This window comes from Pipistrellus hanaki (assembly GCF_964339955.1).
Source record: "Pipistrellus hanaki genome assembly, chromosome: 19".
In the NCBI taxonomy this organism is placed as follows: domain Eukaryota; kingdom Metazoa; phylum Chordata; class Mammalia; order Chiroptera; family Vespertilionidae; genus Pipistrellus; species Pipistrellus hanaki.
In genome coordinates this window covers 5,569,757-5,634,597 of record NC_140521.1, presented here as the reverse complement: position 1 = coordinate 5,634,597, position 64,841 = coordinate 5,569,757, and the positions used below count along the sequence as shown (strand labels likewise).

Below are 64,841 nucleotides of genomic sequence, written 5' to 3'. Positions count from 1 at the left end.
GAGGGTCGTCTTCATTCTCCCTCCTCATCTGAGCATTCCCGAGGCCCCCGAGGATGGACAGGTCACACCGAAAGCTTGGCCAGGGGACTAGAGTGGCAGCTGGACTCTCTCTCTGGTGACGCTGGGTACCAAGCAGGGAATCCTTGGCCTCAAAGTGACCTAAATAAACGCCCGGCACAAGCTAAGCGTAGACTCCTTCAAACGTCATGTTCTTGCAGGCCGGTCTTTGAGCCACGCCGTCGATAGTGTCTCCGGGGGCCAACGGAAGAGCCGAATCCACCAAGACAGTCCATGAGGAAGAAAACCGTTTCTTGAGGCAGGAGAACGGAACAGGAGGAAACGATGGGGCCCAGGGCTCCCCGATCCCGTCTTGAACGTGTCCATCACCCGTCGCCTCGCTGGGTAATTGCACACACACACGCGCGCACACACACACACACACACACACACACACACACACAGTTACCCAGTTACAGTTCACATATCGGGGAAACAATTCACTCTGCTAGATTTGGCACTGGGATTCTGCGTGGAGAAACCCAGCCCAGAGGGGGATCCGGGACAAATAAAACTACTCCCTGGGCAGGTTCAGATTAGGCATCCATCCTTATTATCAACCCAATTATTTATTTTTTTTATTAAAAAAATATATATTTTATTGTTTTTTTTTTTTTTTTACAGAGAGGAAGGGAGAGAGATAGAGAGCTAGAAACGTCAATGAGAGACATCGACCAGCTGCCTCTTGCACACCCCCCACAGGGGATGTGCCCGCAACCAAGGTACATGCCCTTGACCGGAATCGAACCTGGGACCTTTCAGTCCGCAGACCGACGCTCTATCCACTGAGCCAAACTGGTGTTGGCAATTCTTATTATCAACCCAATTAAAGCTCCCTAGAATCGCAAGACTTGAGAAGGGGTGGTGAGGCACACCGGAGATCTGAAACTCAGCGACCTGCAGAGGACAGGCGAGGAACATCAATGAGGGAGGAGGGCCAGGCGGGCGCTGTGGAGAAAGGCGGGGCACGTGCTTGCCACAATGGGAGAATGGGCCCAGGCATGCCAGTCCCAGCTCCATCACTTATCAGCTGTGTGACCTCAGGCTAGTCACGTAACATCTCTGAGGCTCTCAATTTCATCACCCACTAAGGGAGATTAATAAAAACAATGTCTACCTCTTACGGTGATTGTAAAAATTAAATGGACCAATATGTTGAAGTACTTAGAACACTGTCGCTCCCCTAGCAAGAACTCAATAATGTTGGCTTGGTATTATTAAGTAGATGGTTTTAAAGAAGGGATTTTTGGAGCCAAAAATGGGAGCAAGAGTATTCAAGGCACTTTCCATGGAAGGGGCTAATGGCATGAGGTAAGGGCACGTTGACTAATGAGTCCTTCATTTTGACTGGAAGGCTGGCTACCCAGTGCCGTCCCACTGGGACTTGCCGGCCGACCGTCCCCTGATAGGTCTCTTGCTCACGTCTTCCGTTGATGAAAATGGGAGCAGCTAATTAATTCTTATTTCCTGCGGTGGATTTCATGGGCAAAAGCTTTTCAATGTAGGCGTCTCGGGGCTAGAATAGCCGGGTTCTGGGGGAGAAGAAACATAGGTTCCCTTGTGCTACGAGCAGAGTGTAGATCTGGGTTTGGCATCAGATGCGATTAAGTCCTCGGCTTCATAATGATTCACAATGAAGCTCCCTGGTCACGGAGCGAGGGTGCTGGCGAACCAGCTCCTTACTGTGGAAATGGAAAATAGAGGGGAAGAGAGGCGTCTATATCGCCTCTCCTAAAAGAACGGCGTTTCAGGGGAGCCAGACAGCAGATGACACGCTGTAGATATACTCCGACTAATGAATAGACACGGGATGCTAGATCAGACTATCACCCGTGTTCAGGTATAATTAGGCGTTCGGGTGGGGGAGGGGGTGAGGGTGGGGGGGACTGAGAGATACCCCAGGTGATTCACCAGAGCACCAAGAGTCTGTCCTCCTGATGCTCAGAGCCCATTGTCTCTGCCAGGACAGTCTCTGGTCTACCCACAATGCCAAGGTGGCAGCCATAGTTGTACGTACTGAGACTTTTATCGTGTCCCCCGATGGAAGCACCACCCCCTTTGGTAATCGGGGCGGAGGTGGGGGTGGGGGGTGGGGAGGAGGGAAGGGACTGGGGAAACCACAGAAATCCTCCAAATGTAGGTTCTCTTGTTCTACAACCAGAATTTAGATCTGGGTTTGACATCAGATGCGCTGCCCACCCCACAGCACCGCACAGCAGCGGGGGTGATGTGTGGAGTGGAGGGAGGGGGTGATGAAAATGGGCTTGCCAGGGTGAGCTGACGGCACCGTGCGATGACCATCCGTGGGTAAGCATCCCAGAGGAATGGGAGGAGCGCCTGAGCTGCTCACATACCTGGCTTTGCTTGACCTTGAGGTTCCATCTGCAGGACCGTCAGGTCCATGGCCACTCTGTCATCCAAATATTTTGTGACCAATTCCACATACTCTTCTATTCCGATTCCCCCGATGTTAATACAACACCCTTAGTTTCATCATTCTCTTACTCTAAAAATACACAAGTATATACTGAGTGGCCAGATCATTATGATTTCTGAATGTATAATAATCTGTCCACCTTCTCTCTCTCTCTCTCTCTCTCTCTCTATATATATATATATATATATATATATATATATATATGTATATATATATATATATATATATACACACACACACACATATATATGTATATATATACACACACACACATATATGTCTATATATTTATATTAGAGGCCTGGTGCATGAATTCGTGCATGGGTGGGATCCAGCCAGCCTGGCCAGGGGGAGGAGACATGGGCGGTTAGCTGGCCTGCCTGCTGGTCGAACACCTGGTCGAGAGGACAATTTGCTATTATTAGCCTTTTATTATATAGGATATACACTGAGTGGCCAGATTATTATGCGTTCAGAGATCGTAATAACCTGGCCACTCCGTGTATATGAGTTCATGCATATGTATTACTTCCCCGTTGCTTCTTGGGCCCCTTCTGGTCTGGAACGGTCCTCTGTCTTTCACTGTCGCTCGCGACCTTGATGTTTTGGAGAACGTCCAGGTCTTTTGCAGTGTCCTCCAGAGCGGATGTGTCTGTTGTCTCCTTGTGATCAGATCCAAGTTGTGCATTTTTTGGGGAAATATCACAGAAGGATGCGAAATGGATTTTGAGCCAAGTATATGGGAGTTCTATGCACTTTTTTTTTTTCCCTTTTGCTATTGTTCTGTATGTCTGAAGTAACTTTCAAAAATGTAAAGCAATCATACAATAACCAAAAAGGACTTAGATGCGCAATCATAGCTGGACATTTTCTTCAATGTTTTATTCCAGTCCTAGCATTTTGGTCCTCACGGTGGACCCTGGAGGTGGGCAGTGTTGTCCCATTTTACAGACCAAGAGACTGAGGACCAAAGGCTTAAGGAACTTGCAGGCAGTCACCCAGGGAGCTGGGAGCAGACTCAGGATTCCACCTGGCATCCCAGGGGGTCAGTTCCTTCCTGGTGGGGAGGTGGGGGGGGGAGGCAGGAACTGTGGGTTAGAGTTCTCAGAATGTGGTCCTTAGACCAGCAGCAGTAACGGATCAGAAAAGTGACTTCTTAGGTGTCACCGCACACGTCTTGACCAGGAGTTCGACCCCCCGAGGGCACCATGACAAGGCTATGCTGCTACTCCTGTTAGAGTCCCCTGGCTTGAAAGGCTAGTGCTTGGCAGCCTGGTGGCCAGTTATTAGTTCTGTTTGTCATTCCTGCATTATTTACGAGGATTCATGAATATGCAAATGCCCGCCAATTGATTGGCTCGCCTGGCATGGTTCCATGCATCTCATAAACCAGAGGCTGCTGCATAATCCTCTCACTGTGGGCCATTCTGTAGCTGCAAGGAGATCAATAAACCCTCTACTCAGAGGGAAATGAGCCAGCCCGGCTCCCATATGCCCAGAATTTCTGCTGCTTGGAAGCTCCCCGTGGTCCCACGGAACTGCCAAGGGGGGTCCCCGGAGTCATTGGATTGAGGTTTACATTTTCAGCTCCGCCAATTCCTGGCTGCAGGGGGGGAGGGGGGGGGGAGAGCTGGTCATGTGTCTTCCCCGCCTAGGTCCTTCCCTGTGAGATGGAGGTGGTAGAATCATAGGACTGACTAGTGTAAAAAGGATCGGCCCTTGTTTTCTCCTCATCTTGGCCTCTGAGGGGGTCAATGACATGCCCAAGGTCATACCACTCTCTTGTGGTGGAATCAGGCCCTGTCTTCGGGCTTCTAAAAAAAAGATGGATTCAGGAAGGGCCAGGGCGTGGGAGAAAGAAAACAGGATGAGGACCAAGCCCCCATCTGGGGGCGTGTTGGATGTTGTCATTGACAGTTCAGCTGCTGGGCCGTGGCTGTTGACGGTGGGGAGGGTGGGGTCTGTGTCAGGAGCCCTGCAGGAAAGCCCCCCAGAGTGCTGGCCTCGGAGCCCAGCCCTTGCAGGAAGGAGCTCTGGCTCTCTGCCCGCCTCCGAGCCCAGAGCACCAGGCCGGGGCTGGGCTGCGTTTCCCTCCCCGTGTCTCCATCTGTTTTCATCAGAGGAAAACACAGTCCTGAGTGGAGACGAAGGCCTGCTGCGACCACAGCTGCTGGAGCGGGTGGCGTGGGGCTGGGATCAGGCGGGAGGCCTGGGGGACTTGGCAGGTGCTGGGTACCCCCTGTCCTGGGGGGGACAAGGCAGGGACATGAAAGAAGCAGGTGATGGATCTTCCCAGCACCCAGAACTGAGTGGCAACTTCATATGTGACTAGCTGGAAGGAAGAACAGAGCAAAAGCAAGAAAGCCAAGCGAGCCGAAACCGGTGTGGCTCAGTAAATAGAGCGTCGGCCTGCAGACTGAAAGGTCCCAGGTTTGATCCTGGTCAAGGGCATGTATCTTGGTTGTGGGCACATCCCCAGTAGGGGGCGTGCAAGAGGCAGCTGATCAATGATCCTCTCTCATTGATGTTTCTAACTCTCTATCCCTCTCTCTTCCTCTCTGTAGAAAAAATCAATAAAATATTTAAAAAAGAAAAGAAAAAGAAAGCCAAGTGGTTTTACCGGGTCAGAGCTAACATGGTCACCCTATGTCCCCATTTTACAGACAGGGAAGTGGAGGCCCAGAGAGGGCAAGGGGCTTGCCCAAGGTCACCCAGCTGGTGAGCCCCTCCAAACCCTCCCAGCCTCTTCTCTCTGGCTGCAGGTTCCTCATCTGCCCGGGATCCAAGGGGATCTCATCCCTCCTTTGCATGAAACCTCTCTGGGGCTCCCCATGGCCCTCGAAATAAAGTCATAGATCCTCGATGAGACGGACACGTCCTGTGTGGTCTGACCCCGGTGGCTCCCACCCACTCCCCACCCAGCAGCAGCCTGTGCCTCACCCCCTCCATCTCTGCCTCCAGCTGCCCTGCCGGCTGGCGGTGCCCCCACCACTACACACTCCTTCTCTCCGCAGGTCTTTGCACAGCCCTCTGCCTGGTGGCTGGCACGGGATGCTGGAGTTTCAAATCCCTCCTCTGCCATGTTCCCCTGTGGGGCGACCTTGGCAACGTGCCTACAAATACCCTTACCCCATAGGTGCAAATACGCTTACCCCATGGGTGCCCAGCGGCTGGGCGCTGTCCGCGGTGCTGAAAGCAACACGCCCTTTGAGCTGAGTCCCCTACTGCTTGTCCAAACCCTTGCCTTTCCTGATTCTATTTTTTTAAAAAATAAATCTTTATTGTTCAGATTATTACAAGTGTTCCTCTCCCCCCCCCCATAGCTCTCCTCCACCTGATTCCCCACCCCACCCCATGCCCTTACCCCCTCCACTGTCTTCATCCACAGGGGTAAGATTTTTGTCCAGTCTCTTCCCGCACCCCTCAGACTCCCTTCCCCCTGAGAATTGTCAGTCCACTCCCTTTCTATGTCCCTGATTCTATTATATTCACCAGTCCATCCTGTGCGTCCTATTTGGAGGTCTGTTCCCAGCCCCACCTCAGACGGCTGTCCATAGAACTCTACCGCACCGGCGTGCGAAGAGTCCTAGAAGCCAGCTAGTCCACCTCCCCTCAGTTGCATTCAAGGGAAGCGGAGGACCAGAGTCCAGCTTGGCCGCTGCTGTGGAAGAGGAGGTTGCAACAGCTTATAAACTGCAGGCATCATCTGCCGGGGCCCCTCTCCGCTCAGCTCAATGTGGCCCATGCGGTGTTGCCACCTGAGGACTGTTCATGGAGAGGTCCCCTGACTGAGGGGCACGTTGAAGTAGCTTGTCCCCGAGTCACATCAGCCCCAGCGCGAAAAGGACATGGCAGATCTGCGCCTGCAGTGCCCAGGGCAGCTGGGTGGGCAGGCCCCGCTGGGTGCCCCGGGTTCTTGGGGTCAGCACGGTCTTATGTGCATGCACAGAGGTGGGCATCCGTTCTGCTGAATGCGGCCCCAGGTGCTTCCTGTGAGTCTCACAGCCCCAGGCTTCCGCTTCCGGCGTCGTGAAACCATCGATTCTGCAGGCCATCAGGAAAATGGACTGCGGGAGGCTGTTTTGTGGGTGGTGGTCCTTACAGAAAGCACTACTTCTAAGCATCTTGAGGACATAGTCACCTAAAGCTGCCTTCCATGGAGGGCCTGCCAAGTGTCAAGTGCTTTATATATTGCCCCTGATCTTTTTTTTTTAATCATGTTTTTATTGATTCAGAGAGGAAGGGAGAGGGAGAGAGAGAGAGATAGAAACATCAAGGATGAGAGAAAATCACTGCTCGGCTGCCCTCTGCACGCCCCACACTGGGGATCAAGCCAACAACCCGGGCGTGTTCCCTGACTGGGAATCGAACCTTGACCTCCTGGTTCCTAGGCTGATACTCAACCACTGAGCCATGCCGGCCGGGCTGATTCTCCCTTTTACAGACAAGGAAGCTGAGGCAAAGGACCCTATTCTACCCACACAACTGCAGAGTGGCAGGTGCAGGTCATAAATTTAGGTCTTTCTTTTGGAAGCCATATCTGTGTTTTTGGGGTCTGTTTGGCCTATGACACCCGGGGCTCAGCCTCAACAGCTCTGTAAAAGGAGCCTATGAGGATCTGAGGACAGAGCAGTGGTCTTCAGGGTACATGTAGATGGCCTCCGGCAAGCCATTTCACCCTGCTCCCTGCCTCAGTTTCCCCACCTACAATCACACAGTTCCATCAACTTCAGGTGTTTGCCATTACACGCAAACAAGGCAATAATGACCCTCAGTGGTATTTTCATAACAGCAGCAGCAGCAGCAGCATCAGTGGCTGTGTTTGCTTGAGCACCTACTGTGTGCCTTGCATGATGTCGGGAGATCCGTAAGCTCTATCTCCTTTAATCCTCAGCCTAAGAGATAGGTGGTTTCATTCCCCGGGGTGAGCTCTGGGCCTCAGTCCTTCCATCTGTGCAATGGGCTTGATGTCATCATCACCGCACAGGATGCTTTGGGTAGTGAGTGAGTTCATGTATACCCGCCAGTAGAACACGTCCTGGCACACCGCAAGTACTGTATAAGTGTCCTATCACCAGGCACATCTTTGTTATTTTTTTTATTTTTATTTTTAAAAATTTTCTTATTGATTAAGGTATTACATATGTGTCCTCATCTCTCCATTAATCCCTCAAATCCCCCCCTACTCATGCCCTCACCTCCCCGGTGTTCATGTCCATTGCTTAGGCTTGTATTCACCAGGCACATCTTGCACCTGGGGAAACTGAGGCTCAGAAAGGTAAAGGACTTGCTCAGGACCACACAGCCGAGAAGTGGTGGACCCAAGACTTAAACCTGTGGGTTCGAATACTCATTCTTTTGCCTTCTGATCAGAGGCCTCCCCCCTGCCCCCGAGCAGTGACCCTGGTTTTTTTTTGGGGGGGTACCTTGTCCTGTTCCAGACACCGGATGGGATACCTGTAGTCTCTGTAGCTTTGGCCTGTCCCCTCTTAGCCCAGGGAAGCCCCAGGCCCTCTCTCAGAGCCCCCAGGTCCACGGGGATAAACACGAAGTTAGCTCCGCACTCCCTGTGTCCAGAGGCCATGGCAGGCCTTGAATTATTCAGGCTGTTTGGGTGTGAGCTGTTAGTTTTCCACGCTCTCGCCTTGACGGCCGCCCTGACAGATTGATGGATGAGCTGGTAAAACACTCCGAGGCCAGGAAGAAAATTCTTAATCATAACTCGCTGATGGCTGCGAGTGTTTCTCTGCGCTGGCAGCTCCAGAGGCGCGGCCTGGCCCGGGACCGCCCTCGCTGTCCGCTGATGAGGCCGAGGATGCCGGCCGCAGAGTCATCCTGGCCACCGGCGGAGGGCTCGGAGCAGGACTTGGGAGAATGGAGCTCTTCCTTCATGTTATTTCATGCTTTCATGATTTTTAAAAGTGAAGGTGCAGCCCAGCCCGCGTGGCTCAGTGGCTGAGCACTGACCTATGCACCAGGAGGTCACGGTTCAACTCCTGGTCAGACCACATGCCTGGGCTGTGGGCTCGAATCCATAACACCAGCCGGTGCCACTGATTGAATCAGATTTTTTTTTAAAAAAAAATTCTTGCCCGAGGACATGTTTCGAGAGAGAGAGAGAGAGAGAGAGAGAGAGAGAGAGCGAGTGCGAGAGAGAGAGCCGAAACCGGTTTGGCTCAATGGATAGAGCGTCGACTTGGGGACTGAAAGGTCCCGGGTTCGATTCCGGTCAAGGCCATGTACCTTGGTTGCGGGCATATCCCCAGTGGGGGGTGTGCAAGAGGCAGCTGATCGATGACTCTCTCTCATCGATGTTTCTAACTCTCTATCTCTCTCCCTTCCTCTCTGTACAAAATCAATAAAATATATTTAAAAGAAAGAGAGGAGAGAGAGAGAGAGAGAGAGAGAGAGAGAGAGAGAGAGAGAGAGAGAGAGAGACATTGATTGCTTTCCGTATGCTCCCCGACTGGGGATCAAACCCACAATCCAGGGATGTGTCCCGACCAGAGATCCAACTGGCAACCTTGCAGTACGCGGGACGATGCTCACCTAACTGAGTCACTCCGGCCAGGCGGCGTCACATTGAAATTAAAATTTCGTCATCAAAGCTCCTATGTCTATCCCCTCCACCCCCTTCCCACCCCCCGGGGGGGGGGTAGTATTTTCTCTTCCCACATCCCTGGGAAGGGCAAAGAGGGTCGGAGGGAGGAGGCGGAGGCCTGGGATGTCTCTCGGTCATGCCGTCACACCCATCCCTGGCCTGTCTCCTGGCCTCGCCACGCGTGGACAGAAAAGCATTCCGTGCGGATGACAAAGGCAGGGGTGGCCTCGGCGAGTATTGATGGGGCTGTCACACGGAGCGTCTCCAGATTTCCCCGGCAGCCCCAAGGTGAAGGAGCAATTTTGTGCCTGCCATTAATCTTGCAAATAAATGCACGCAGCGGCCGCAGCTGGGAGTTCTCACGTTAATTGATCGCGGCTGCGGAACTGGGCTCGGAGCTCATTAGGCAGAGCCGGGCGCGCGGGCCGTGGGCTCGCTGGGCCATCCCGGCGCCGGGGGGCACGGGCAGCTGGCCTGTGATGCTCGGGGCTCCCCGCTGGTGCCAGGACTGACTGGCATCCGGAACCCCGAAGGGATGGGGAAGGGGCTGTGGGTGGACCTCGGCGGTGCGGAGGGCCTGGGGTGGCTCTGACCCCCGAGGGGCCTCGGGTCGTAAGAGAGTGTGCAGTGTGTACTTGGGACCCCGAGTTCCAGGCCCCCGCACCCCTCCCCCCCTGCACCTGCGGGATCTTGGGTCCCTGTTCCTCTCTGAGTCTCAGGTCCCTCGTCCTGTAAGGGTGCTTAGTTCCAATGCTTAGTGCAGAGGGGCGCGGTGAGTTTACAGGAACTGCACCCAGGGCTTCCGCCAGAGGAAAGGCTGCTTGTGGGGTGCAATAAAGGTGTCCCAGGGGAACCTGCCTTCCCAGCCCGGCCCCTGTGCTGTGCAATGCTCCCGTTAACGCTCCATCTCTTAACCCAGGGGTCGGCAAACTCATCAGTCCACAGAGCCAAATGTCAGCAGCACAACGACGGACATGTCTTTGGAGAGCCCATTGTTTAAACATAAAACTCTTCTAACGCCACATCTTCCACATAGACTCGCCCAGGCCGCGGTATTTTTGCGGAAGAGCCACCCTCCAGGGGCCAGAGAGCCGCATGTGGCTCGTGAGCCACGGTGTGCCAACCAGCCACTGTCATCACTAAATGTCCGCACATTTGTATTTAGGAAAACGGGTGCCATCCATCGCTGACACCCAGGGTGGGGGAAGGCCTGAAGAGCAGGGAGGGGGTGAGGGACTGGAGTGGTTTGGGGGGAGGGGTGGGCGCTGGGCACCTCTGAGGAGTGGGGGAGGGCGCGTGGCGTGCGTGTTGGGCTTTACAGCTCAGAGTGGACACTTGTCTTCACTGTCTCGTCGGCTCGCCTCCCAGGTCAACCAACTGACTAACCAGGCAACTAACCCATCAACGAGCCAACTCATCAACGAACCCACTCAATCAGACAACCAAACCACTCAACCATTCGATGAGCAACTTAATAAACCACTCAACCAACCCTCAGACCAACTAACCCAGTGGCCAGCAAACTCATCAGTCCACAGAGCCAAATGTCAGCAGGACAATGATGGACATTTCGTTGGAGAGCCACATTTAAAAAAACCTTAAACTTCTTCTAACGCCACTTCTTCAACATAGACTCGCCCAGGCCGTGGTATTTTGTGGAAGAGCCACACTCCAGGGGCCAAAGAGCCACATGTGGCTCCCGAGCCGCAGTTTGCCGACTACAGAACTAACCAATCAAATAACCGGTCACAAATCAACCAACGTATTCTGGGCAAATAAACACAATGAGATTCTGACTTGCCCCAGGAGGAGGGCCGTCATCAATAAGTTTATAGACGGACCTCAGCAGCCCTCCTGGACCAGGCATTTTCTCTATGGACCCCACTGGAGCAGCGGTTTGCAAACTGGGTTCCCTGGGGCCCAGGGCTCTGTGGAAGGGCCTGGGGCTGTCTTGAGAAGCAAAGGGCAGCCAGGTGGGTGGGTGCTGGGACTGCCTCCCCTGCTTCCACCGGGGGATATTGAGTAAGACTTTGCATAATGGCTAGATGCCTTAAAAATGTATTTTAAATGTTTAAAACCCTGCCCCTCCCTCGGGTCACCTCTTTAGCTCTAACATCAATGACTGTGTCTGTGGGTGCGGGGGAGCCATGGAGGAGACCGGGGCTCTGGCCTGTAGTGCCCAGCGGGCAGAACGCAGTGAAGACAGTGGCTTCACCCCGGGACCCGGGAGCTTTGCCTGCCCAGGCCCGGCTGCCGGGGGCTGGGTGGACTCAGAAGCTCCTGGACACCCAGGGTTGGAGAACGAGTTCCCCCCGATCGCATCTCCTCACCTGCTTCTGAGCAGAGCCTGCTTCCCTCGGCCCGGGGCCTGCTGGGATTTCCAGACAGCTCCAGGCAGGCCGTGGGGGGATGGGGACGCAGCACCCCTGGGACTGAAGCCGGAGGATCTTCCGATGAGGACGTCCACCCGCCCGTTTCTCGGTCGCAGCCGCGGGGAAGGCAGAGCCGGGTGTGGGGAGACCGTGTGCATCCGTCACACCAGCCACCCGGGTGGGGTGTGCAGCTGGGAGTCCTTCTGGGTGTCAGCTCCCAACCGCGGACAGCAGCCGAGGGAGCTCAGGGTTCTTCCGCTGCGGGAGAGAGGGCAGGGCGTTGGGGCTCGGGCAGGGGGTTGAACCCCGCTTTGCAGTGAGACCTCGGGCAAGTCACCTCACCTCCCTGTGCCCTGTCCCCCCTTCTGTAAAACGGGGCTGGCCAGCGGTGAGCACCGAGGAGGCCCAGGCCAAGAGTGGGACACATCTCTGTTAGGGGGCCCCCATTTTATGAATGGAAAACTGGCCAAGCAGGTGATTTGGGGAAGGGCCGGGATTGTCACTGAGGTTTCTGCGTTGATGTCTCTCTCTTTAAAAAAAAAAAAAAAAAAAATATATATATATATATATATTGTTGATTTTTTACAGAGAGGAAGGGAGAGGGATAGAGAGCTAGAAACATCGATGGGGGAGAAACATCGATCAGCTGCCTCCTGCACACCTCCTAGTGGGGATGTGCCCGCAACCCAGGTACATGCCCTTGACCGGAATCGAACCTGGGACTTTTCAGTCTGCAGGCCGATGCTCTCTCCGAGTGGTCAGCAAACTCATTGGTCAACAGAGCCAAATGTCAACAGTACAACGACTGAAACTTCTTTGGAGAGCCGAAAACCGATGTCTGCGCATGGGCCACGAAGTTTCAATCCCACTGTCCGTGGGCACCCGCACATGGTGTTTTGTGGAAGAGCCACACTCAAGGGGTCAAAGAGCTGCGTGTGGCTCGCAAGCCGAAGTTTGCCGACCACGGCTCTATCCACTGAGCCAACCGGTCAGGGCTGATGTCTCTTCCCTAAACCCCGAGACCTCTTTTCCTCTCTCTTTGGGGCTGTGTCCTCCGGCAAGTTAGGGCCACGCTCTGCTGTCTGGCTGTGTCCAAACACCCGGGCTGACTCCGAGAGCCCCTGGACCTCACTCTGCTCCCTGTCTTCTCAGCAATGCTTTCTCCCGCGCCCCCCCCTCCGCCCCCCGCCACCCCACAGGTACATTAAACACCCCCAGGGGCCTGCCCGCTTCTCCGAGGGCCGTCACTTACGCAGGAGCATCTATCTCCTAAGAGCCTGATTTATGGGTGGCAGGCGAGCTGTGCTCCGTCGGCAGCTGGGGTCGTGCCATTAATTTTGCAGAGATTAAGAGCATGATGGGGAAGATAAATGGGGTGACCCCGGGGATCCTGGGAGAGCAGCTGCCGGGAGGAGGGGTCCCCATACCCCTTCGCGCTCACCTTGGCAAGAAGCGAGTCCCTCTCTGCTGCTTTTCGGGAGGAGATTTGCCCCCGGAACAGGGGGACGGTCCTCCCTGGAGTCACAGGGGGTCCTCCTACCGGCATCGGAGATATTTCAGTCGGAGAGTCACAGGCGGTTTGAGTCAGGCGAGTTTCTGAAATGGTGTGGTCCTGTCTCCTCCCGTCACTGATGGGGAAACCGAGGCCCAGAGCGGGGACATGACCTCACGGGGCCACTCCGCCAGCAGGCTGCACCCCGGCTGGCTCTCCCTGGGGTCTGCCTCATGCCTCCTTTCTCCTGGAGGCGGAGCTTCGCCGAGGGGTGGAGGAGGAGGGCTTCTGAGGGGCGCTGCCCCCTTCCCAAGCTGCCCACTCACAGAAAGAGAAGCCGAGGGTCCGGGGGGACCCTGGGCCGTGTGACTGTAACCTGCACGGGGGTCCCCCGGCTGGGGGCTGCTTCTCCGGCTCCCACCGCGCGGGCGCAGGACACAGCAGGTGCAATCAGTGTCGGCTAAGTGGATGCACATCGACCAGCGCCAGGACCACGTGACCGAGAGCCTGCCGGTGGGCTCCGTGGCCGGTTTCGGTAACAGCACAGCCTGTCCTGTTGCGTGGATGCATGTCCCAGGGCTCCTGAGCTGCAGGTGGGGACAAGGAGGGAATTTTTTTTTTCCCTCCAGCTTTCTTTTCTTTCTTTCTTTTTATCCTCACCCAAGGATATTTTTTCCCATTGATTTTCAGGGAGCGTGGGGAAGAGAGAGGGAAAGTCAGAGAAATATCGATGTGAGAGGAACACATGGATTGGCTGCCTCCTGCACTGGCCGGCAACCGAGGCACATGCCCTTGATCGGAATCGAACCCGGGACCCTTTGGTCTGCAGGCCAATGCGCCGCTATCCACTGAGCCACACCGGCGTGGGCTCTCCTCGGGCTTTCGAGCTCCCGAGGGAGATCCAAAGGGCTGAACAGTCCCCGAAATGCTCGGCTTTGGGCAGGGAACCCCCTCCTCTCCGCAGAGGTGGAATCCGCTGCGAGAGAAGCTACTCCGAAGGCCCCTTCGTGGGGCTCCGCTCCCGCAGAGGGACAGCAGCCAGCGGGGGCCCAGGCTCCGGGGGCTGCGTCTGAGATAGCTCCCGGGAGGGAGGCCTGAGGACTGGACTGGGGCGGGGAGGCCAGGAGACAAGACGGGAGTAAGAGGCTGGCAAGTCCGGAGGGAAGCGAGGGGAGCTGGGGGCTCCTACTAGTTCCGTGGTCTGCAAACTGCGGCTCACGTGTGGCTCTTTGGCCCCTGGAGGGTGGCTCTTCCACAAAATACCACGGCCTGGGGTGAGTCTGTTTTGAAAAAGTGGTGTTAAAATAAGGTGACCAGATGTCCCGCTTTGGGCGGGACAGTCCTGATTTTTCACAATTGGTCCCGCATCCTGAGGCATTTTAAAAAAGTCCCGGTTTTTTTGCCAAAACCGGTTTGGCTCAGTGGATAGAGTGTTGGCCTGTGGACCGAAAGGTCCCAGGTTTGATTCCGGTCAAGGGCATGTACCTTGGTTGCAGGCACATCCCCAGTAGGGGGTGTGCAAGAGGCAGCTGATCGATGCTTCTCTCTCATCGATGTTTCTAACTCTCTATCCCTCTCTCTTCCTCTCTGTAAAAATTCAATAAAATACATTTAAAAAAATAAAAATAAAAAAGTCCAGATTTTTGGAAAGAATGCGGGACGCGGGACAAATTGTTAAAAATCCAGACTGTCCCGCCCAAAGGTCACCTCACTCTTCCTGGGACTCTCCAGGGGCATGTCCTCCCACTCAGGACACTCCGCACACGCACCCTCCTAATCGGAGCATCTGGAGGAAGTTGCTGACCACACGCCATTCAGTTTTCCAAGTGAATTCCTCAGATCTGGTCTTCGTTTCCAAGGCCACGCACTGACAATCTGCATTCCAGCTGCGGCCCGCAGACACGGTGTGACGGATGGCGTGGCATTTCGAAGCCACTGGAGGCAGCCTCCATAACGCCAGGGGATTGGGGATTTAAAGAAACCATATTGTTAAGATATTTCCAAAAGCCAAAAAAGAAAAGGGAAAAAAAAAAAAAAAAAAAGATCTGGCAAATCTTCCAGAAGTGCACACACCATGGCTCTGCATTTGTGCTCGGCCACGAGGGGCTGGAGCTGAGCGGCCAGCGCCCTGTTGGGTCTGGGACTCCGTCTCCAGTTGGCCCCCAGGCCCGCCCGCCCGCCCAGGGCTCCCTCTACCTCACCACCCACCCACGCCCACCGGCTCCTGGGGCCAGCACGGCGGCCTGGGCAAGCATCCACGCCCCCCGGCCCATGGCTTTCGGGCCCTCCCCCAGGAAGTCACTTCGAAGACGTTCTTGCTTCCCCTGCCCTCGCCCTCGGAGTGCAGACTTTAAAGCAGGCGCGATGGATTAGCCGAGGGCGGGATTCATTAGACACGAAGACTCGCTGCAGGAGGGCCTCCCAGGCCGTTTTGATCTCGGATGCCTCTTGGATTTCGCAGCCTTTGGGGCTGCTGCACGCAGATTAACGACAACCATCGGCCCAGCACCCCGCCCTGGTCCCAGTCTCCCTCCGGGAGATCTGTCTGCCCCTCCCTCTGGGGCTGGGTGTGGGTGGGGGCTAGGGGCTGTTATGGGTCTTGTAGGGGCTGTTACGGGTCTCTGAGGGGCTGTTCTGGGTCTCTGGAGCGGGGGGTGGGGTGGGGGTGGGGGTGCGAGGATGGAAAGACACCGGGCAGGCTGCCAGCGTGCATTCTGTCTCTTCCCCACACGTTGTCATCCCCTCCAGGCGATGCTCAGGACCGGCGGAGGGGTGGAGACATGGCGAGGAGAGGCAGCTGAGATCGGAGGGGTTCCCTTGAGGGAGCTGGCCACCCACCCACAGGCAGTCCTTGGCCCGGCAGACACAGGCGAGAAAGCTTGCAGGGAGTGCAGACTCCGGGCCCCAGCTCAGACCTGCTGAGTCAGAACCTGATTTTGACCAGATCCTCCCACCCCCCAGCCAGGCAATTTCTCAACCAAAGCTCTTTCCAGCTCGACCTGGGCTCCAGCACACGTTTGCTCAGAGTCGGGGAAGCCTTCTGAAGTGGTTCTCAAATGACTATTGGATCTGATTCTTACCAACCCCCTCCCTTGCCCCCGGCCCAGGGGGCCTAGCGCACAGTAGGTGTGCAGTAAGTTTTTGTAGATTTGAATCCTCCATGGGGGTTAGATTTTCTACATAGTTCTCAGCCTTGGCCACACACTTGACCCCACCTACCCCTCCCCCCATCCCCCAGGGGAGCTTTAAACATTACTAGTCACTGGGCCCCACCCCCAGAGAGACTAACCTAATGACCTGGTGTGGCCAGTTGTTATGTCCTAGGCTTAGCCTGTCATGTTCTAGGCGTGGCCTGTTATGAGTATGTCCTGAGCATGGTCTGCTATGTCCTAGGCATGGCCTGTTATAACTATGTCCTGGGCGTAGCTTGGTCTCGGAGGCTTGATAGCTCCCTAGAGTCCCGAGCACGGCCCTGGCTAAGAACCACCAGGTTAGTGTCTCTGATAAACATTCTGAGCGGCAAAGGCAAATGCCTCTTTCATGTCCCGCAGGGAGGCTGGTGTCGGAGGCCCCTTCACCAGCTCTCTTTTCCCTCCGGGTTGGGACTGGGCACCCATGTCCCCACTGAAGAACCCTTGCTGGCCTGCACTTCGGGGTCGAGGCATTTGAAACTCGTATCTTTGAATGCAAGGATCCCTCTCGGGGGTGATGGCCCAGGGTGAGATGCTCACTGCATGAGGGGCGGCCCACGGGATGGGAGGGCTCACGCACATAGCTGGGCGCACCTGCCCTGTCACCTCCCTCCCTCTCCTCTCGCACCTCCTCTCGTCCATTCCTGTTCCATCTTTAGAGCCCAACGTGACCACGCCCTCTGGGGTGCCTTATCTGACTACCCCCAGGGTGAGCAGGCTCCTTGGTTCTATGCTAGCAAAGAAGGGTGCTCTTGTCAGAATGCAGTTGGCAGGCGTGTGAGGTGTGTGTGTGTGTGTGTGTGTGTGAGAGAGAGAGAGAAAAAGAGACATCTGGCGCCCCCTTCTGGACTGGAGGTCCACTGCGGCCCTTCATTGTGTTTCTGGGTCACATCACCCTGGCTCAGTTGAAATTTCAGTGATTGTGTGACTATAAATGAATGAATGAATGAATGCATTCAGTTCTGCAGACACAGGTGGTCCAGGGTCCGCACTGGAGGGAGAGCTCTTCCTTTTCACACGGCTTCTGTGTAGACGCATTTTATCCGATCGCCATGGGGGACCCTGTGGCACGCAGCGAGACGTGGCCGTGTTTCTTAGGTCTATAATTTCCCAATAATTAGGTTCTGGAGCCCGTAGGTCTTGCGGTTTGAATAGGACTCGGTTATAGCTCTGTTGCTACAGGAACCGCATACGTAAGCCCTCAGCAACGTGCTTTAATAGTGATGGGCTACTGCGAGTCGGTGCTATTTAGGTAACTTGCAATCTACTGGCAGGGCGACATAATTACATGGCTGGGTTATTTTTAATTTCATGGGGCAGCGTGTCTCCAGCCCCTGTCTATCCAGGGCCACCTTTTTGATGCTTGCCCTGCTCGCATTCCACCTCGAAGGTGTCACGGATTTAATACTTTTTCTTTTAAATCTCATTAGAAATGTCAGTGAATGTGCTCATGAAGATGATCCGTTATGTGTCGCTCACCAGGAAAATCGAGGTGATTACAGTAAATAGAAACCGATGATTGCTTTTCTCTACGAGACTTCCTACAGGAAGTGGCCAAGTTCCTACAGGAAGTGGCCAAGTTGCCCTCTAAAGATGGGCCAGGAATTTACGAGAAGAGGTGGGAGAGCAGAGGGAGGTAAAGTTACCTTGTTTTTCTCCAGTTCTTTCTTTTTGTAAGAAAAAAAAAAAAATCATTTTCACAGTTTATTTTATTTTGTGTGTGTGTGTGTTTATTATTGATTTCAGAGAGGAAGGGAGAGGGAGAGATAGAAACATCAGTGAGGAGAGAGATGGCAATGATTGATCGGCTGCCTCCTGCACGCCCCACCCTGGGGATCGAGCCTGCCACCTGGGCACGTGCCCCTACTGGGCGTTGAACCGTGACCTCCTGGTTCACAGGTCGACACTCAACCGCAGAGCCAGCCGGCGTGGTTTTTTTCAGATGCCATCAGCACCCAGTTTGGGTTTTGGGAGCCAAGATGCCTCCAAGAGTGAAAACCAAGGTGGGCAGCTGCGGGCATGAAAGGAATCCAAGAGCGTGGCCACCCATGGTCCTGGGCCCTGGGAGGTCCACACGTGACTCCGCGGGCAGTTCTCCACAACACCCGCCCCCGTCCTGTGGAAGCAGTGAGGGGGGCAGACCCCCCACCGCCCGCCTCCCGAAGGAGGGAATCCGGCCAGAGCCAGACAGACAGCTTTCTGGGTGAATAATTCCCAGTCTCCTTTGCCGAATTCGAGATGAGCCTCTGGGCCCTCATCTCCTTCCTCCCGCCCCGACAGCACACGGGGGAGGCGCGCGGAGAGCACTGAAGCAGGAGGCGGCCAGCTGCCGTGAACAGCCAGCGAGCAGCCCGGAGAGAAATCTTATGTATGAGCCTTCCAGACCGAGGCGCCTCGCAGGGCGCTGTCTGAGCAGGGACAAGCCCGGGGAAGTGAAGGAAGGTGTTTAGACCTGGGCTGTCTCCTCACACGTGTGTGATCCCATGATTTCGGCTTTCTTATAGGTCATGGAGTCTTATAAAGGGCTAGAGGACCAGTGCACAAAATTCATGCATGGGGGTGTGTCTCTCAGCACAGCCTGCACCCTCTCCAATCTGGGACATCCCTCTCACAATCCAGGACTGCTGTCTCCCAACTGCTCGCCTGCCTGCCTTCCTGATTCCCCCTAACTGCTTCTGCCTGCCAGTTTGATCACCCCCTAACCACTTCCCTGCCAGCCTGTTTGTCCCTAACTGCCCTTGCCTGCAGGCCTGGTCATCCCCAACTTCCCTCCTCTGCCAACCTAGTCATCCCTAACTGCCCTCCCCTGCAGGCTTGATCACCCACAACTGCCCTCCCTTGCAGACCTGGTCCCTCCCAACAGCCCTCCCCTGCTGGCCATCTTGTGGTAGCCATCTTGTGTCCACACGGGGGCAGCCATCTTGTGTGTTGGATGGTCAATTTGCATATTATCATTTTATTAGATAGGATAAGAAATAGGTCCCTGGCTAGTGGCTCTGTCGGTTGGGCCTTGTTCGTGCACCAAAAGGCCGCTGGTTCGATTCCAGGTCTGGGCACATGCCTGGGTTACAGGCCCAATCCTGTAAGAGGTGTTCAGGAGGCAGCCGATCTATGTTCAGCTCTCACATTGATGTTCCTCTCTCTCTCCCTCTTCCTTCCTCTCTAAAAATCAATTAAAAAAATTTTTTTTAAAGGATAGGAGCTAGGAAATGATTGAGAGTCTATGTTCCAGGTACTATGCTAAGTGCTTTATATGTGTTAACCAAGTGGTCAGCAAACTGCGGCTCTCGAGCCACGTGTGGCTCTTTGGCCCCTTGAGTTTTTAGCAAAGCCCAGCTTAGGAGTACCCTAATTAAGCTAATAACAATGTACCTACCTGTATAGTTTGAGTTTAAGAAATTTGGCTCTCCAAAGAAATTTCAATCCTTGTCCTGTTGATATTTGGCTCTGTTGAGTAATGAGTTTGCCGACCACTGGGTTAACTCAGATCATTGCCACCATCACTCACTGTTTCTATTATTACCTCTGTGCCCTCTATCATAACCTCTCTGAGGCACAGAGAGGTTAAGCCACTTGCCGTAGGTCACACAGCTGGTAAGTGGTGGGGCAGGATTCGAACCTACACCATGCTCTCCATTCCATCGGTCGCCACCTGGAAGCCCTCGGGCTGCGGGAATCTTTTCTTTATCATCCGATAGGACACGGGCCCTGATCAATGAAAAGTCACCCTGAGCCAGGCTCCCAGGTCCCCTCCCTCCGCTTGAGAATCGTTACCCCTCCGGCTCCTGGGTCGTGGGGAGCGCCTAGGAGACAGTCCTGTGGAGCTGGGCTTTGCGGCTGCTCAGAAACTATTTTTTTAAAAAAATATATATCTTATTGATTTTTTACAGACAGGAAGAGAGAGGGATAGAGAGTTAGAAACATCGATGAGAGAGAGACATCCATCAGCTGCCTCTTGCACACCCCCTACCGGGGATGTGCTTGCAACCAAGGTACATGCCCTTGAGCGGAATCGAACCTGGGACCTTTCAGTCCGTAGGCCGACGCTCTATCCACTGAGCCAAACCGGTTTTGGCCCGGGAAATATTTTAATGTTTACAGAACTGGTAGGATTCCTCCAGCCGTGCCTGCCAGGCGGGCTGCTCTGCAGAGGTAGCCGGGGTGGGAGCACGTGGGTGACCAGAAACTGGGGGCACCTGCGAGCCTGGGGGACTTGCCAGCTGAGGAGGATCTGAGGTCTGGCGCCCCCCCCCCCCCGCCCCGGCGTCACCCACCCGGGCTCGGGCCCAGGCCCAGGGCCCCCACCCCTCCCGTCTCTCCTCAGAGGCGGCTGCCTGGGTTCGGGGCTGGTCTCTGAGTCAGAGGCCCCGGGCAGGAAAATAAACTTTCTGTACTAAGAGGAGGAGGGTGAAGCTCACTTTTCAAAAATAGGAGAGAAGCAGTCCCGTTGCTATGACGAATTTCTCGTGTTGCTCCGTGTTTTTAGAATTCTTTTTATTTTTTTAATGACCCACATAAAAAGGTACAGTCGGCCTCCTTGTAAAAATCCATGGAAAAATCTCCCTCTTAAGCCTGATGTAAGGGAGCCCCCGGGGAGCTGGGGCCCGAGAGCCTGTTGGAAGGCCATTCAAGGCTCTGGGGTCGCTGGCATTTTGAGGACCCCCACCCCCATCAGGGCAAAACCCCAAATGTCCCTCAGGCCCTCGGACACATACACACCTATGAAACAGCTGAAAGATTTAAAAAAATATATATTTTATTGATTTTTTTACAGAGAGGAAGGGAGAGGGATAGAGAGCTAGAAACATCGATGAGAGAGAAACATTGACCAGCTGCCTCCTACAACACCCCCCACTGGGGATGTGCCCGCAACCAAGGTACATGCCCTTGACTGGAATTGAACCTGGGACCCCTCAGTCCGCAGGCTGATGCTCTATCCACCGAGCCAAATCAGTTTTGGCTGAAAAGGTTTTAAAATAATTCAGACCACATAGGGCTCTATGGGATGGACTTCTGTTGGAGGACAGAGTGGGAGGAGGAAGGCCAACCCCCCCCCCCCCCCCCCCAGTCCCTGGTCCCCCAGGTCTGGAGCAGGCATTGCTAATCAATCACTGTGCTCTTTCCAGCCAGGCCTGAACGCAGAGCTCCCGGATTCCAGAACCAACTGTCTGGAGTGGAGCGTCAGGATGAAGCTGTCCCGATGGGTGTGGCTCCTGAACCAGGAGGTCACAGTTCGGGGTCAGGGCAAAGCCTGGGTTGCAGGCTTGGTCGCCCGTGTGGGGCATGCAGGAGGCAGCTGACCAATGATTCTCTCTCATCGCTGATGTTTTATCTCTCTCTCCCTCTCCCTTCCTTTCTGAAATCAAATATATATATATATATATATATATATATATATATATATATATATATATATATATATATTTAAAGATGAAGTTCGAGCCAAAACTGGTTTGGCTCAGTGGATAGAACGTCAGCCTTCGGACTGAAGGGTCCTGGGTTTGATTCCAGTCAAGGGCACCTACCTAGGTTGCGGGCACATCCCCAGTAGGGTGTGTGCAAGAGACAGCTGATCAATGATTCTCTCTCATCGATGTTTCTAACTCCCTATCCCTCCCTCTTCCTCTCTGTAAAAAATCAATAAAATATATTTTAAAATAAATATATTTGTGTAGTGAGTCATCGGATGAATCAAGCACAGCTAAATACAAATATTAAAAAAATAAATAAATAAAGATGAAGCTTGGTCCGAAATCTTGGAACTATGGATTCCAAAGGAATAAACAGAGGCCTCTTATATGCCCTGTAGGCTCCTGCCTCTCTCTCAGGCCCCAATATCCCCACGTCAGGCCCTAGTTTTCAAAATCCTGTTAAAAAAACACACCCCACGCTCCCAACCCCTTTTCACTCCAGGAAGAAAATGCCAAGCTTACCCAAGTGCAGAATGGCGGCTTCGGATGGTCTCTGTTCCTCAGGGGGGGCGGTGGGGTTCTGTGCTTCACCCTCCACCCCTGGCAGCCAGAGGCCTGGCCCGCCCGGAGCCACACGTGTCTCCCAGGTGATCAAACCTCATCACAGCCTGGGCTGCCTCAGGACCAGCTGCCTCCACTAATGACCCCGCCCCTCCCTGGCTTCAATCGGCCAATCAGTGGAGACCTAGACCCTGAAAGGACGCACCTGGAAAGCTGCTGGATGTTCTAATGAGCCCCCCCCCTCATTCTTCTCCTCCTCCTCCTCCTCCTCCTCCTCCTCCTCCTCCTCCTCCTCCTCCTCCTCCCACAGCAGATGAGGAAATCGAGGCTCAGAGAGGTGAAAGGACTTGCCCCCATCACAGGGGTGGAGACAGGGGTTCAATCAGAGCTGGTCCTTCTGACCTCAAAGCCTTTTTTCTTTTTTTCTTTTTAAATATATTGTTTATTGATTTCAGAGAGAAAGAAACATCCATGATGAGAGAGAGAACCATCCATCGGCTGCCTCTTGCACGCCTCCTACTTGGGAGGTTCCAGCCTGCAATCCAGACTGTGCCCTGATCTGGGATGGAACCGTGACCTCCCGGTTCATAGGTCGATGCTCCACCACTGAGCCGCACCAGCCAGGCACAGCCCCCCTGCATAACCACTCGCCTGTGGCCTGACGAGAGGACTTGTTCCGGGGCCCAGGTTGTATTCCTAACGGAAATGTCTGAATCTGCGATCTTCAGCCTCGAGCGAGCTCGGCTGCCCCGGCAGCCTGCTCCCCCACAGCTGGCTGGGCAGCCGCCCCCGGGGTCCCATCCTGCTGTCTGCAGCGAGGTCTGCCAGGCTCCCAGGCCCGGCTCTGCGGGGGTCCCAGTGGTCTCCTCAGTCACGGACCGTTAGGGGTGAGGTACGGGCTCCCCGCCCCGCGGCAGAATGTCCTCTCCCCTGGGCCGCAGGCGTCGGGGCTGCCGCTCACTGCTGGCGACCTTGGGCACGTCCTGCCTTCTCCGGACCCAGCGGTCCCATCTGCACAGCACGGCAGGGTGAGACGGAAGCCCTTAGTCCGCTGGGCAAGACTGGCAGAGGAGCCGAAACCGGTTTGGCTCAATGGATAGAGCGTCGGCTTGGGGACTGAAGGGTCCGGGGTTCGATTCCGGTCAAGGTCATGTACCTTGGTTGCGGGCATATCCCCAGTAGAGGGTGTGCAAGAGGCAGCTGATCGATGACTCTCTCTCACGGATGTTTCTAAGTCTGTATCTCTCTCCCTTCCTCTCTGTACAAAATCAATAAAATATATTAAAAAAAAAAAAAAAAAAAAAGACTGGCAGAGGGGGTAGGAGAGGGGTTTGGAGTCAGGCTGGGCCTGACGTCTGACTCTGGGGAGCTGTGTGACCTTGGGCAAGTGACTTACCCTCTCTGTGCTACCGGTTATTATCTTGGAAATGAACCGGTTAGATGAGGTCGCTTTTTACATGTAAATCTCGCTGCATTAACAGTGGGGGTTGGTGCGGGAAGAGAGGTGAGGTTCTGAGGCCGGTCAAGTTCCCCCTCCACCTGCCCAGGCCTTTGAGGTGACCCTGCCCCCTCCCTCTCTCCTTCCGCCCCCCCTGCCCTTCCCCATCCCCCCTCTTCCTATTTCCTCTGCACACAAGCTATTTTCTGCAGCCTTAGCTCTGCGATCAGATCTGTGGGCACGACCAGGGCACCCTTGGCGAAACCACTTCCCCTCGGTGGCCGCAGCACCCTCATCTGTGAAATGGGCACGTGACACCAGCTGCATGGAGAGCGCTGGGCCCTGTGCGGAGGCGAAGGGCGGGGCTCCGGAGCCAGGCAGCCCGCCCGGAACGCTTCCAGCCGCCCAGCTGCTGGCCTTGGACCCGGACCCAACCTTTCCGTGTCCCAGTTTCCTCGCCGGTGAAATGGGGACAGGCCTTAATTACTTCCCGGGGTTGCAGTGAGAAAGAACAAGGAGCAAGTGTCCAGCACACTGCCAGGCTGCTCGCCGCCATTTGGATGGTCCCCCTGATGATGGCGATGATGATGATGATGATGATGATGATGAAACGGTGCAGACGCTAAGCCAGGCACGGTGCTGAGCTGGGGACAGAGCAGGGGATGAAATACATCCCTTCCCCAAGGAGTTCCCAGAGCAAGGGAGGGACACGTTCACAGGGAGGGACACCTTCACAGGAGTCAGTGCTGTGATGGGGGAGCCCAAGAGGCTGAGGGAGCACAGAGCAGAGTCCCCTCCCTTCCTCCCCTCCCCCCCCCACCCGCCCCTACACCCCAACCCCCAAGGCAGGGAAGGCTTCCCAGGAGCTGCTCCCCAAGCTCAGACCTGAAGGGGGAGCAGAGACCCTTTGGATAATACGAACATACTCGTGGCCCAGTGCACGGATTCGTGCACACTGAAAGGAAATCAATTAGGAGAGAGATTCGTATAGTAATTATGTGACTGCAAAAAAATTACACGTCAAAAGAGTATATATAATATAGTATTATAAAATCAAAACACGCATGCGATTGGCACCAGGGAGAGCTTTATATATATCGTGCATGCGTGAGATAACGTTTATTTTTAAATTGCCTATGCACGTCATATGTACCGGCCGGTCCGTCGGATGGACGGTAGATCACTTAGCCTTTTATATATATAGATGTCCATAAGAAAGTAATTGGACAGGTGTGTTCACTGTAGCTAAAAAGTTGAGAATAAACTAATCAACCACCAAGAAAGTATTGATTGAATAAGCTAGGGCAGTGGTCGGCAAACTCATCAGTCCACAGAGCCAAATATCAACAGTACGACGATTGACATTTCTTTGGAGAGCCAACTTTTTTAAATGTAAACTTCTTCCAACGCCACTTCTTCAACATAGACTCGCCCAGGCCGTGGTACTTTGTGGAAGAGCCACCCTCAAGGGGCCAAACAGCCGCATGTGGCTTGCGAGCCGTGGTTTGACGACCACTGAGCTAGGGTGCACTGAGCCGATGAAATAATTAACGGCTGGTAAAACAGGATGAGGTACGTGTTCAGAATTTGTCTGTAAGCCGCACAGGGTCTGAGCGTCGTTAAAGGCTTGATGTGTTCTGCCCAGAAATGGTGTGTCACTGCCTGTTCCTGTCACCTATGTGACTTTTGCTTCCGTGCAGCATTGAATAAAAGCAAACCTGATAACACATTGTCATCTTTGCTCATTTGATACTTAAAAAAACCCCATTGCTGCCCTGGCCAGTTTGGCTCAGTGGATATGACGTCAGCTTTCAGACTCAGGGGTCCCAGGTTCGATTCCGGTTAAGGGCATGTACCTTGGTTGTGGGCACAACCCCAGTAGGGGGTGGGCAGGAAGCAGCTGATCGATGCTACTCTCTCATCGATGTTTCTGGCTCTCTAGCCCTCTCCCTTCCTCTCTGTGAAAAATCAATAAAATATAATTTAAAAAAAAAAACAACAACCCCATTGCTGTTTTAATTTACAATAATAATAATAATAAAAGAGGGAGCAGGAAGGGCACCCAGCTGGAAGGAACAGCAGGCACGGAGGCCTGGGGTGAGAGGCGCCAGAGTGGAGGGTCACCGGGCAGCCAGATGTCTGGGGCCCTTGTAGGGAGCACAGTGCTTCTCCAGCTGAAGTGCTCCCCGCTTGTGCTCAGCCAGCGGGCACGGCTCCCAGCTGGGTTGGGCCGCCAGAGGGCCGGGTTGACCCCAGCAGGCCTTGCCACCAGCCACCACCCCGCAGCCCTGGCTGGCAGGGACAGCCTCCCCACAGCCCCCACTCCCTGCAGCTGGCCGCCCCCGCCCTCCCTCCCTCATCAGCCCAGTTTCCTGCTCCTCCCTCCCGCTCTCCTCCCTCCAGCTGTTCCTCCAGCAGGAGCCTGTCCCCTGTGGGACAGCAGCCCCAACCAGCCCGGAGCTCAGCACAGACCGCCGTCTCCCCATAGCCTCTCGGGGTGAGGGTGCTCCCGGGCGGGGGCGGGGCTGCGCTGTGTGGGGTTCGAGGGGATGTGGAAGGCACAGAGGAACTGCTTTCTGGGCACACGGCCACAGCCAGAGAACAGTGTGATTGGGAGACAGAAGCCGGGAGCCGCGTGGCCTGATGTCCAGGGAGCCCTCAGGAAGACCTGGGCAGAAACCAGCCTAAAGGTACCAGGGGTGGCTTTGGCCCCGTCCGCAGGGGCCAGGAAAGGGGAGTTCCCTAGTCCAGGAGAGACTAGTTAACTAGAACCCCTTTGGTTCTTCTTAAAAATTAACTTTTATCCAAACGACTAGAACTCTGTTCGGATTTCCGAAGTCAGGCATGCACACTGCGAGAACCAGCCGGCTCACCGGAGTTTTAAAAAGCAGGAAGCTCAGAGTTTCCCTCCGTCCCTCTGCTACTCTCACAGCAGCCCCACGAGGGAGGTGCTCTCCGAGTCCCCATTTTACAGATGAGGAAACTGAGGCTCAGAGGGGGGGGGGCACGGGCTCAGGGCTGTGCAGACAGTCAGCTGGGAGGTCAAGATTGGAATGAGCCTGTGGTTGAGCGTCGACCTATGAACAGGAGGTCACGGTTCAATTCCCGGCCCGGGCACATGCCCAGGGTTGAAGGCTCCATCCCCAGTGGAGGAGGGCAGCCGATCAATGACTCTCATTGATGTTTCTCTCTCTCTCTCTCTCTCCCCCTCTCCCTTTTCCTCTGAAATCAATAAAATTTTTTATTTTTATTATCAAAGATTGGGATGAAATGAGGGTCATTACCACGGGGCAGCCCGAACTCCTAGGACAGAGACAAAAGAGTGGCCCTCGCCCAGAGATGGTTTTGCAGGTGCCGTCCCACCATCCGTCACTCCCTCACCCACTCACTCATGGGCCCATGATGTTCGTTGGGCGCCTGCAATGTACCGGACACATGTCAGCATGTAAATGTGGATACACACACTCACTCCCCGCCCCCCCCCCTCCAGTTTCTTTTTTTCTTTTTTAATACATTTTTTTTTTTGATTTTTTTACAGAGAGGAAGGAAGAGGGATAGAAAACCAGAAACATCGATGAGAGAGAGAAACATCGACCAGCTGCCTCTTGCACACCCCCTACTGGGGATGTGCCCGCAACCCATGTCCATGCCCTTGACTGGGATCGAACCTGCGACCTTTCAGTCCGCAGGCCGACGCTCTAACCACTGAGCCGAACCGGTTTCGGCCAGTTTCTAACATTAGATTTATTGGGGCGGCATGGGGTTAAATGACTGCTAGGTCTCCAGCGTGCAGGTCTATCACACACCACCGTCTACTGCACTGTGGCTCCCCACTCCCTTCTCCGGCCTGCGTAGGGATGCCTGTCCTGCTCTTGGGGGCGAGTCTGCTCACTCCGAGGGTGTGGCTCAGAGAGGGGGGTGAGGCCGCGGCCAGGCCCTGGGTCTTGGTTTCTCTTTCCTCGAAGGCCCGGAGCCCCCCGTTTCCCTTCTGGAACCTCCCCGCCCCCCCACTTCCTTTTTAAGACCAACTTCTTGCCGCTCTCGCTGTCTCTTTTGCTTCCTCCGACGTGCCGAAAGGAAAAACTTCTCCAATGCCCGCGCCGCTGAGATGAACAGCATCGGCTCACGCAGGCCACGGGGCTGCTGGCGGGAGGAAGGCGGCTGGGCCTCTGCTTAGAAGGTTTTTGACGGAAACCCCGCGAGGATGCTCACGCCGCGGGGGGCCTGGCACTGAGGAGCCCCAGGGAGGAGTTCTTTATCGCCGGGCACACAGGGGCCTCCGCTGGACTCCTCCGGACTCCAGCGAGTAGATAAACTTGACTTTGGGTAAGTACTCCCCTCTTTGGCTGGGCCCTTGTGGAAAAGTCCCCCCCCCCGCCCCGAACCCCTCCAATAGGGTCAACACCTATCTCCACTCTTGGTGCCTGTACTCGCCTATCACAGTGCCTATCGCGCTCTCTTGCAATTGCCCGTCCTGCTGTCTGTCTCCTCTGTGGGCCCGGGAGGTCCTTGAAGCCACAACAGGGTATTATTATTCTTCTCTCTGGGTCCCCAGTCCCTTGCACAAGACCTAGCATGTAGCAGGTGTTCAGTTACATGTTCATAAGTGACGTGGTCAGGCCTCAGTTTCAGCATCTGTAAAATGGGATGAGGGAGCTAGAATGAAGTTTAGATGTTTCCTTAACTCCTGTCCACTGGCAAACCATGTTACTGCTATCGTTTTCTCGAATCCTTAGCATGGCTGTTATGATAAAATTGCTATCCATACGTCTGTTTGACAGATTAGGAAACTGAGTCCCGGTGAAGGGTTCTGATGCTAGACCTCCATAAGGCAATAGAGCACTATGCTACGGGGTTAGGTTCTGTTGGTGTGTGTGTGTGTGTGTGTGTGTGTGTGTGTGTGTGTGCTTGATCCTGGTCTGCCACCTGCCACCTTAGTGACAGAGAACAAGCTATGCCTTATCTTTATACCTCAGTTTCCTCATCTATAAAATGGGAGTATGAATAGTAATTACCTCCTAGGATTATGAAAAGATTAAATGAGATAATATTTGAGGAGCATGTAGCAGTGGGCTTGTCCTGTAGCAAGGGCTCTATAAACAGTAGCTATTATTCCGTTATCATTTCTATACCACCGTGCTATCTACACCTGTGACACCCCTGTGAGCCAAGAAGAAATAATTATTGATTTCTTTACCAGCCAATGATTAATGTCCAGGTTCCTGTCAGTGTACAAGAAAACCAAAGGCCAGTTTCATTCTCTTTGAGCTACGCTTGCAGAGGTGCAGGTATCAAGGCCAGTTTTGAGGCTACAAAGTAGACTCAAGACTTCTTGAAGTGGAATCCTGGGATTACTGACATTCTGATCAATAATCATGAGAATCCTGAGTATTTCTTAGAGGTTCATTTTTCTGAGTCAGAATATCTGAGGGTAAGCGGTGCAAAGTCTGCATTTGGAAGCCACTTCACGGAGGAGTCTGATGCACCCCGAATCGTAAGAACCGTTGTGCTAGAGGACTCGACCGTCTTTTTCCCTTGCCTTTGCCCAGGTTTCTGGGTTCTTTGCTGCACACTGGGGTTTGTTTTTTTCCTTTATAAGCAAATATAAGTGTACTCTTTGCAAGTTATGCCCTGTGTCAGCAGTTGAGGTCAGGAGGCATGGTGGAGAAGAAGTGAAACTTTGTTGTGTTGTACCACAGAAAGCAGATTGTGTGCAGACTTGGGAAGTATCTCAAGCCACAGAATCCTTTGCTCCAATGAAAATATAGGGAGGAAACAGACCAAGGTGCTGCTATCCTAATTGAAATAGGAGTGGAGTGCTCCAGACTTCAGCTCACTAAACATCACTCTCATCGCTAACGGACCTTTAAGAATCACAATAGCTCTGTGGAGCAGGTGGAAGATGGCAGACTTACTCCAAATTGTTAGAGACCAAAGTTTTTGCTCTGTGACCAAAGTTTTGCTCTGTGACCTTGGACAAGGTACTCTCTAGCCATAATCATCTACACAAATAAAGGAGAAATATGCAAATTGACCATACCTATGTGACACCCACGAGCCAATCAGGAGTGAGTATGCAAATTAACCTACAAAAGCTGTTGCATTAATTTGCATACAAAGGCAAAGAGTGGCTGGGAGGCGGGGGCAGAGGGAGCTACAGGAGTGATGCTCCAGCTGGGAGAGAGGACTTGCAGGCTCCTGGGGGGCCGGGAGCAAAGCCAGGGAAAGGAAGGCCTATTGCTGCACAAATCTTTGTGCAACAGGCGTCTAGTTTGTAAATAAGAATGTTGTATTTGTCAGGTCAGGGTAATAGCTGTTGTAACAGATAGACCCAAATGCATATACTGGCTCAAACAAAACAGGTGTTTATTATAAGGCAGGCATTTCTGAATGGAGGGTGCTCCTCCTCCACACGGCAATGCAAGGACCCATCTCATGTTCCTACTGTCCCCGTGGGCATGTCGCTGATGAAGGAAAGCATGGAGGTGGCCTGCTTGCTTCTGAACTGCCTCCCACCACACCTAAGAACTAATCGTGTGACCAATCTAGTTGCAAAGGGGGCTGGGAAATGGAGTTTCCCAGCGACAGCCGTGTGTTGTAGAGAGGAGATTGTTTTTTGTGGACAACTGGCTTGTCCTGGCCACACGTATGGTGGTTTCTTGGGTCTCTTCCATTCTCTGATCGTAAGTCTACATTTCTGTCAATCCCCAACCGAGAAAATTCCTACATCCGGGGCCCCTAAACACGGGTTTCCCTGGAACGCAGTCAACAGCTGCTCTCTTTCCCTCTGGAAAAAGGAAGCCAGACTAACAATTTTTATTGAGCACAGCACATTTACCGAGCCGAAGCTTTTCATAACCATGATCTCACTTGATCCCCCTTACAACCCTGTGGTGAAAGGTTTCAGGATTATTGTCCCCATTTTACAGATGGGGAAAACGAGGCTCAGAGAGGAAAAGGGGTCTGCCCAAGACCACATAGGTCATAAGCAAAAGAACTCGGAGTTGAACTCAGAAAATCCTCCTCCTGCCCTCGGGTCTCACTGCCTGTGCATATGTATGCCAACACGTGTGCACACACAGGTATGTACGTGTGAGTGTAGTGAAGTCAGAATTTTCTTTGGGGGCTGGGCACAGGGGACGTGAAAATGCAGGGATAGTGACCCGAGTCCCTAGAAGGAGCCACACGTACTGATTATAAGGCAGCTGGGTATTGTTCTTGCCTGAGGAAGGCCGGTGACGCTGAGGTCAGGACCAAGCCAGGCACGTAGTGGGTGCTTTGATAGACTTCCTGTGCGAACAGGCCTGCGGTGGAGGAAAGGTCTATGAATGTGAGAACGCACGATGAGTCAGGCCCAGTTCCTGTTCTGAAGGCCTTCCAGGAAGTGGAAGGAAGCAACCTTGTGGCAGACACTTTGTGCTCGCACCTTCCGTGTGTCTGACACTCCCTCCGTGAGCCAGGAGGATGAAAAGGACAGGGTTACCCGGCCCCAGTGGAGAGATGAAGAAAGCGAGGCCCCGATGGGTTAAGGTCGTTTGGCGGGACTAGGACCTGGGGCTCCTGGTCCCCAATCTCAGCCTCTTTTCATGCCTCTCGGGGGAGGGAGGAGGCCCTGGGCCGGGCCTCGGTGGCCAGGAAGGGGGGTTGGCAGCGACTGGGTGCTGCTGCTGGGCTCCAGGACATGCTGGCTTCAGGCAAAATTAGGAAATTTGGTTTTACTTCTCTTTCGGAACCTCCCTGTTTTTGCAACGATGGGCGCCAGCCTGGGAGAAAAGCAGTGGGGTTTCCTGACCCGCTGGACGGGACCGAGGGCGGTGGGTCTATTTGGTGCCGTCAGAGACAGAGATACCGATGTCAGCTGGGCATCTCTTGACCACCAAACATGGTGAGAGCCTCCACAGCCATCCGGTCTGAGGGTTCAGACCCCAGCTCTGCCCCTTCACCTCCCGTGGCCTTAGTGACCACATCTGTCCAGTGGGGACCATCTCAGTGCCCACTCCATAGGGCCCCGGTGGAATTAAATGAGGTTCTACCCACAAAGCACCGAGGACAGCTGGAGGTCAGCTCAACCTCAACGAAAGCCCTTCTATCTGGAGTCTCAGGAAAAGGGCATTGAGATGCACCTTTGCACATCTGGGCTGGTGTGGGGTCTGGCGCCTCGTGCCTCCGGGTCCCCGGGCCAGTCCCTGGCCAGGCCTCGCCCCGTGGAGGGGCCCGGGCTCCCGTGGCAGGGCGGCGCTCCCTCCACCACAGACACACTCTGGTAACCCTGGCGTCGTAGCGGCTGACTCAGGAGGGCGGTCAGCTGCTAACCCCGGCAGGAAGCCGGGATCGGTTCTGCTTTCTCGGGACGGGAGTTGGGTCCTCTGATCCCAGCCCCGGGCGCGTGCAGAGGGCGGCGGTTGGGCAAGGAGGTGGGGGCGTGTGCGTGGGTGGTGGGTGCAAGCATCAGCAGCTGGCGCCCCGGGCTGTTCCTCCTGGCACCACGGGCCAGAGCGAGGCAGGAGAGCTGGCGAGAGGCCCCACCTCCTAACGCCATCACATTGGGGGTCAGGTCTTCAATGTATGGATGGTGGGTGGGGGAGGGCCCAAGCATGCAACCATAGCACAGAGCTCACCTCCACTCCCATTTTTCCAGATGGAGAAAGTGAGGCCCAGAACGTGAGAGGGATTCGTCTAAAGTAGGGGTGTCGAACTCAATCAGAGAAGGGGCCAAAATCTAAAATCCAGCCTAAATCGCGGGCCGAATGGTTTACTGAACAGTCATAAACTGACAATGTCATAAACTGACAGCGGAGTGCAGTGATGACAGCGCGGTGTGGGCCACATTGCAAGGCCTGGCAGGCTGGATTTGGCCCGCGGGCCTTGTGTTTGACACATGTGGTAAAGGCAGTGAGAGAGCCGTGACACAGCCTCCATACACTCCCCAGGCATCTGCTGAGCGCCTATTGTGTGCCGGGAGCACCTACTGTGTGCCGGGAGCACCTACTGTGTGCGGGGAGCATGGGATACCGGGACAGATGAGCTCTGCCCTTAGGGGTGTCAACAGAGCGGGGTTCATCTAGCCAGAAGGTTGGCTTTCACATGCACGGGAGTCCATTGCCCCTGACTCGCAAGCACCCAGGACAATGCCCATCCACCCTCCATTCAGCTCAGCAGGTGGGCCCTGGGCCCTTCGGACGGCTCGCTTCCTGTTCAGTCCACGCCGAGCTAGTGCCTGCCCGGTTAGTGCATTCAGCGCACGGGGTCCTGCAGGAGCAGAGAGCGGGCGGCGCTGACGGGGACGCCAGGAAATACTCCGAGAAGGAAGCCTGCTGGTTTTGAGCTGGTTCCAGGGATGAGTTGGCCTCGAGTGCTTGGAGGAGACATTGGCCAGAAATGAAAGCTATCTCCGAGGGGAGAGCAGCGTGAGAGCCTTGAGGAGGAAGGGATGTCTGGGGTGGTGGGCGGAAGCAGGGCGCGGCCGGAGGCAGTCTGGACCCTCTGCAGGGCCTGGCACGTCCCATGAAATTTCCCGGGTGGTCCACGGCAGGCAGCCGGGTCCCCGGAGCAGCATCCTGTGGTCCCCGGGGCCCATCCTCCCCACACTCAGTGCTTAAACTTTCACATCTGGATGGTGGGAGATTTCAGACAGCCTCTAGCTGATGGAGTTGGAGATCCCAGCTTGGCAGAGGGCACCGTGTTCGCAGCGTACTCTCCTGGGCAGTCTGTTCTGTAAACTTTGCTACGGTGGCTTTTTTTTTTTTGACCGAATCATGGGCCCCCTCCCTGACCACGCCCGGGACTTGCTGACGGAGGTAGGCACAGAGGTTGGGAGAAAACGAGGTGTTTCTTCCAGTTGGTTCAGGATGGCACCTGTGGTCGGCCGGCGATGTGTTTACAAGGAGGGAGAGGGACCGGCCGCTGGCTGTGCAGGGCTGGGCGTTCAAGTTTCCACTGGCCTCCCAGCCCGGCGGGGGGCGGGCTGGCTGATGTCAAGGGCCGGCCCTTAGGGAGCGTGTGCGATCTCCAGCCTTGTTTATGGCAGGCTGGACTCCGAGGGGGGCCTCTTCGGCTGTCAGGGATGTGGGTCACGAAGAAAAAGGGGGTTCCTGGGAGGTAAACGGAGCAGCCGCCTGCTGGGTGGAAGCAGAGACCCCGCTGCTCCCAGGGAATTGATTGGAAACCTGATTCGGGACCTCAGAAAGGCCACAGGCCTGCTCCGAGCCTCAATTTCCCCCGCTGCATCTTGGGGATCGTAGAGGGGCCTTGCTCACAGGAGCCGTGTTGTGTGGTTCAGGCGAGATCGTGGGCGGCACAGCATTGGGGCTGAAACCCAGAACACAGGGACTGGGAGCCCTGAGCTGGGAGGGGCGGGGGCATGCCAGGGGTAGGTGGTGGTGCCCACGCCTTGCCCCCGGTTTCCTGTGCTGGCAGAGAGCACAGCACGGCCGGGCGGCGGCCTAGGACGGCCAGCCCCGCCCCTCCCGGGGGAAGCGGGCCAGGCTGGCCTGAAGGGGCCTTTCTCTGGCTGTTTTTCTCTCCCCTCCCGTGGAAAGCCGCAGGCATGGAGGAAATCAGGAGCAGGGCTCCGGGGAAGGGCAGGGCGGCTTTCCGGAGCCTGGCTGGACGGTGCCCTCACCTCCCCATCGCTGATTCCTGGCCTGGGGCCTGCTGGGTGGCTCCGGGGCAGGCTGGCTGGCTTCCTTGTTCATTAAATGCATTGGGGTGACAGGTTAATACCATGGCCTAGGTTTCCAGGCTTCTGGTCACTGCATAATCTGGGTCCTCTCCCAGCTCCGGGGCCTCCCATTTCCCAGTGCCCCCTCCTCCCTCCTCCCTCCTCCCAGGAGCCTGAAGGAACCGGTAGCTTTCTCTCCCAAGACTGGGCTGAGCTTCTGCCCAGTCCTGTCCCCGTCAGAATGGCCTTCTGGGGTCTGCTTGCCCCTCTCGGAGGGATCACAGCAAACTCGTTGGAAACGTGGGAGCTGGGGCCAACGGTCCCATTTTACAGCCATGGAGACTGAGGCCCCCGAGAGAGGCCGTGTGCTCACTCCCTTTTCTCTGCCAGCCAGCCTCTTTCTCTGCCTTTGGCGGGCACCCCTCTTCCCCAGCTCTCCTGCTCACCCCTGGCCCCCCTCCCCCCTGCAAGCTGGGGCCCAGTGTGGGTCCTGCGGGGTCCGTGCCAGCCTCAGGACGCGGTGACAGGCAGGCGGGTGTCAGGGAGGGAGCCCGGCCCCCGCGGGTGGCGGAGTGAGACAGGGTGGCACTCGCCGCTGCCGCCCACAGAGCCGAGACGCAGCGTCAGCCACCTGCTCGGGCCAGATGTTCTAGAAACGTCTTCCGAGGAAGCCCGCGACGCCCGAACCCGGATACCCGGATGGGATCGTGTGGTCCCTCCTGTCTGGGGACACTGGCCCTCACTGAGCGCCACCGGGGGCTTGTGGGGACGCGCTGTGTTCGGGCAGCCGCCCCCGGATGGCCCTGGACACACCCGGGGCCTCGAGGCTGTGTCCACACAGAGTCGGAATGTCCCTGGGGATGTGGGTCAGTCCCCAAAGTGCATATGCATCCCCCTCTCCCCCACATAAACCCGGGGAACATCCCAGCTTCCAGCTCCAAGCTTCCAGCTCCCGGCTCCCAGCTCCCGGCTCCTGGCTCCCGACTCCTGGCTCCCAGCGCCAAGCTCCCAGCTCCCGGCTCCCGGCTCCCTGCTCCCTGCTCCCTGCTCCCTGCTCCCGGCTCCCGGCCCCCGGCCCCCGGCTCCCGGCTCCCGGCTCAGAAAGGCCCGGGAAGGCTCGGCGTTCGCCGTGGCGGGCTGGTGGCCAAGGCGGAGGCCGGGAGGGGATGGCCTGGCCCACCCAAGGGAAGCATTCAGGGCGCTGCTTATCGTCTGCATTCTTCCTCCCCGGCCTTGGCTGTGCTTTCTGTCCCCACCCTGGCCTCCCTTCCTCCTTTCTCTCTTGATTTATGTCCTCCCGGACCCACCAGCCTCCGCGCAGATGCATTTCCCCCTCCCTTCCACACAAGCCAACAGACTGACAGACAGACAGACCTGCGAGCCAGGGCACTGGGCAGCTCCCCGCCCCCCCCCCCCCCCCCCCGGCTCAGGGGGGCGGCCCCACCTGGAAGGGGCCGGAAGGCAAGGGGTTAAGGTGGACGCTGAGGACGTGTCTGCTGAGGCTGATGAGAGGAAGTGACCCCGGGGCCTGGGGAAGGAGGTGACCGCTTATCCTGTGTGACTTCTGGCAGCTGACCCGGCCGGGGTGAGGGAGCAGGGGCTGCTCCGTTCAGCTCAGAAAAAAAAAAAAAAAAAAAAAAAGGCTCATGGACCGCCTGGGCTTTTCTAGAAGTTCTGCTGGTGGTGGGGGTAGGGGTGGGGCAGGAGAAAGAGGGGTGATCTGCTCTGGAAAATAACCAGACATGGGGGGAGTTTATTTACAATTATTTTATTTCCGAGCTGCGACGCGAGGGCTCAGGGGACCTGAGAAGGGATGCCCCCGCCCCCACCGCCTTCACCAGGCACAGGATTCTGCCCACTGTGCTCGCCGTAACCTTCCTGTGCCTAGTACAGCGCCTGGCACACCGCAGAGAGCTATATAATTAACGGAATGAAGAGGGGGAAAAAGAGTTTCTGATGGAGAGCCGGGATCCAGACGCGATGCTGTCTGACTTCAGAAGGCGTTCTCGCCAGACCTCCCGTGGACTCTTTGCACAGGTAGCATGACCCGCCTGCCCCGGTTCGCCTAGCACCCTGGTGGGCACACCGCGGCTCGAGAGCCACCTGCGGCTCTTTGGCCCCCGGAGGGTGGCTCTTCCACAAAATACCACGGCCTGGGCGCGTCTATGCGGAAGAAGTGGCGTGAGAAGAAGTTTACGTTTACAAAAGCTGGTTCTCCAAAGACACGTCCATCGTCGTGCTGTCGGTAGTTGGCTCTGTGGACGGATGAGTTTGCCGACCACGGGGAGTAGAGAAATCTGGTTTGCGTGCTGAAGGTCGGGCATCTCGGGACACCCCAGGGTCTGCACCCCGTGGATGCGAGTCCGTGTCATCCTCACGCCGACCCGAGTGCAGGTGGAGAGAAGGAGTCTCTGTGACCCTCACGGCAGGTGCAGGGCCGGGCAGCGTGGGGACCTGGGGCTTCGGCGCTCAGCTGCCCGGGCCACCTGCCTTATCTGTCCCTCGAGGGCGGCTGAGCTTCCGCCCCTCCAGCCTCTCCAGCAAGTGTTTAGGATCCTGGCGTTTCCTCTGGGCTGGAAGCAGCTCTGTGTGTGTGTGTGTGTGTGTGTGTGTGTGTTTGGGGGGGTGCAACTTTCTCAGCAAGACCCTTCCCGGGTCAAAGTTCGAGCTCTGCCGTGAGGACGGTGACAGCATGGCGATTGGGGGGGGGGGGGGAAGAGGAGGGAGCGTGTCCCTCCTCCCCCAGGGCCTGGGAACTGGGTGGGATCTCACATTCCCAACGACCTGGCTGCTGGCAGCAGCGCTCACCCTTTTCGTCAACGGCCTGGGCCGGAGCCAGGGCATTCCAGAACCTTCGCGAATGCCCAGGGTGCGCGCCTGTGCCCGGGCTGCCTCCTGTGCAGGGTGCAGCCGGGGCGGCTCGGGGCTCCGGGATCTCCCGGGGGTCCTCCTGGCGGCACAGGCCCCTGCAAACTGCCCCCCTCCACGTGCCCCGGAGCCTGGCGTGTGAGGTGGGTGAGTCGGGTCTGAGGGCTCAGAGGTGGGATGGTAGATGTGGGCAGCCTACAATGCTGCCAGCCCGGTGCTCAGGCGGGGTCAGGGGGTGCAAAATGTAGGAGGATCCAGAGTGGGGGGGTCCCTCGCGGGTAAGTCATAGAAAGTCAAGGGTAGTCCGGGCGATGGAAGACGTGGGCCCTGGTGTCAGAATAGCCCCAGTTCAAGGTGCCACCTCTGCCCCTTTCCTAGCCGTGGGATCTCGGGCTTGTGGTTTTGCGTCTTGGTGCCTCAGTTTCCACATCTGCAAAATGGGGATGCAAATCCCCACCTTGAAGGTTTGCTCCGAGGAGAGGCGCCAGGGACCCTGTCAGCGCCCGGTGAGTGGGGGGTCAGTGCCATTGCCCCCAGCGTCTCCGTTTCTGTCCCTCTCACTCCGGGGCTGCACCCCAGGACCCTGGGACGGCGGAGGACTTCTGAGTCCCCAAAGGGAGGCCTTGCTGGTGAGGTGCAGGGGAGGCTCGGGGGGGAGAGGGAGGGATGCTACCTGAACGCTTGCCTCAGCCATCAGCCCATTGAAGAGGCTGGGTCCATTCGAACGCAGGCTCTGGACTCCCTGGGACCCGAGTTCGAGTCCTGCTTCCACCTGGTGCTGGCGATCTGATCAGGTTCCTTTCGGCACCTCATTATCTGCTGGGAAGTGGGTATTAGGAAGTGGTTCCTTTCAGCACCTCATTATCTCGCTAGCCACGGTTTGCCCACCACTTGCATAGTGCTTTGACGCACCAGGTATGCTTCAAAACTTGGCCAGGGCAAACTCATTTAATCCTCGCAACAGTCCTGTGAGTCAGCGGAAGGAACTGAGGCACAGAGAGGCATGGTGACTTGTGTAAGGTCACACAGTTGGTGAAGGGCAGGGGAGGGGTTTAACCCAGATGGCCTGGAACCGGATGTTTGCCTTTTTTCTATGGTTTATGTTTGTTACCTGTTTCCCTACCCCCACCTCCCCTCCAGGGAGGGACCCGATCTTTGTCCCCAGGGCCCAGCTCTGGGCTTGGCGCATTATAGCTGCTCAATAAACATTTCCTAGAAGACGGGAGGGAGAATTGCCGGGAAGCGAGGGTCCTTGGCTTTGAGCTTTCCGCTGCTGAATGTCAAGGCCGTCTTATTGGAAGTTTCTCCTCCGCTTCCTGGAGGTTTGAGTCAGCCTGAGAGGGGCCCTGTCCCCCTGCTCCCCACCCCCACCCCCCTTCTCTCCCTCGCCCTCCAATGGGGCCTCTGTTCTCCGACCTCTCCCAGGCTAAGGTGCCAAACCGCACTCCTGGAACCCCGGGCCCATGCTGAGCGCACTTCCTCCCCCCACAGGGCCTCCTCAGAGGGGAACGCTGGGGGCTGGAGACAGGAAGCTTCCAGAAAAGGATGGTCTGGAGGCAGCCAGTGAGGGACCTGGGCGGGGCAGCCCTGGGCCAGATGTGCTCAGGCCTCAGGGCTGCTCGGGGCCTGAGCAGAGGGGACAGGAGGGGACGGGGAAGGGGTCCTGAGGCCGAGGCCTCCAGGGGTCTCCAGTTCACCCAACATCCCTGGCACCCACCCTACTCTGAGCAGTCCCAGTGCCCTGCCGAGTCCTCCTGGGACCCTAACGGTGTGGACGGCACCGGGGCAGCAGCGGGAACACATCCCCAGTTTCTCCTCTCCTGACAGTAATAAGTAATCCAGACTGTGGCAGGCCCCAGGCCAAGCATGTCACCAGCCCTGTCTTCTTGACCCCTCCCAAGGCTCAGAGAGGTGAAGTAACCAGTGCGAGGTCACACAGCCCGAATGGGCTGGAGCTGGGATGAAAACCTAGCTCTAAGTGATACCTGATAGATCCTCCCTTCCTCCAGTTGATGGACAGACATAAACTCCACCTGCAGCCAGACATTCCTGAGCACTGAACCACCCATCAGCTCCTGCCAAATGCCCTACGCCCCGGATTCCTAAATTCCTAGGTCCCTGATCATAGGCCTTCCATGAAACCACCCATCAGCGTGTGCTGAGTGCCCTAAGCCCTGTCCTCTATCCTCCCCTTAAAAGTACATGGACCCCGGCCCTCGCTCTCTTCCTCTCTCTCTCTCTCTCTCTCTCTCTCTCTCTCTCTCTCTCTCTCTCTCTCTCTGTCGGGAAGGCAGCCAGCAGGGGGGTACCCTTCTCTTCAATAAAGCCTGTGTCCTGGCATCCCGGACTCCGGCCCCCACTCCATGTCATCTTTCAATACCTAACATGATTCCGGAGACAATCAGGAGAGGAGTCAGAAGCCCAGACTGGCGCTCCTGATTCTGCGACTGGCAAAGGCCCCTGGCCCAGAGTGGGGCCTGCCTCGGGCCGGCCTGCAGGGGGTGGGTTCTTAACTTCCCGCAGTAACGCTTTCACAAACGCGTCCAGGCGATGCGAGAGGACGGTTTAATAAGCTGGGGAGAGCGAACCAAGGGAGGGAGGGAGGGCCTAGGGCGTAAGAACAACAGGACAGCTTAGGCCCATGGTCGGCACACCGTGGCTTGCGAGCCACCTGCGGCTCTTTGGCCCCTGGAGGGTGGCTCTTCCACAAAACACCACGGCCTGGGCGAGTCTATATTGAAGAAATGGCATTAGAAGAAGTGCAAGTTTAAAAGATTTGGCTTTCCAAAGAAATGTCAATTGTTGTCCTGTTGACATTTGGCTCTGTGGACGGATGAGTTTGCCGACCACTGGCGTAGGCGGGCTGCTCTGGCTCCCTGGGAAGTCAGGGCCGCGGGGGCCTCGGAGGCAGGTTCAGGGATTAGCCTGGGACGAGCTGCCGCTGCCCATGGCTCCCCTGGATGCAAGTCTCACGAGGACGACCCTTTGAGTTTAGGAGATGGAAGAAGAGAGGAGGGGGGGTGATCTTCATAGAATATTCACTAGCTTCTCCAGCTGGGCCCTTGCAGGGCTGTTGTCTCCACTGATTGGCCAGCGCCAGAGCAGGGGGAAGCAGCTGGCCCTGGCGTCTCCACCCTCGTTTTGCTCATTTGCTGGTCTTAGAGCTGAAATCCCGCGGAGGCCTGGAGGTTATCTCTAGGGAGGTGACCTTCCGTATCTGGCTGTCGATGGCTCAGGCAATTTATTTGCTCAGCTGTCTCCGTTTCTTCACGCCAGGTGCCAAGGAATTTTCCTAGCTTCTTGCCATCCTGCTTCAGCCCTGCTCACTACTCTCTTGCTGGGTCACGTGGGGAAAGATCACCAAAGGTGGCTGAATCAGTTTGCTCGTCTGTGCAATGGGAATAAGGGGGCCGTGGCGTTGTTGGGGACCCTGACCCTCCAGGGGGCAGGCTTTCCTTCATCCCGTTCCTTCATCTTCATGGAGCACGGGTGGGGGGGACCACCTCGAAGTCCCAGAAAGGCTGTTGTCCCTTTGCATGCTTTCACGCCCTGGGCTGACAGAGTTGAGGCACCGGCTTGATTTCCCACCCAGGGGCTTGAATCAAGTGGAAACAGGCTTTGCAGGGGCTCTCGCAAAGGATGTGGGGGTGCCGGGAAGGGAGACCGGGCTGAGCTGAGGTGGAGGGACCGTGGCTACGGCTTCCTCATCCGGCCGGGGCCGCGTGTGGTCTGGGAGGAGGCGGCAGAGCGGGACCGCAGGCTGCTGCCTGGCATCCAGACACCCTCCAGACTCATCTCTGAGCTCTGGTGACTTCCAGGAACACTGGTCTGTGCTTTGGTTCAGAACCCGCGAATTGCACTCACCCTGGTCTCTCCCCGCCCTCAGGCCCCACCCCCGGCCATTGTGGGGAGAGGACCCTGCCTGCACTCACAGATAACATCGCTATCTGGTTTTTTCTATGCCGACATCTGCTGGGCGCCTACGGTGGGCTCCGGGGCCTGTGTCCGTATCATCGTTCCATGACGCTCACGCTAACTCTGGGAGAAGGGAGGCATGGGATCAGCCCCAGGTTACAGATGGGCACACGGAGGCTTGGAGAAGAGAGCTCATTTGTCCATGTTCACCGAACTAGGAAGGGCCGTGGAACGTGAACTCCCAAGAGTGGGCCCCTGAGCGGGTCTGCCTCGGGCCAGCTGGCTGTGGGTGGGCCCTTGGCTTCGGGTGGGACACTTTTCACAGCCCGAGTCCGGGTGACATTGGGGGTGCGTTTGCTAAAGCTGGGGGCAGTGAGACACAGGAGGGCCTCAGGTAGAGGAAGCAACAGGAGAGGCCCCATGGGGCTCACTGGGGAGTCAGGGCAAACGGGGCCTTGCAGGCAGGTCCGGGGGTTAGCCCAGGACGAGCTGCTGCTGCCCATGGCTCCCCTGGTTGCATGTCTATGGGGGTCCCCCCAAGTTTAGGGGGTGCACGCTGTGGGGGAAGGGAAGGCACAGGCCTGTGGGTCATTTGTCGTGAGGGTTTTATCTCTCTCCTGCAGGCAGGAATCTTCGCGAAGATAGCAGGGGAGGGTGTCAGCGGAATATTCGTCAACTTTCCCAGATGTGTCCTGTCAGGGGCATGACCTCTGCTGATTGGCAGCTGGTGCGAGGGTCCCTGGCCCACCTGGCATAGCTGATTTTCGGGGCCTGGAGGGCCATTACCTTAGGGCAATGACCTTCTGCACCAGCCGTGGGCTCGCCTATCTCAGTGCCCGCATCCCACGTGCTCAGGCATTTTCCTAGCTTCTTACTATCCCGCCTCAGCACAAACCCTCAGCGTGCAGGCTCCAGGCCCACGCTGGGAGATACAGAATATATCTTTCTTAAAAAATATATTTCTATTGATTTCAGAGAGGGAGAGAGAGAGAGAGAGAGAGAGAGAGAGAGAGAGAGAGAGAGAGAGAGAGAGAGAAACATCAACGAGGAGCAAGACTCATCCATCGGCTGCCTCCCACACGCCCCACACCGGAGATCCAGCCCGCCACACGGACATATGCCCTGACCGTGACTTCCTGGTTCGTAGGTCGATGCTCAACCACTGAGCCACACCGGCCCGGCGAGCAGCTGAGAACTCAGAAGCAGGAAGTCGTGCGATGAGGTGTGCATTTTCAAAAGCCCTCGCCAGCTACTGGGGGGGGGAAATAAACTCACGGTGGCAGCTAGGGGCTGTCGTAGTCATCCCGGGAGCAGCAGTGACGAGGCGTGTGAGCTGTTTATGGGACCGTGGGTAGGATCTGACAGATATGGGGTGTGGGAGGGGGAGGCAGGGGCAGTCTGAGCTCTCCCTCAGGGTCTCAGCAGGACACAAGCTACCCATTCAGATGGGGTGAATGGTGAGAAGCTGAGGAAAGGGGGGGGGGGCATAGAAAGCGTGGGCAGTGTGAGGGACACTGCAGCGATCCCAGGTCTAAGGTGCACGGAGACCCTCCTGTCCTAGGCCGAGGGGCCGAGGACAGAGCAGTCACAGCCACCCTGGGGCAGGGCCGTGGTCCGCAGAGGGAGACCCTGCAGGAAGGGCGCTGGGAGAGTGAGCGCCTGGGCTCACTGTCCCACTGCCCTGCGTCCCCCACTCCTAGAGGTCAGAGGGCAAGGAGCCCCCTGGGGTCACTCCTGGGGGCCGGCGGGCGGAGCCCAGAGCCGCAGGGTGTGAGTGTGGGGACAGCACCCAGGGGAGGAAGGAGGGGCGCTCTCCGGGGGGCACGCGAGGCATTGCAGATGTTGGGGTGTCCCGCTTCTGGGCTCTCCCCAGACACTGAAGGTTTCGGGGGGCCCCTGCCTCTGAGCAGGTGGGCTGTCCAGGCCCAGAGGCATAAGCTCCGGGGCTCGCCGACGCCTGCACACACCCAGCCTCGGCCAGAAGGAAGCGGGCAGCGGGTGAGGCCGCCGGTGACTCAGCGTGACTCCCGGTGTGGGCGTGGGACCGGGAGGAAACGCTCCCAGCACAGAGCTAATTCTGTCTGGGGCCGGCGGCCAGGCGCACCGCTGGAGCAGCAGCTGGCGCTGTGTGGTTTTGGGGCCTCGGGGAGCCTCAGAGCTGGGGATCCAGGGACTGGAGGCCTGGGGGGTTTCCTGGAGACACCTGGGGTGGGGACCTGGGAGGCCCCTTTTCTCTGCCCTGAGGAGTGAGGCACTGGGGATGGACCAGGCGGGAACCGGGCAGGGAGCAGGGACATTGCTGGGGAGAGGCGGGCGGTGGGGACCGGGATCGGGATGTCTGGAAGGCTCTGGAACGGCTCCGCCGCTGCCTGAGGCTGTGCCCTTGGACCAAGAGGAACAGCAAGGGGGTCAGGGAGTCTGGTTCACATCCTGAGCGGATGCCTGGAGGCTGTGGGAGCCTGGCCGGCCACCCACCCGCTGAGCGAGCTCCCCCTCCACCTGTGCGCGGAGGAGGCGCCATGCAGAGGCCTCCGGGGTGGGGGGCGCCAGGCGGGGTGTCCCAGGCTCTGGGGGTGCGCCCACCACAGCCCAGACAGCCCAGGGTACCCCTCCGGGTGGCTCAGGGAGGTCCACGCGCTCCCTCCTGACCTCACTGTCCCCAGCTCCAAAATGGGGTGCCCTCCGAGGGGCCTCGCAGCCCCTCAAAGCCCTTTGGAGGCTGAGACACACAGAGGCGGGGCCTCCGTGCTGTCAGGGTGGGCAGGGGTGCGGGTAAAAGGGAACTGGAGCCAGGCCACACCCTGGGGAAGGGCCTCCGGGGCTCCCCGAAGGTTCCCACGCCCCGGGGCCAGCTGAGGAGCGTCTGTGGGCTCCCACAGGGTGGCTGATGAGGTGCCTGGGGCCCAGGGCCGCCACCAGGGGAAGTTAGTGCCATCTGCCCCGAGAGCAGCAGGTGGGGAGGGCCAGCTCGGACAGCTGGGCACACAGGTGAGTGATGTGGGCAGGTGAGGAGTGGCTGAGCCTCTCAGAGGGGAGGGTGGGAGAGAAGGAGGGACAGGGTGACAGAGAGAGAAGACAGACAGGGAGACTCCACAGAGAGAGAGAGATAGAGGAGAGAGAGGAGAGAGAGAGAGAGAGAGAGAGAGAGAGAGAGAGAGAGAGAGAGAGGCAGAGAGGAGACACATGGAGAGAGAGGCACACACAGAAATCAGGCAGAGACAAGAGAGACATAGGACAGACTGACACGGACAGACAGCTGTGGTTGGGGGGTGGTGTGTGTGCAAGGAGCTAGCTGTGCGACCTGGGAACATTACTGACCCACTCTGGGCCCCGGTTTCCTGGTTTGTAATCGTGCTTAGACCCGTGCCGGGCCTGCAGACAAAACTTAACAAAAACTAAGCAGGGAACATCGGTCTCAGGGTTTTGCTCTCGGTGGTGGGAGGACCAGACGCGACCTTGAGTGGGTCTGCGGGGCTGTGGGCAGGGCGGTGCCATCCACAGTGGGACCTTCTGCCTGTGACCATCTGGTCCCCGGGATTCAGTGAGCCAGGCGCTGCCCGAACAGAACCCCAGGCAGGGGTTTGGGGTGCCGGTTGTTGGCTTTGGGTGTCTGTGGACCTCGGGAGGGGAGAGGAGGGGCCGATATAATGACGCCCCTCTGTCCATCTCCATCTGCGTCGCCGCTGGCCTCCAGCAGCCCCGCACGGCTCTCCTTTCCTTTCCTCTCAGCCCCGCTCTCTGCTCCCCCTCCTCCCGTTTCCGCGCCCACAGAACCACGCTAATGGGTTCAATGTGTATCCTAATGGGTTCCACGTGTATCTTGTGATTCCACCATGTTCTCGCAAAAAAAAATAAAATCAAATCGAGAAACATGCGTGTGGCTGCTTGCACACGCGTGTTTCCAACGGGCTCCGTGCTGGGCGGGCAGGTGGCTTCAGGATGCTTGCATCCCGCCTTGTGGTACTTGCCCTCTATAATCTGTCGCTTCTAACAGCTGCACAGCATTCACCCGCCCTCTCTCTTCCAGCCCCAAGGGCCATCGGGTGGTAGGTACCTACCCAGGACCGCTCTGTACTAATTTTGCAATTTCTGTGAGTCTGTACTTATTTCCAGAGTAAAGTCAAAATAAAAAAAAAAGTCACAAAAAGATAGGAGTCTAGAGATTGTCCCCCTCCCAGCCCTGATTCCGGAAGCTCATCTTTTTCTCGCTGCGTCATCCTCCTAGCAGCCCTGAGAAGCAGGTGGGGGGGGGGCACATATTATTATTCCCATTTTACAGATCGCACAACTGAGGCTCGGAGAGGGGAAGCGACTTGCTCCGGTGTCCCAGCCCATCTCCTGCCTTTTGTACCAAATCCTCCCTGGCAGCCCCTCCTAGGCGCCTATGGGAGCCGTCCAAGGAAAGACCGGGCACGGCTGGCCTGGGGGGTTGGTCTGTCCCAGGAGCCTCCGAGAAGACCAGCGCTAGGCCCCAGTTCCAACCCGCGTGTGAGTTCAGGGTCACAGGAAGACTCTAGGAGCCCAGCCTGGACACCCCATCTGCTCCCCGGGCTCTCCGGGGAGCTGAGGGCGGCGGAGGGACCGGCTGATCCCAGGATCACCTGCCCCTGTAGGGCTGTAACAGACGGTGCTGCCTTCGGCAAATGATTCCCGCCTGTGCCCCGGACCCCAGCCAGGCTGTCCCGAAAACTGGGGAAGGGGGATTCCTCGAGGGGCTGGGAAAAAGATCTGAGTGAGGAGGTGTGCCCGGAGGGTGGGGCGCCGGGAAAGGTGTGAACAGACATGGCCAAGGCAATGGCCCCTGCTCTCTTGGGGTGCCCTTAGGACACCCGCTCCCAGTGAGAAGCGCCCTTGAGAATGCAGGGTAGGGGGCCCCACTGCTTCCCCTGCAGAGCGGAGCTGCTTCCTCATTCTTGAAAAGTTCAGGTCCTACCATGGCTCACATTTCCCTTTTTGAATTGGCCACAAGGAAGCCCTGAATCACATTTGCAGGTCAACAGCAGCAATGCCATGGACCCTGCTGGTCTGCAGGTTTTCAAATGGGTTTGGGTTGGTCCTTATGTCTATAGCTATTATACTGGATATTTGTTTTAGTACCTTATAATAAACTAGAGGCCCGGTGCACTAATTCATGCACTAGGGGGGTCCCTCGGCCTGGCCTGCAGGATCAGAGAAGCAAAATCCTTGCCTGTGCTGCCCTTGACCTGCCCTTGGCCCCAGAGCTGGGTGATGAGTGGGTGGGAAGCCTGGGTCCTCTGGCCTTCCCCGCCCCTTCCACCTTCCCAGGCGAAGGCCATTGTAGGAGGGAGTTAAAAGCGGAAGCCTGCCCAAACCGGTTTGGCTCAGTGGATAGAGCGTCCGGTTGGGGACTGAAAGGTCCCAGGTTCGATTCCTGTCAAGGGCATGTACCTTGGTTGCGGGCACATCCCCAGTAGGGGGTGTGCAGGAGGCAGCTGATCTCTCTCCTCCTCTCTGTAAAAAAAATCAATAAAATATATATATAAAAAAAAAGAGTGGAAGCCTAAGAAATAGTCATCATCATCATCATAATAATAACAACAACAAAAAAGAACAGTGATAAAAAAAAAAAATAACAGCCTAGTTACCCAGTAACAATCCTGTTCTAAGTGCTTTGCAGGGGACGTTTAATCCCCTCAACCATTCCTAATGATTGTGGTCATGCCCATTTCATAGATAAGACAACTGAGGTGCAGGGAGGGTCATGGGAAGTTCCTACAGACCGAGGCTTTGGGTGCGTGGCAGCCCAGAATCGGTGTCCTTGACCGTTCACCCCAGGACCGCCTCGTCTGGGGGCAGAAAGGAGCTCGGGGCAGGAGGGATGTCTGTGGGGACAGACAGAGGACAGGCCACGTGCAAGCTTGTGGCTGGGGTCCCTGCCCAGGGAGAGCCGAGGAACTGGGGTGTATGTGTGTGTGTGGTGGAGGGCGGGGGGAAGGGTCTGGGAGGGAGGACACATACCAGCTGGGGACACTGACTCACTCAGCTCTCAGGGGGAGGGGGGAGGGGGGAGCGGGCAGACATGTCAGCGCCACCCTGTGCCGGCCCAGCCTGGCCCCCCTTCAGAGATGGAAAGAGGTGGCCCCTGACCTCGAGCTGCTCCCAGCCCAGCCGGAGAGCCAGACGGGACGTCATCTGAGTCCCCAGAGCGTCCCTGCAGACGCCGCAGCGCCAAGTGCTGGGTCCTGAGTCCCCGCTCCTCTCCACCCTCCTCCAGGGGCTCAGACACCGCCCCCCGCCCCCCAGGATGACCGTCAAACTGGGGGCATGCTGGGAGGTGGGGCCCACCCTCCTCCCTTCTTCCATCATCTTTTTCGTTGATGTTGTTGTTAGTCCTCAAACGAGGCTGTTTTTCTAAAGATCGTAGAGAGTGTGGAAGGGAGGGGGAGAGACACAGAGAGAGAAACGGCGACGTGAGAGAGACACAGCAATTGGCTGCCCCCCACACGATCCCCGACCGGGGACGGAGCCTGCAAGGGAGGTACCTGCCCTGGACCGGAATCAAACCCGGGACACTTCAGTTCTGTAAGACGGCCGCTCTATCCACGGAGCCAAACCGGCGAGGGCTCCTTCTGTCATCTCAGAATTGCCCTTCAGGCTCAGCTAATGGGTCAAAACGGGAGCCTCCTGGGGCCTGAGGAAGCCTGGACTCCCAGGCCGGGGAGCACCCCTGCCTGGCCGGGGAGCACTTCTTCGGCCTGGCACCTGGCAACCCCCTGTGAGCTCCGCGGAGGCCCCTCCTTCGCCTCTCCCTGCTTCCCGCCTGGGACGGGGAGGTGATGACGGGAGCGCAGGCAGCCCTCCTGCTCTGAGAACCATTTCCTTGTCCCTGGGGCCTGCACAGCCAGGCACAGGGGATGGATGGGGACGCCCAGCCATCACATCACGATGTGGGGGCAGCATGGAGCAATGGAAAGATCCCTGATTCTGCAGACGGGGCTCCAGTCCCGGCCCTGCCACCTCCTGCCGGGAGGCCTGGGCACCTCTGGAATCTGCTCCCAGCTCCAGCTCGGAGTCCCTGGAGCCCAGGGTCCGCCCTCCATGGAGTTTTACAAGTAGCTCTTGTTGCATAAAACCAGGTGCAATAAAATGTAACCTCGCGTCCCTGAAGGACCGGCGGTGAATTTAGATGGAGGGAGGCTGGAGTGATGGGTGATGGAGAAGCGGTGGGCAGTCTGGCCCGACTCAGACATCCACCTGCTCGGAGCCCGTTTGTCAGGATGGGAGGAGCCTGGGTGGTGGGAAGTGCAGGGATATTTGGGGTGCCAGGGTCCTGGGTTCAAATTCCAGCTCAGCTGCTCGTGAGCGGAGTCACCTCAGGCTCGTTGCTTTGATTCCTTTTCTGTAAATCGGGAGTGGCAATAAGAGGAGTGTGCAGGTGCTGTGGCTCTGAGACCACCCCTGCCTCCTGTTCCCCCTGCAGGCGCTTCCAGCTGTGCACGGAGACTGACGGACGAGCCGAGGACCCACCCCGGAGAGCGTTGGACACCTTAACAGAGAACAAACGGTGAGGGACTCCTGGGGTCTGAGTTCATCTCTCCACAGGCGCCGTTGGGGCCCACGGGCAGTGCGGGAGCCCTCGGAGCTGTCCCCTGGGCCTGGGACATGGCTGGGGCCGAGTCCGTGGCCCCATGCCCCTCTTCTCCAGTGCCCTCAGCATCGTCACTCCCCGTTTCTCCGTGATCACGGGATGGCGGATGGATGTTTGTCTCCCAAGCTAGACTGAAAGGGATGGGGAGGGCTCCAGAGAGGCAGCCGAACGCGGTTGTCCAGAGGGCAGATTCCGAAGTCAGGTTCACGCCCAGCTGGAGGGCCTCGGACCAATCACCTCTGTACGTTCTCGGCGCCTCCGTGGCCTCCCCTGTAACACGGGGTCCCTCGCCCATCGACCCCGCTGAGCGTTTGCAAGGATGAAGAACAGTGTGTACAGGTCAGGGCTTCAGGATGGTCCTTGGTGGGTAGGAGGTGCTGGCCGGCTCATTGGTTAAGTAAATAAAATGGCAAAACAGGAAGCCGTTAGAATAAACCGGCGAATAGAATAGAATCAGGGGCATGGAAAGGGAGTGGGTTGATGATCCTCAGGGGGAACGGGGTTTGGGGTGGGGGTGCAGGAAGAGACTGGACAAAAATCGTACACCTATGGATGAGGACAGTGCGGGGAGGTAAGGGCAGAAGGTGGGGTGGGAACCGGGTGGAGGGGAGCTGTGGGGGGGAAAGGAGAAACAATTGTAATAATCTGAACAATAAAGATTTATTAAATTTAAAACAACACACACAGGAAGTAGTTACCCTAAGGAACTGGCCTTGTGCCTTGCCAGGGAGGACCAGGTCGGGCTTGCTGATATTGGTTGGCCTCTCTCTCTCTCTCTCTCTCTCTCTCTCTCTCTCTCTCTCTCTCTCTCTTTAATAATCTTCTAGTCTTTTCTTTTTTAAAAAATTTATTGATTTTTTTTTTTTTTTTAACAGAGAGGAAGGGAGAGGGATATAGAGTTAGAAACATCGATGGGAGAGAAACATCGACCAGCTGCCTCCTGCACACCCCCTACTGGGGATGTGCCCGCAACCAGGGAACATGTCCTTGGCCGGAATCGAACCCGGGACCCTTGAGTCCTCAGGCCGACGCTCTATCCACGGAGCCACACCGGTGAGGGCTTGGTTGGCCTCTTGAAGGCAGTCCCTGTCCCGGCTCCTCTCACAGCCTCTCCGTCTCGGTCTCCCCTCTGCAGAGCATGGACGGGGGGGACGGCAACGCGTCCTACCTTTATGAGGACGATTACCTCGACGGCTCGGAGGCCATCGTGATCCTGGAGGAGTTCCAGGCCCCGGACGCCGGCGGCGGGGCCTTCCGGATCTTCCTGGTGGCGGCCTACAGCGTCATCTGCTGCCTGGGCATCCTGGGCAACGGCCTGGTGATCTTCGTGGCCGCCTTCCAGGTGAAGAAGACGGTGAACACCATCTGGTTCGTCAACCTGGCCGTGGCCGACCTCCTGTTCAACCTCTTCCTCCCCTTCCACATCGCCTACGTGGCCCTGGGCTACCACTGGGCCTTCGGGACGGCGCTGTGCAAGCTCAGCAACTTCCTGCTGCACCACAACATGCACACGAGCGTCTTCCTGCTGGTGGCCATCAGCGTGGACCGCTGCGTGGCCGTGGCCCTGCCCGTCTGGTCCCAGAACCACCGCAGCGTGCGGCTGGTGTGCGCGGCCTGCGTGGCCATCTGGGCGCTGGCCTCCCTGCTGAGCGTCCCCTCCCTCGTGTTCCGGGACACGGTGCTGGTGCAGGGGAAGGTCGTGTGCTTCAGCAACTTCAGCCTGGCCGAGGCGGCGGCGGCGGCCGCCCCGGGGGGCCCCGCGCACCCCCACCCGGGGGCCCGCTGGCACCTGGCGGTGGGCGCCCTGCGCTTCCTCTGCGGCTTCCTGATCCCCGTGGTCGCCATCACGGCCTGCTACGTCACCATCGTGTGCAAGCTGCGGCGCAACCGGCTGGCCAGGACCCGGAAGCCCTTCCGGGTCATCCTGAGCATCATCGTCACCTTCTTCCTCTGCTGGTGCCCCTACCAGACGCTGTACCTGCTGGAGCTGCGCCACAGCGCCGTGCCCGCCGCCGTCTTCACCCTGGGCCTGCCCCTGGCCACCGTGCTGGCCATCGCCAACAGCTGCATGAACCCCTTCCTGTACGCCTTCATGGGCCAGGACTTCAAGAAGTTCCGGGTGGCCTTCTTCTCGCGCCTGGCCAACGCGCTGAGCGAGGACCAGTCCCCCGACCACAGCCACCGGAACTCCACCAGGATGTCGTCCGTAAACGAGAGGTCCTCCAGGGTCGAGAAGGAGACCGGCATGTTCTGAGACCCCCGGCAGACACCCCCTGGCCTTCGTGACCCAAGGCGCTGTCCCCCCAAGGCCGCAGCGGGGACCTGGGCAGCGCCCACCCATGCCTGCTGCATCTCACACGGGGCGGACGGTATGTGGAGCCGGGCACACCCTTCCTCCTCCCGGCAGCATGGCGGGCAGGGCGTGCCCAGGGGCCCTCAGCCGTGGACCTGCGTCCCATGCTCCTTGGGAGACCAGCCTTGACCGCAGATGACAACGACGCAAAGCACAAGAGGGAGAATCCTCCAAAGCACCGCCCTGGACCGCCATGAGCACGAGACACGGAGACGATGCGACCTACTGTGCGCCCCCCGGAAATGACACAAACACTCTCCCGGGTCCCATCCCGGGGTGAGCGGGGGAGGGCAGAGCACGCCTCTCCCTACTTACCCATCCCGCAGCCGGACGGATGGATGGACGGATGGATGTCTCACCCCTCAAGGCACTCCTCTGGATTGGGGGGCGGGGCATGCGCGGGGACCTGGGAGAGGAAGGTGACAGATGAGCCCTGGGCCGTGCATTGCATTTGTGTCCGGCTCTCCTAGGAGCACAGAGAACAGGCCCTGAGGGGCTGTGGGGGCTCTTGGGGGGGAGAGGGTTGGGGGAGGAGGAAGGAGAAAGATTCCCGTGGGCTTTGTGCTGAGCTATTTTGGGGGCGCGGGGGGTGCTAGTCCTTTCCCCCACCCCCTGCTCTGACTCCATTTGTTCCCGGGGTGACTCCCAGGGGGTGCTCCCTGGCTGGGTGGAGGGGGCAGCTCCCTCAGCAGCCCTCACCCGCTCCCAGGGGCTCCTCTGTCCCTCCCTTATCTATGGGCTCCGGCTGGAGCCACTCAGAACGAAACACTCCGGGGCCGGAGATGAGCACCGAGGGCCTCCCCTCTTCTCCCCCCACTTCCTCCCTCACAACTGCCTCGCTAGAGACCAGCCCCAAGGCGACCGCAGGAAGCTCGGTGGAGTCCCCTGCGGCTGGGGAGGGCGTCCAAGGGCCCTGTCGCTGAACTTGAAGGGGAGGTTGGAGCCTGACCTTGACCTGGTGGTCTGACATGCAGGCCTGGGAGGCAGGCATGCAGGCCGTGGGCATGGTGCCAGAGGCTCGGAGCTCCTGTGTGCAGCCCCGTAGCATCTTCTCACCTGGGACAACTGGCCCAACCGCAGGCAGCCAGCCAGAGGCTCTGCCTGACCCTCTAGAGCAGGGGTCCTCAAACTTTTTAAAGTGGGGGCCAGATCACGGTCCCTCAGAGAGCTGGAGGGCCGGACTATATGAACTACTAATTCCTACTGTAACACCTCGGCTGCGCTCACTGCCCCAAAAACCTGGCGGGCAGGATCAGACTCCTCTGAGGGGCCGCATGTGGCCCGCGGGCCGTAGTTTGAAGACCCCTGCTCTAGAGAATGTATCTATGGAGAATGTCCTAGACCCGTGGTCGGCAAACTCATTCGTCCACAGAGCCAAATGTAAGGTGACCAGTCAGTCCCGAGACCCGCAGCGTTTTAAAAAAAATCCCGACGTTTGGAAAGAACCTTAGCCCAAATATCAACAGTACAACGACTGATGTTTCTTTGGAGAGCCAACTTTTTTTAAATGTAAACTTCTTCGAACGCCACTTCTTCAGCATAGGCTCGCCCAGGCCGCTGTATTTTGTGGAAGAGCCACCCTCAAGGGCCCAAAGAGCCGCAGGTGGCTCGCGAGCCGCAGTTTGCCGACCAGGGTTCTGGACTCTAACCGCAGCCTGCCTTTAGTTAGCGCTCCCACGATAAGCACCGCACAGGTGGTATCCCCGCGACTGGTACGCCTCACCGCTGCCCCGCGTTAGGTACCATCACACGTGACTTCCCTTTTACGTGGGAAGCGTGGGAGGCTCAGAGAGGTTCAGGAACTGGCCTGAGGGCGCCCAGCGGGTCTCCGCCGGCGCCTGGATTCAAACCTAGGTCTCCTCCGGCTCCAATAAGGCTGCAGAGTCTTAAGGTTTTTTTGAGAGGGGCTTGGGATTTTTGGACCATAAATACATATGCCTCGGTGGATTCATCGAAACGTCGTCATCACGGCCTTTTTAAAGTCAGCTTTGCAAATCGTTTTTCAAAAGAGGACACCGCCGCCGCTTGGCAAAGACAATGCTGCTGCCCTCCAGCTTCCCGGACAGCCGTCCACACTCACCCGCGGGCTCCCTCCCCCTCCTGCAGACGGCGGGGACAGGCGGGGACAGGCGGGAGGCAGGTCTCCGAGGGCTCTGCCTTCTCTCCCCTCTCCGTCCCTCCGTCCAGAAGCCAGTTCTCGGAGAGGCAGCGAGCAGCTGGGATGTCTTCCCGGCGCCTGGCGAGCGCCAGAGCCCACGGGCCATTTGGAGTCGCACCTCGTTAGGAGACAAACTGTTCCTCCCCTGTCAGCTGCACCGTGTCCACCGCGAGCCAGCCCTGAATCGAGCCCAGATCCCACGCCGCAGCCTCCGCTTGCCTTGAGCAGCCTGCCCTCGGCCAGATTGAGAGCAAAAGGGGGGGCTTTTCATATGGCCCCCCCGTCTCCACCGACCCCTCCTCGCCGTCACAGGTGAAGCGACTCAGGCACAAGATGGTGTGGGACGGGCTCTGGGTCTCAGAAACCAGCCACTTGGGCCTCGGAGCCCCAGGACGGCTGCGTTCTCGGCTCGGTGCCCCGCTCCTCCCGGCTGGGCCGGCCGTGTGCAGGCCAGGCCGCCCTGGGGGTAGCCGGGGGATCAGTTTGTCCTTGGAAAAGCCGGTGCACAGGAGCAAAATCCAAACCAGCTGTTTTCCTCCTTCCGGTCGGGCCTCCTTTCTCTGCCCGGTATCCATCCCTCCTCCCACCCATCCATGCCCATAGTCCTCTCTACCTGTCCCCGCGCTCCCCCAGGCCATCAAAATCTATCCAACACCTACTCCTGGCCAGGCCCTGGGCTGGGCCCTGGGAATACAGGGCGATCCAAACGCACAACCTCTGTCCTCATCGGCTCCCTCATTGGCCAGTGGGAGAGACAGCCAATAATTCAAAAAACAAAACAACCACCGAAACCGGTGTGGCTCAGTGGATAGAGCGTCGGCCTGCGGACGGGAGGGTCCCGGGTTCGATTCCGGTCAAGGGCATGTACCTTGGTTGCGGGCACATCCCCAGTGGGGAGAGTGTTCAGGAGGCAGCTGATGGATGTTTCTCTCTCATCGATGTTTCCAACTCCCTATCTTTCTCCCTTCCTCTCTGTAAAAAATTAATAAAATATATTTAAAAAAACAACAACAAACAAGCAACCATTTTCTCCAAATGGAAAGCAGCCTCTGTAAATGCCTCACGCACATTGGAGAGGGCTCGGACACTTTCTCGGGGGGAGAGGCGCTTGGGATGCGAGAGAGAGGGAGGCGCTGGTGTGGTGGGAGGTGCGGGGGGGGGGGGGGCGCCAGCGGGAGGGGGTGCAGTGTGGACGGGGGAGGGAGCAGAGCGAAGGGGAGGGTCTGGAAGGCGAGGCACCTGCGGTGAAGCCGGTAGACTGATCATAGGGACACAGGATGGAGAGGAGGCAGGGCCGGACCCTGGGGCCCTGAGACCCTGGGACCCGGGACCCTGGGTGAAGGGGAAGCTCATACAACAGCGATGTGTTCAGATCTGCACGTTGAAAGGATGCCTCATGCCCTGGGCCTGGGCCCTTCTGGTTGGGAGGGGGTGAGTGGGGGGAGGGACCCCGCAGCCCCCAAATGCGTGTGCCGATGCCTGCACTCTGGGAGCAGAGGTCGACCTTGAGGGGTGCGGACTGCCTGCTGGAGAGAGATTCCAGGCTCCCCACGCCTCCTCTGGGGAGGGGTTAGCGGGAAGCCAGCCGGGGGGGCCCGTTCCCGCCGTGCAGAGGCCTCGGCGCCTGGCTCTATTGACGGAACTTAATTGTAAATATTATTCAGACGCACCTCCCCGTGCACAATGATGTTCCTCAGGGGAGCCCTCGGCGCACACCATAAAGCCCCATCAATAATACGCAGATTAACCCGCCCGGAGCCAGGCCCGTTAGCTCTGCCCGCGCGGGTGGGCGGGGCTGTGGGGATCTGTGCAGGCGGCTTGGACGTGGGTGTCACCCGGAGGTCACTGAGGCCTGTCCTGGGGGATCTTCGCAGGGGTCTTCAAACTACGGCCCGCGGGCCACATGTGGCCCGCAGAGGAGTCTGATCCGGCCCGCCAGGTTTTTTGGGCAGTGAGCGCAGCCGAGGTGTTACAGTAGGAATTATTAGTTCATATAGTCCGGCCCTCCAGCTCTCTGAGGGACCGTGATCTGGCCCCCACTTTAAAAAGTTTGAGGACCCCTGTTCCAGAGTCTCCCCTCCTACTCCACTCCCACCCCAGGAGATGGGGATACCGCGAGGCGCGTCAGCTAGCTGCTGCCCCGGAGACAGGGCCCGTGGGCTGTGGTTGCGAGGTGAAGGGAGGAGGAAACACAGGCCTAGAGGGCACGTTCCCGTGCTCGAGGCTTCAACCACAGCAACAACAACAACGACAATAATAATACCAGTAGGTGATCTGAACTGAGCATGCCCGAGGCCGGGGACCTCCAAGCACGTTCTTTCCATTTTCTCATTGAATCCCTTGGCGACCTCTGTGGGAGGGACCCTGAAATATTCTCCATGTTCCGATGAGGGAATGGGGGTTCAGCGAGGGGAAAGGATTTGCTCAATGTCACCCAGCTAATAAGGGACACAGCTGGGATTCGACCCCCCCCACCCCCACCAGGGTAGCGTTGGACTCTAAAGCAACCTGCACACCTAAGCTGTGCTCTGAGCAGACTCCTCCGTGGCACGACAAAACCTCTGGTGTCTGATTTTGGGGAGCGGAAAGAGGGGCATGCGAGGGGTTGCTTTCTCCTTGGGAAGGAGGGAAGGGTGTCTGGATGGGCTGGTCACTTCCGCCCCGCCCTGGGAATCTTGGGAATTTTCAGCGTTTTAGGAGAGACTCTGCTTCATCCAATGCGGCCCTTCCAGTCCGCCCATTTTACAGATGGTGAAACCGAGGCCTTTTTATTTATTTTTTTGCAAATAAGATGGGGACCTCCTGCCTCACTGACTGTTGCGAGGATATGAAAATGCTCATGGAGGCACTTTTAAAGCATCATCCATAATTATAGCCTGAAAATAAAGAAATCAGATGCCTCCTTCCCCCGCTCCCCTCCCTTCACCGCCCCCTCCCCCTCCTCCTCCTATTGTTTTGTAATTCTCCTCTGGCCCAGGACTCTATCAAGGATTTGGCTGGTACAGCGCTGACTGCCACGGACTTCCTGTGTTTATCCTTCCACGTTGAAATCGTGGATGGAGCAATCCCCCGGGCGCCAGGTCTGGGTTGGGAACCGGGCGAAGCGGGGGCAGAAAGCACAGCCAGACACCTGACCCCAGGGGTCCCCGGAGCCCGGTGCCCGGCCCCGGGACCGGCGGAGCCTCAGGATTATCTTTTCCGTGGCTCCCATCCCGCAGAGGGCCGTGCCCGTAGCGCAAACACCGGGATGGCTGAATGAGTTTCTGGCATCGGTCGTGTCTCCCGGATGCGGGTGCTAAGCAGCTGGGACACACGCAGAAAGGTGGGAAAGACGGTTCTTAGCCTTGGCTGGTGGCTGGGAATGGCCCATGAGCCCCTGCTTATGGCAGGCAATTTATTATCATTGTTTTAAGATATTTTTTTTAGCCGAAACCGGTTTGGCTCAGTGGATAGAGCGTCAGCCTGCCTGACTGAAGGATCCCGGATTCAATTCCGGTCAAGGGCATACACCTTGGTTGCGGGCACATTCCCTCCCAGTAGGGGGCGTGCAAGAAGCAGTTGATTGATGACTCTCTCATCAGTGTTTCTAACTCTTTCCCTTCCTCTCTGTAAAAAAATCAATAAAACATTTTTTAAAAATATTTTTTAATTGATTTAACAGAGAAGGAAGGGAGAGGGAAAGGGAGGAGAGAGGGATAGAAACATCAATGGTGAGAGAGAATCATTGATCGGCTGCCTCCTACATGGCCCTGACTAGGGATTGAGCCCAAAACCTGGACATGGGCCCTGATCAGGAATCAAACTGTGACCAGCCCCCCCCCCCCCCACCATCCCGTTCATAGGTTGACATTCAACCACGGAGCCACGCCAGCCGGGCATGGCAGGCAGTTACAATGCCCAGGGCACTGCCCGGGCTCCAGTGCCTTACTGGGCGGGAAGGAGTGACTGCAGATGGGGTTTCAGGCATGGTGACCGGCAGCCTGAGGCGGTTTCACATCTATCCTCTCATTTCATCCTCGTTGGAAACCAAAGGGCAAACCCAACTTAATTTTAGAGACGAAGACGTGGACGCTCAAAGGGTCCAGTGATTTTCCCGGAACAGCTATCCACCTGTTGGTTTTTGTTGAGCGCCTACTGTGCGCCAGGCGCTGTGCTAGGCTCTGGGAGACACAACAGCTGTCGCCATCCTTACTGTCATACACCTTTCCAGGCGTTTGTGTGTAGCAGAGCTGGGATTTGAACCCACCTCCGTATAGCTCTGTGGCTTCTACTCTTTTCACTCCACACTCTGCTTCCTGAGTTAGAGACATGAGTACAGAGCAGAGGAGAGAAAGGCGTTCTGTTTAAAGCCGTGGATTTCTCGGGCACCACTTCCAAGGTCAGGAATATAAATGATACGAACAAAAGTCCTCCTTGATCAACCGAAGGACTCATATGCATGCCGATAAGCCTAATCAGGGTTTAAGAGCATGAATGGGGTGAGGGGTGGGTGCAATGGGGGAATAAGGACACATATGTTATACCTTAATCAATAAAGAAATTAAAAAAAAAAAAGTCCTTCTTATCCACGCTCATTGGACTCACAGCTCTTTAGACCCACAGCTTGAAACACACCAAGCAAAAATCAAAGGAAATAAGATGACCTCTTTCCATTAGAATGCAAACCTCTACTCCCCCTGGCTGAAGCAAGGAGGAAGGTGCATAAATTCCTGAAAAGAGACACCTGGAGTTTGGGGAATTCAGCAGCTGTGCCCCGACCGGGACGACCGGGACTCGAACCAGCGACCTTTGGGTTCATGGGCTGACTGACTCTCAACTGTGGAGCCATCTTGGCTGGCCTGTGGTACGTTGTTGTGTTGTTTTTTTCCCTTCCCGTTTACTGGAGCATCAAGACTGCATTTGCTTTGTTATCTCTGGGGGCCGTGCCTAATCCGGGCCAAGGATTCGGGAGGCTGCACAAATCCGCCTCAATCACACGTTGGCGTTGCACCCGGAACGCCGGCTACCGTGTGGGCGTGTAACGTCTTCGTAGCTGATCTGGTCCTGTCTGGGACATCCCTCTCAGCCCCTCCCACACCAGCCACCCAGCATTGGCAGCCCAGCAACACAGGAAACCAAAACAATGAAGCGCTATCAGGTTATGGGTTGCACTGTGTGTTCCCCAACAAAATTCATATCTTCATGTCCTGACCCCCAGGACCTCAGATGGGGACCTGCCTCACAGAGGTCATCAGGCTAAAACCGGGTCGTTCCGTGGGGTCCTGATCCAATAGGAATGGCGTCCACGCCAAAAGGGGAAACGGGAGCACAGACTCTCCCAGAGGAGGGAGGAGGCCGAGGGACACAGGGAGGAGGCCTGAGCCAGCCTTCCCTCCAGGAATGACCCTGCGGACACCTTGACCTTGGACTTGCAGCCTCCAGACCGGAGACTATACATTTCTGTTCTTTAAGCTCTCCCGGCCCCCAGTCCCTCCCCCCAGTGTGTGGTATTTCCTTACAGCAGCCCTACCACGCCGATCGAACCAGTGTCACCATTTTAGTCCAAACGTCTGTCTTACAGGCTCCTGGGCTGTCTCCCTGGGCAAACACACTCACCCTCTCCAAGACGCTGCGGGCCCTGCTTTCCGCCGGCGGTTTTGGGTGCGTGGAGCGGGGCCCTGGCCTGAGGGTCTCGAAGGGGGAGGAGTTTGGACGTCCGAGAGCCCTTTCTCCCGGGTCCTGTGTGAGTGGGAAACCGTGGAAAGCGGACTTGGCTCTGGGCTTGGCTGCTCCCAAATGTAACCTGCTTCCCTGCCCCCGGCTGCCCTCTTGTCGGGGAGAATCGGGGGGAGGCACCCCAGCTTGTCTGGAGGCCACCCGTTCCCATCCCATGACTGCCCTGCGGGCTCTCACCCACGTCCAGCTCCATGCCGGGGTCTCTGTAACCTGAGAGGGTCATGTTCCCCCTCTGGGCCTCCACCTTCCCTTCTGATACATAGGAAGGGTTTAGACAAGAGTGCATGTCAGCCGGAACCGGTTTGGCTCAGTGGATAGAGCGTCGGCCTGAGGACTGAAAGGTCCCAGGTTCGATTCCGGTCAAGGGCATGTCCCTTGGTTGCGGGCACATCACCAGTGTGGGGTGTGCAAGAGGCAGCTGATGAAGGATTCTCTCTCATTGATGTTTCTAACTCTCTATCCTTCTCCTTTCCTCTCTGTAAAAAAATCAATAAAATATATTTTTTTAAAAAGAGTGCGTGTCAGACGTGAGCACACAGTATGCCACGTGCTTCCATGGCACATGCTCTCCCGGGCTCCTCCCCAAGCCCCGGGAGGCGGCCATGGCTGTGTCTTCAGGAGGCGGGGACTCGGGCGTGTGTGTTGCTTTCCTCTCAGCCAGACGACCTCTAAGCAGGGCCCTTGAAGCTCTGACATTCCAAGATTCCAGGGATCAGACAGATCAGAACTCATATCCTGCCTCGGCTGCTTCCCGGGCGTGTGACCTCTCTGAGCCTCAGTTCCTTCACCTGCAAAATGGGTCCAATCACACGCACCTGGCGGAGTTACTGAGGTGATTAAATGATACACAACAGGCGTGGCCCAGGGCCCATGTGCCCCTGGGTGCCCGTTTCCTACCCACACTCTGAATGCTGTGCCAGGAACCAGCGGAGGAGACCAGGTCTCTCCCCCGACCCTCCCAATCCTGCAAACTCTGCTCTCCCCACCTCCCCGCGGCCCTGCGCCACCCAACTCCAGCCGCTGCAGCTGCGCTTAATTGGATTGGACTTAATAGTTTTATCGGATGCCTTTGGTTCAGGGGACAGAGAGGCCTCTGGGTAATTTGCAGGTTTTTTTCTTTTTTCTTTTTTAAACAAACCAAATAAAGAGCTGCTAACCACCAACAAGTCCGTTTTAATTGGATTAAGGGGAGGGTAGGCTTGGGGCTTTCAAACCGTGGAGGAGCGGGAGCAGAAAGGGCTCTTGGAGATTTCAGGTTTTCTGCTTCCTTGGACCCCAGAGCCCCTGACACCAGGTGCTGGCTTCCTTCCAGAAGATTCCGGCTCGCACTGCCCAGTGGAGCAGAGGAGAGCTGCCCCTGCTCAGGTGAAACATTCATAAACTGATAAGCACACAGAATCCCACTTCCGCCTTTTATTCGCTTTGGTCAAGTGATTTTAACCTCCCCCAGCCTCAGTTTCCCCAGCTGGAAAATGCCATGGGGTTGCTGTGAGGATTGATTGAGCTCACACAGTGCTTGGCAGAGTGCCCGTGCTGGTTCAGTTCTTTTCTTTTTTTAAAAAATATATTTTAAAAATATGTGCACAGATAATAATTTAATAAAAAAATAAAATTAAAAAATAAAATGTATATAAATCTGAAAAAAAAAATATATATATTATTGATTTTTTTTTTTACAGAGAGGAAGAGAGAAAGTTAGAGAAACATCGATCAGCTGCCTCCTGCACCTCCCCCACTGGGGATGTGCCCGCAACCAAGGTACATGCCCTTGACCGGAATTGAATCTGGGACTCTTCAGTCCGCAGACCGATGCTCTATCCACTGCGCCACACCAGCTATGGCATGGGGTCATATGACTCTTCATCGTGGCCGGTTGATATGCTCTTAATAGAATGTTGCACACCATCCTAGGTGTCTCCCTAATAAATGCAATCGCATCTCTCCCTCTCCCAGTGGTGAAAACCAGAAACGATCTCCAGACGCATAATCTCCACCTCCCCCGACCTCCCCCTGCCCCCCAATTGAGAGCCACTGTTTTTAGAGATTAGGGTTACACACTCGGTTTTGATTGAAGATAGGATTCCGTTGGCCTACTTTGGAAAAGGCTAGATCAGATGACTTTTAATTCCCTGCGTTTGGTCCCAGGGCTGTACATGCTGCCTGTAGCTACACGCCAGACTCTGTGTGGGGGGGTACATGTACGCTCACGTTTTCCTGGGGAGACGATGCGTGGTTTTCATGCAATTTGCAGGCTGATCTGAGAAGCCCTTTCTGCAGTCCCTTCCCAGCCTGATGATTGGCACTTCGAGGGTTTAAGCCCCTCCTTCTCTTTCTTTTAATTTTTTATTTCTTTATTGATTATGGTATCACATAATTGTCCTCATCCCCCCCGTTCCCATCCCAAACCCCTCCCCACGTATGCCCCATCCCCCCTATTGTCCATGGCCACTGGCCAGGCCCATAGGCATGCACACAAGTCCTTTGGTTGATCTCTCCCCCTTACCTCCACCCTCCCTTACCTTCCCTCTGAGGTTTGACAGTCTGATCGCTGCTTTTCTGTCTCCGGGTCTGCTTCTGTTCATCAATTTATGTTGTTCATTATTTCCCCTAGATGCGTGAGGTCATGTGATACAGGAAATACCCTCATGGCATAGACGGATGAACGAGAACAGACCCAGAGACTGAATAACGTCGATCAGAAGCTCAAACCTCAGGGAATGAGGGAGTCGGCGGGAGTAAGGGGGAGAGATCAACCCTCCTCTTTTGTTCTGCCCCTGCCCCCCCCCCCCAAATGTCCCTCCACCAGTGCCATCCCAAAAGGGTCTCAGGCCATCCTTTCTCCTCAGGCACCATCTCTCCTGGGGCCGCAGCTGTCCCCTTGTCTCCATCAGCCGGGAGGGGCGGCCGGGGAGGCAGAAAGGAGCGGATTTCTGGAGAACCACTGAGCTGTGAGGAGCATGAGATTATTGCTTGGCAGTTGCCATGGGAACCTATAAACCAAAGACATGGGGGCTCCGGCTCTGAGCCTGCTGCACGAGTGCCGGCCTTGTCTCTCTCTCTCCTTTCCCCCACCTCTCCGTCCACAGCCCCACCGAGGCCCGCCGCCGCCTCCGTGTCGCGTTGCCGGATCCAGCCCTCCCTTTCTGGCTGCGGGCTCATTCCTCCCTCTGGGATGCAGCGTGGTGTTCAGACATAGGCACTGAGGCTTGGCTGCCTGAGTTCAAAGCCCAGTTTTTTTTGTTTTTGTTTTTTTTTTAATATATATTTTATTGATTTTTTACAGAGAGGAAGAGAGAGGGATAGAGAGTTAGAAACATCGATGAGAGAGAATCATCTACCAGCTGCCTCTTGCACACCCCCCACTGGGGATGTGCCCGCAACCAAGGTACATGCCCTTGACCGGAATCGAGCCCGGGACCTTTCAGTCTATAGGCCGATGCTCTGTCCACTGAGCCACACCGGTCTCGGCCAAAGCCCAGTTTTATCACTTCCAGCTGGGTGGCACTGAGTACGTTACTTCACCTCTCCGACCTGCTTCAGCGGATGACTGGCCGCTTTTCTCTGAACATCTTTAATATTCCCGATTCACCGACTCAGGAAGTCAACAAGCCTTTCCCGAGCACCTACTATGTGCCAGAGCACCTACTATGTGCCAGGGACTGTGCTAGGGCCAGGGACGCATGGATCACAATGCACGGAAGGCCAGGGAATACGTGGAAGATACTGACGGTCCTTGGTGGGCGCCCGCTGTCCCGGTGCCTGGCGGCCCAGGAGTTACCCACAAGGCAATTGGGAACACAGCGCTGCCTCCCGCAGGCCCACAGCATCCCCGCTTCAGAAGGCCTGGGATAAGGGATGGGCATTCTCCGTGTTGGAGGCCCACGTAACTATGGTTACAGGTTGGGTACCTGCCCCTCCCTCCTGCCTCTCACTGTAGGACACACACACACACACACACACACACACACACACACACACGCGCGCGCGCGCGCACACGCCTTGTCCCCACCAAGATCCACCGTCTCTCTCGCTTCTGGTGGCGGTTCACTCTCCATCACTGACTGTTTAGCAACTGACTCAGGAGACACAGGAACCGTTTTGTTGTAACACATTCTCTCCTGTGACAACTGCTCAGTTCCATTAGCTCCCGGCGGCCTGAGAGGCGGACACGCGGGCCCGCCCGCTCGGACGCCTCCCGCCTCCGTCTGAAATTGGACCGAAGGCGGCGGCCCCCGGGGGGGGGGGGGGTTTGTTCTCATTTCCACGCGTCTCCCCCTGCATGCCGGCGCACTGCAGACCGTAAATCCGAGGGGAGACGGTCAGCGTGCAAACGTGATAAATAAACATGCTGCTTTGGTGAGGGCGATCTTGTAACCACGCAGATTTACAGCTCTCCTCGCCGCTGGAGCAGGGGGTGGGGGGGCATTGCATTTGTGGAGGAGCCGGGCAAGGTTTTTCAGCTTCTCTGGGTTCCCTGGACCAACGTTCTGCTCCTCACCCCCATCCCCCCTGCCCTCCCCCCCCTCCCCGGAGTCACCTAAACATCGGCCTGAAAGAGGGGAGCAGTGCGTCTCCCTGGAAGCAATGGCCTGGACAGGTGTTTTCCTGGGGACGTTACAGCTGCCAAAGCGAGCCTGCGTGGGGGGGGGGGGGGCGCTTTTGTCTCCTCCGTCGCGGTTGTTTCTCTGAGATGGAAAGTGTTTTTATTTTCCCGGTGGGAAAGTACCAGAAAGTGATTGAAGCCTCCCCTCCTCCCCGCCCCCCGCCTCTCCACATTTTCTGTCCTGGGGACAGGCACCCGAGGATTCTCCCCTGAGCAAACGGATCACCTTCTCTGTGCCTCTCAGGCCCCTCAGGCTGCTCCTGATCCCCCCAGTCCTAATGTATAGGGAGAACTGAAGGCGATATTTCCGTGTCTGTCTCCACCCCCACCTCTGGCTCCCCCCCCCCCCCCCCGCCATGCCATCCCCACTAGATGGTGAAGGCGAGGGCACAGGGAGTGACGTCAGCTCACAGCCCCCCCCCCCACTCCTCTGTCCCAGGTTCTCCTGTCATCAAAGGACCCCCTCCCAGGAGCTGCTCAGGCTGAGTGTGGGGGCCTCTCGGCCTTGTCACCTCCCCCTGCCCACATCCGGCCTGCCACCAAGTCCGGTGGCTTCCTCCCTCCGCTCTCTCCATGTGACATGGAGACCCCACACTGCCCTGCCCCCCCACCAACCTCTCAGATTTCCGGTGGGTCTCCCCACAACGCCAGGCCCGGCAGGGAGCTGGTCCCGGACCACAGTCCCCTCTCAGGAGGGTCACCACAGCGGGGTCATTACTGACTCCCCACCCCCACCCCCACCCCCAGGCCTCACTGTAATAGCGAAGGGATGGGGCGGTGGAGCACATGCCTGCAGACTCTGTTGCTAAGGAAACCACTTCCTTGGTTACTGGCCTGGGTAGCATGTGTCTCGCCGTGTCTGGATCCCGCTGAGTCACGCCCACTCTCCAGGAAGGCGAGGGAGAGAGGATTGGGGGGAGGACAATAGGGTGGGGAGGGGGGAGGGAGGATTGGGGAGAGGACAATAGGGGGGGAGGGGGGAGGGAGGATTGGGGAGAGGACAATAGGGGGGGAGGGAGGATTGGGGAGAGGACAATAGGGTGGGGAGGGGGGAGGGAGGATTGGGGAGAGGACAATAGGGGGGGAGGGGGGAGGGAGGATTGGGGAGAGGACAATAGGGGGGGAGGGGGGAGGGAGGATTGGGAGAGGACAATAGGGTGGGGAGGGGGGAGGGGGGATTGGGGAGAGGACAATAGGGTGGGGGGGGAGGGAGGATTGGGGAGAGGACAATAGGGTGGGGAGGGGGGAGGGGGGATTGGGGAGAGGACAATAGGGTGGGGGGGGAGGGAGGATTGGGGAGAGGACAATAGGGTGGGGGGGGGAGGGAGGATTGGGGAGAGGACAATAGGGTGGGGAGGGGGGAGGGAGGATTGGGGAGAGGACAATAGGGTGGGGAGGGG

The 64,841-nt window shown here is 56.9% G+C and overlaps 1 protein-coding gene across 6 annotated transcripts; it reads left to right on the top strand.

Annotated features, from left to right (window-relative positions):
• Window positions 1-26,004: 26,004 nt before the first annotated feature.
• Window positions 26,005-50,866, top strand: CMKLR1 (chemerin chemokine-like receptor 1; the record flags this gene model as incomplete). Of its 6 annotated transcripts, XM_084867701.1 has the most annotated exons (4): window positions 26,005-26,250; window positions 27,638-27,886; window positions 48,445-48,528; window positions 49,748-50,866. In XM_084867701.1, exon 4 carries the CDS (start codon window positions 49,751-49,753, stop codon window positions 50,864-50,866), a length of 1,116 nt encoding a protein of 371 aa, XP_084723827.1. In that variant the 5' UTR covers window positions 26,005-26,250; window positions 27,638-27,886; window positions 48,445-48,528; window positions 49,748-49,750. The 6 variants fall into 6 exon arrangements, with proteins under 6 accessions (XP_084723827.1, XP_084723829.1, XP_084723826.1 ...); XM_084867703.1 differs by lacking the exon at window positions 27,638-27,886; XM_084867700.1 differs by lacking the exon at window positions 26,005-26,250 and having other exon boundaries at window positions 27,375-27,886.
• Window positions 50,867-64,841: the final 13,975 nt, after the last annotated feature.